This window comes from Gastrolobium bilobum, unplaced genomic scaffold (genome assembly GCF_033153095.1).
Source record: "Gastrolobium bilobum isolate Gb01-03AN ecotype WA unplaced genomic scaffold, APGP_CSIRO_Gbil_v1 utg1381, whole genome shotgun sequence".
Classification (NCBI taxonomy): Eukaryota; Viridiplantae; Streptophyta; class Magnoliopsida; order Fabales; family Fabaceae; genus Gastrolobium; species Gastrolobium bilobum.
Genome location: NW_026896913.1, coordinates 187770 through 258738, shown reverse-complemented (window position 1 = coordinate 258738; position 70969 = coordinate 187770). Strand labels below are relative to the sequence as shown.

The 70969-nt window shown below is 33.7% G+C and overlaps 6 protein-coding genes across 6 annotated transcripts; 4 read left to right on the top strand and 2 right to left on the bottom strand.

The window, feature by feature from the left end:
* Positions 1 to 17427: 17427 nt before the first annotated feature.
* On the top strand, positions 17428 to 21303 carry LOC133302792 (uncharacterized). The gene is made up of 5 exons (XM_061502613.1): positions 17428 to 17744; positions 17851 to 19061; positions 20078 to 20491; positions 20579 to 20811; positions 20898 to 21303. The coding sequence occupies exons 1-5, from the start codon at positions 17575 to 17577 to the stop codon at positions 21153 to 21155; spliced, it is 2286 nt and encodes a 761-aa protein (XP_061358597.1). The 5' UTR covers positions 17428 to 17574; the 3' UTR covers positions 21156 to 21303.
* Positions 21304 to 26516: 5213 nt separating this feature from the next.
* On the top strand, positions 26517 to 28610 carry LOC133302784 (large ribosomal subunit protein eL34). The gene is made up of 4 exons (XM_061502604.1): positions 26517 to 26670; positions 26777 to 26856; positions 28098 to 28207; positions 28303 to 28610. Exons 1-4 carry the CDS (start codon positions 26592 to 26594, stop codon positions 28394 to 28396), a joined length of 363 nt encoding a protein of 120 aa, XP_061358588.1. The 5' UTR covers positions 26517 to 26591; the 3' UTR covers positions 28397 to 28610.
* A 3707-nt stretch (positions 28611 to 32317) lies between these two features.
* LOC133302791 (TMV resistance protein N-like) lies at positions 32318 to 36807 on the top strand. The gene is made up of 5 exons (XM_061502612.1): positions 32318 to 32875; positions 33071 to 34172; positions 34409 to 34687; positions 34792 to 35541; positions 35651 to 36807. Exons 1-5 carry the CDS (start codon positions 32355 to 32357, stop codon positions 36698 to 36700), a joined length of 3702 nt encoding a protein of 1233 aa, XP_061358596.1. The 5' UTR covers positions 32318 to 32354; the 3' UTR covers positions 36701 to 36807.
* Positions 36808 to 39171: 2364 nt separating this feature from the next.
* LOC133302799 (protein FEZ-like) lies at positions 39172 to 41339 on the bottom strand. The gene is made up of 3 exons (XM_061502622.1): positions 41159 to 41339; positions 40693 to 41009; positions 39172 to 39930 (listed from the first exon to the last, which is right to left on the bottom strand). The coding sequence occupies exons 1-3, from the start codon at positions 41337 to 41339 to the stop codon at positions 39172 to 39174; spliced, it is 1257 nt and encodes a 418-aa protein (XP_061358606.1).
* A 5530-nt stretch (positions 41340 to 46869) lies between these two features.
* LOC133302787 (uncharacterized) lies at positions 46870 to 52116 on the bottom strand. Its single transcript, XM_061502606.1, has 10 exons — positions 51742 to 52116; positions 51005 to 51096; positions 50700 to 50807; positions 50127 to 50209; positions 49690 to 49823; positions 48876 to 48925; positions 48509 to 48601; positions 47490 to 47581; positions 47211 to 47317; positions 46870 to 47123 (listed from the first exon to the last, which is right to left on the bottom strand). Exons 1-10 carry the CDS (start codon positions 51979 to 51981, stop codon positions 47082 to 47084), a joined length of 1041 nt encoding a protein of 346 aa, XP_061358590.1. The 5' UTR covers positions 51982 to 52116; the 3' UTR covers positions 46870 to 47081.
* An 8152-nt stretch (positions 52117 to 60268) lies between these two features.
* LOC133302790 (protein PHYTOCHROME KINASE SUBSTRATE 1-like) lies at positions 60269 to 62207 on the top strand. Its single transcript, XM_061502611.1, has 2 exons — positions 60269 to 61295; positions 61362 to 62207. The coding sequence occupies exons 1-2, from the start codon at positions 60583 to 60585 to the stop codon at positions 62029 to 62031; spliced, it is 1383 nt and encodes a 460-aa protein (XP_061358595.1). The 5' UTR covers positions 60269 to 60582; the 3' UTR covers positions 62032 to 62207.
* The last annotated feature ends 8762 nt before the right edge of the window (positions 62208 to 70969 follow it).

The window sequence follows — 70969 nt, the reverse complement described above, 5'->3', positions numbered from 1 at the left end:
GCAGGGAATATTCTGCCGACTTTATTGTCTTGCACCTTGCTTCTGTGAATTTAATTCTGGGGATGGATTGGTTGTCCAAGTACTGTGTGAAGATTGACTGCTGCAGTAAAACCATTTCTGTCTCATCTCATGATGAAGAAAGGGAGTCTCCTTATTTGTCTGTACTTCAGGTGGTAAAGGCCTTGAAGGAAGGAGATTTCGGGTATGTTTTATTGGGAGGTTTGGTTGGCGTCAACAAGGAGCCAGTTTCTGTTATTCCGATTGTCTCTGAATTTGAGGATGTCTTCCCGGATGAAATTCCGCACTTCCCTCCAGAGAGGGAAATTGAATTTGCAATTGACTTATTGCCTGGTGTGGGACCTATCTCTCTTGCCCCATACCGGATGTCACCTCTGGAATTATCCGAATTGAAGAAGCAGATTGAAGACTTATCCAGTAAAAATTTATTAGGCCGAGTGTGTATCCTTGGGGAGCCCCGGTGATCTTTGTTAAGAAGAAGGATGGGTCTATGAGATTATGTACAGACTACCGGCAGTTGAATAAGGTTACTGTTAAGAATAAGTATCCTTTGCCGCGTATAGATGATTTGTTGGATCAGTTGCGTGGTGCGACTGTATTTTCTAAGATTGATCTCCGGTCCGGGTATCATCAAATCCGGGTAAAGCCGGATGACGTTCCGAAGACAGCTTTCAGGTCCCGTTATGGGCACTATGAGTATCGAACCCATTTGTGTGGACCCAAGAATGTGAAGTGAGCTTTCAAGAGTTAAAAAGGAAGTTGACTACAGCTCCGGTATTAATATTGCCGGATCCTACAAGTAAGTTTGTGGTGTATTGTGATGCTTCTAAGTTTGGGTTAGGTTGTGTGTTAATGCAGTTCCGTCAGGTGGTCGCTTATGCTTCTCGGCAGTTGAAACCGCATGAGGAGAATTATCCGACACATGATCTTGAGTTGGCAGCCGTAGTGTTCGCATTGAAAATTTGGCGACACTTTCTATACGGGGCCGATTTTATTGTCTACAGTGACCACAAAAGTCTAAAGTATCTGTTTGATCAGAAGGAGCTAAATATGAGGCAACGCCGATGGGTGGAATTTCTGAAGGATTATGATTTTGAATTGCAATATCACCCTGGTAAAGCCAATGTAGTAGCTGATGCTTTAAGCAGAAAGACGCTTGGTATGGCCAATTTGATGATTTCCGAGTATAATTTGATTGAGAAATTCAGGGATCTCCACATTCCTGTGAATACAGAAGATAGTCCGCATTTATTGACTACTACGGTAGTCCTGAATTCATTAGTTGAGCGGATTAAAGAAGCTCAATTGCTTGATGAAGAGATTCAGTCTATGAAAGAGCAGGACTTTGTGTCCACTGATAGTTTCGGTCTTAAGTTTTACAAGGATCGAATCATTGTTCCAAAAGGTCAGATGGTAGATGAGGTATTAACTGAGGGTCACATGGGTAAGTACACTATCCATCCTGGTGCTACCAAGATGTACCAAGACTTGAAACGGAATTTCTGGTGGTCGGGAATGAAGAAAGACATTGCTCTATTTGTGAGTAAGTGTTTGACATGTCAGAAAGTTAAGATTGAGCATCAGAGACCTTCTGGATTACTGCAGCCCTTGGATATTCCGGAATGGAAATGGGTCAGTATTTCTATGGATTTTGTAGTAGCATTACCGAGAACTCAGGCTGGTTTTGATTCCATCTGGGTAGTTGTTGACAGATTGACAAAGTCTGCACATTTCATACCAGTTAAAACGAGTTTCTCCACAGAGCAGTTGGCTCGGATATATGTAAGAGAGATTGTGAAACTTCATGGTGTTCCTGAAAGTATCATTAGTGATCGGGACCCTAAATTTACTTCTAGACTCTGGGATGCAGTGCAACAGGCCTTCGGTACACAGTTGAGGCTGAGCACGGCTTATCATCCCCAGACTGATGGTCAGACTGAGAGGACTATTCAGACCCTGGAGGACATGTTGAGGGCTTGTGCCTTAGAGCAGGGAAATGCATGGGATAAATATCTTCCTCTAGTGGAATTTTCCTACAATAATAGTTATCATGCCAGTTTGGGCATGGCTCCGTATGAAGCTTTGTATGGCCGTAGGTGCAGGGCGCCTACTTGTTGGTCAGAAATTGGAGAGAGGCAGTTATTTGGGCCTGATATGGTCCAAGAGACTACCGATCAAATTATGATGATTAAGGATCGATTGAAGAAAGCACAGAGTCGCCAAAAGAGTTATTATGATGCAAAGCATAGACCCCTTGAATTTTCAGAAGGGGATCATGTATTTATCCGTTTGTCTCCGACTACGGGTGTTGGGCGTGCTCTAGGAGTGAGGAAGTTGAGTCCTAGGTTCATTGGGCCCTACCAGATTATGAAAAGGGTCGGACCTGTGGCTTATCAGCTTGCCTTACCTCCACATCTGTCAAATTTGCATAGTGTTTTTCACATCAGTCAACTTCGAAAATACGTGCCGGATGAATCCCACATTGTACAGCCGGACAATATCGAAGTAAGAAAAGACTTGAAGTTTGTTGTGGGATCGTTTAAGGTTCTAGCACGTGATGAAAAAGTGTTGAGAAACAGGACTATTCCCATGATCAAGGTACAATGGGAAGGATTGACTCCTGAGGACGCCACTTGGGAGCGGGAGAATGAAATTCTCCAGCGATATCCTGAGTTTGATGTCAGGTATATGTATATTTGATATTTGATTTTGTGGGCAAAATCCTTAAAAGGTGGGGTGAATATAATGACCCTAACTGATAAATCTTAGTTAGAGATTTAATTTAAGGATTTAAATGCCATAATTAGATTCAGTGAGCGATTTCGAGTATTTTGACTGTAATCATGACTATGTTATGAACAGTGCGTTCTGCCGAAGAATTTACAGTTTTGTGAATTAACGGGTAGAGCTTAAATGAGCAAAATAATTTTAGGAACATAATTTGATAATTCTGACGACAAATATGAGTTCAGAACAAAAAATTGTATAGTCTGGCACTTTCCGTGAAAATCTCGTGAATAGTGTTTTTACCGGGTATTTTGTACTGCTGTTTAAGCAACCGGTAGAGCCCAGAAACAAATAATTGATGAAATAAGAATAAGAAAGTCCAATATATGCCAAGCAAGTCAATATAGGCCCAAGAAAATGATAAGTTTATAAGTTTAAGTTTCATAAGTAAATGAAGTACAATTAGTGATTCACAGTGCATTTCGTCAAAAACGGTGCAAAAATCATACTGTGAATTATGAATATTGTTTTGTAAGAATTAAAAATTAATATAAATGATTTTAGAAAAATAAAAATATGTTTGTAGCATTGAGTTAGTTCCGGGTCAGTTTAAGTGAAAATACGCGAAAGAAAAACATCTGTTAAAAAGTCACATGTGGCTATAAAGCTTTGTCATTCAAGTGAATCACTATTCACACAACTAAAACTCCTTTCTCTCTCTTGCAAGCCGTGGAGTTCATCATGGAAGGGGGGGTTTAGGGCTTTATTTCTTTTCTTGATTTCTTCTTGAATATGCCACCAAATCCAATGACCCACCACATGAAATTGATTGGAAACCACTCAATGAATCCATTCCTCCTATCCATTTGAGCTATAGTTGAGTGTGTGAAGAGTTATTCCTCCTCTCATTTTCGAGTTACTATTCATTGGAGGAGAAAAAGTGAGTTTTTGATGGAGCTTGGCTTGGAGGTTGCTTTCTAGGCTTTGGGAAGTTGATTAGTGGTAAGAAACCTTTGTTTCCATGATTTTATTTTGATGGTTTGTGTCATAGAAATTGTGAACATATGTTGGTGTGAAATAAATTAGTTTAAAATTTGAATTGATGATGGATTGATGATGTGTTGGATATAGGAATGTGGAATAAGCATATGAACATGTATAAAAAATTGGAAAAAAAATCCCATGGTGACATACCCTAGATTTCGGCCTTGATAGGGTAATTAGGGATGATGCACAAAGATTTATTGTATGTATTGGGAAGGTTTAATGTGCTTGAATAAGAGGAAATTTGATGAGTTAGTAAGAATGTTAAATTTGAAAGAAAATCCTTTGAAACATACCCTTGATGTTTCGTCCTTGAAGGATTTAAAGAGCTTGAGATTCCCAAAAATTAAATTGGAACTTGGTATATATATATATATTTATGTACGTGTAGTTGTTAAATTAAGTGAGGAAAATGTATTGTAAAAGAGAATGATCCTTGGAAATTCCCTTAAAGGATTCGACATATAGGGTGTTTAGGGAAAGATGTTGTCATATTTTATTTTAATAAAATATGTGTGTTTCAAAGTATGAAAATGATAAGGCATGAAGTGAAATGGTTTGAAAAGAAATCATGGAAAAATATATTGATTTCCTAATTTTAGGCTCACGGTCCTTTAAAGTAAAATGTTATGATTTATGTTGGAAATTCGTAAGGGAATGGATGATTAAATTAAAGAACACCAACGGTTATAAAGAGGTCTAGACTTGTGTATTGGCATAGGATTGGCAAAAATGCAAAGAAATGAAAAGAAGCGATAAAATGTGTGCCTTATGTGAAAGCTAGGCATGATGGCATTTTATTAATTGGTATTTGTGGATTCTTGCTCTAGGTGTACCTAGGGACAAAAAAGGAATCAGAATCTCTTGAAGATATATAAGTAACTTGTGCAACAAGTAAGGGTATTGGTAAAGCTTCAAGAGGTAAGCTCTATGTTTAAGGAGTCTTTTCCTGCTTGAGTGCTCCACCATGGTTAGTGAACTATGGTTGGACTGTATGACTGTGATTTAGATGCTTTGTATAGATGCATTCATATAGAGTTATTTGATAACATGATATGTTTTGCTCTGATATGACTTCTGTAATATGATTTCTGTAACAATCTCTGGCCATTGATTGTATAGTACCCGGACGTCCGCTTTGGGGTCCTCCCTCGGGACTGATGGTGTACTCCTCTGATATGTCTGGTTCCGCTTTGGGGTCCTCCCTCGGGAACACGTGCGTTGATTTCCGCTTGGGGTCCTCCCTTGGGAATGACGGCGCACATCTCTGATATGATATGGATATATGCTCTGTTCTGTTATGATATCTGTTATATGTTGTATTTGTATACTCTGTATCTGAATTTCATGCAGGAGTGAGCCAGGGGTATGGAGAATTCTCTATAAACCTGGAGCTTATTGAGATTTGTAATCTCACCCCTCTTTGGGGACATATTTTCAGGGGCCCAGATTTCCGGTGAGTCCTCACTAGGCAGGGACACGACACGTGGCTGAGGCAGTTGACAGACCGGATTTTGAGTGGCTGTAGGCTACTACCTTTTTGGAGTGTTTGATGTATTCTAGTATTTTCGCATTTGATGGATCATGATATTGATCCTTTATTTTGTATATGGCCTGTATATGTTTTGTACATGTCTATCAGTTTGATGCATGTACATTTGAGTATTCAGGAACGTTATATGATGATGTAGTATTCAGATAGGTTTATGTTTTGATGGCATGCTGTTAGATTTAGTGGCACGGAGCCATGTTATGCATGCGCCCATGTATGGGTATTTGATTATATTTGGATATCTGGTATTTCTGAATTGATATGTTGTATAAACTGTTTATCAGGAAATGCTTCTGAGTGGGATTGGAAAATCCCCAGTTGTCCGATTTATAGAGGAAACTCTGCCCGATTTTCGTTTACGCCGAGTAAGAATTAAGTTAGAAAAAGAAAAAGTTAGCTCATATTTTTGTAAGTTAAGTCTTCCGCTGTTTCTGTTTGTATCATATGTATGTTAATTGAACCGGCTCGAGACGGGGATGTTACACATCGCGTGACAAGAGGCCAGATGAGAGATACTACTTGACATGATTGTCAGGGTCCTGTGGATATTTAGATTTGTACCTGACATACTTTATTTGGAGTTGTATATGCCATGTATATTTTTTGGGAGCATAGGAGATGTCTATGCCATGTCGATAGTTTGTATATGCTGTTAATTATGCATGCTCAGGTCTATGTTACTTATTTAATTGCATCTCTTTTGTTTATTTGATATAATTATATAAGTAACATCATGGACATTATTTTGAGACAGTATGATTATGAGATAGCCTAGGCCATGGATGGTTGGGCAAAACGTTTTATCTATGCTGTGGTATGCCTAAATTATATTAAAATGTCAATCAGGTTGAAATTTTCATAGTGGGAATTATCCCCAGTGGTCTAAAATACAGAAAAAATGTTGTCTGTTTTATTTTGGTCATGGAAGTGAAAAGTTCGCACTACATAAGGAAAAAGAGTAAACCTATTTAGTTAGCTTCCGCATTAATTAAGTTGAGCACGCTGCGCTTACTATCATATGAATGTTAATTAACCGGCTACAAACGGGACGTTACAGCCCACTTCAATGAAGGTATACCACTAGCCTCAGCCCAAACAAAATGCTACTGCCATGACTGGATTCACAATTTTACAACCAATTCAATGATGTGCAGTGCAAAAGAATTAAGCCAAGATATATATATATATATGTGTGTGTGTGTTTTTTTTTTTTTTTTTTGAAAACTTCTTATTCAAAATCATACCTTCACATAAAATTTGTTAGGAAGACTTTTATCGACTTTCTGATCTTGTTCAATTCAAATCGAATTAATCAAATAATTAATGAATTAGTACAGAAATTAAAAAAAAAGTTGACTACTTGATATTACATATGATGCACTCATACACAGCATTAAAATTGATGATGAAGTCTATCAAAAAAAAAATTGATTATGAAACTAGGGGTGTTAGCCGAGCCGAGCAGGGCTGGGCTTTTGTCTTGAAAGGCTAAGCCTGTATTTAAATGTATCTGACTGGCCTAACATATGACTTGTTATGAATATAATTACCAGCTTGTGGCCTGATTTATTTACAAAAAAAATAAAATCTTGGCTTAGCCTGATAAAAAAAAATAAAACAAATTTTTTTTTATCCAAATAACCAAAACAACTCCAAGTGAGATAAATAAATATTGATTGAATACCGGGAAAATTATAAAAGCATAGAATTATAAAAATCAGCTAAACAAATAAAATAATAATAACACATCCGTTTTTTCAACTATTACATAAGAAAAAGGAATAGTATAACGCCCCGTATGCAGCCGGTTAATTAACATTCATATGATAGTAAGCGCAACATGCACAACTTAAATAATGCGAAAGCTAACTAAATAAATTTTCTCTTTTTCCTTATGTATTGTAAACTTTTTCACTTCCATGGCCAAAATAAAACGGAATGCATTTCATCTGTATTTTGAGCCACTGGGGATAATTCCCACCAAAATAATTTCAACCTGATTGACAGTTTAATATAATTCAGGCATACCGCAACATAGATAAAACATATTGCCCAGCCAACCATCCATGGCCTAGGCTATCTCATAATCATACTGTCTCAAAATAACGTCCATGATGTTACTTATATAATTACATCAAATAGACAAAAAAGATGCACTTAAATAAGTAACATAGACCTGAGCATGCATCAATAACAACATATATAGACTATCGACATGACATAGACACTCCTTATGCTTTCCAAAAGAATAACATGGTCTATATACATATCCAAAATAAAACCATGTCAAATATATATCAGCATAACAATCTAATCCTGACTATCAGGTCATGTGATATCTCTCATCTGGCCTCTTGCCACGAGATGCCTCAGCACCATCACCTCATGTACCTGAAATGGTGATTCTCATAACGCGGGGTGAGATAATATAATTACCTCAGTAAGCTATGAATCATTGTAGGGCTCCTCCACCTCACTGAAACAAGATATACCTACAAAAATTCCTAAAATTTTCAGGTTTATAGAGCATTCAATTAGCTTCACATAGCCACAAATTTTATTCAATTTAGACTTCTCTAACTCAAATTATCATCAAAATAATGCATATATATGACTACGAGCGTTACTATAATGGGAAATAATTATCTCATGTTGCATGAGATGCAACATAGACAAAATAGTGGGGTCCACTATTTTATTTTTTTTGAAAAAGTAATGGACTCCACAATTATCTCATGCAACATGAAATTAATAGATCCCTACTATAATTCCGCTACAAGAATATCTTATCAAAACCATACACCCTCCTTAACTTCGGTAACTTTTGGATTTGAATATTTTACTGAGTGTAATTTATGGTTCCAAAATTTTGGGTTAGTGATCATGTTCAACTTTTAACTTGGGAAGCCTATTATATGCACGCAAGAAATTTCATTCATATACTTATGCCTTGTTTAAAATATATTTTTTAGTTAAAAGGTATTTTTAAGCTAAAGTTAAAAAAAAAAAAAATTAAACTTAAAAATTAAAGTTAAAAATTGTTAGGTAATTATATAAAGTTGGTTTTGAAAGAAGAAAGATAAAATAATTTATTATTAAGATGAATTATTAGGGTAAATGATATAATTTATAAATATAATTTTAGAATATTGGTAAAATTTATGTTGATGGGAAAGCACACTCAGATGCCTTGTGTGATATCCCAACTCCATCTAATATGAATTTTCATTGAAATGAAAATTAGTGTCTAGGTAATTATTTAATTGTTTGTGTAGTTAATTAGAATTTACCACTTATCTATTTTAATTAAAATCACAGTGTGGTGATTAAAATGCCCCTGTTCCTTTCATGTCTTCTTTTTGTCAAATAAGGGGCAGAATAGACCATTGTCCTCCAAGGACAAAATTGAAACATAACACTTCAAATTAACATCTCTGTAAGAGAACATGCGTTCGATCCTCTCTAGTATTATTTTTTGGGAGGAGTTTGTCTTAATCTTGAAATTCGTCAAGTATTGAACTAGTCATGAACCGATTGAAATATTTCAAAAAAAATTGACACTCATCCTGTTAATGGTTACGGAACGAAGCTTTACTCCCTCTCGATCTCCTTAGTTTTTTCCTTCGGCTACCATTCTTTTCCTTCAAAAAACCGAAACCCTCCCTTCTCTCCTTCACAATCATCTTCAATCCAATGCAAACCCATAAGATAGTAGTATTTTCCACAAACTCTCAGCCCAGCGCTTTTTCTCCATGATCGAAGCCCTACAAGCCCTCTGGTTTTCCTAGCGGATGCACCTCGTCCAAGCGAGGAGCTTAGCGAGCGTGCTACACCAAAAAACTTGAATTATATAATGATCCTCTTGATGTTTTAGCTGTGACCTTGTTGGACTATTATGTTACCTCAACAATTAATGTGTAAACTCAGAAGTAACTTAGTCATGTAGCTTCCAGTGGCGGAGCCAAGTATATTCTGATTCGAGTTAAATTTTAACAAATTATATTTATTATATGTAATTATATAATTTATTATAATTTGACCCGACTAAAGTTATAATTTGGCCCGGGTTACAATTTGTAGTTTGATCTTATCTAAAACTTAATATTTTTTGTAAGAGATTTAGATAAGTTGTATTAGGTTATGTGTTCAATTTCACTTGTATAAAAAAATATTTAATAAAATTATAATTCTTCTTGGTACTGTCTGCTCAGGTGCTCTATATTTAATATAATTTAAATAGGGAGGTTATATTTAAAAACTTTTTGTTTATAAACTCTTACAAACTACACTATGTATTCCCGGAAGTACACTAGGTAACACTATGTACTTCCGGGAGTATATAGTATAATTTGCAAAAATTTGGAAAAAAAATTTATAAACGGATCATTCCCCAATTTAAATATCTTATGATATGAATTAACTAAAGTTAAGAAAAATAAATACAGATAAATTTTTTTGGCCTAAGCTCAAATTTAAACCCAGCTCCGTCACATATACGGAAATAAACGTGCATAATGCAATGTTTCCAAGTTAACTATGATTATATGTGCATTTACATTTTCCAAAAGTGAAATGATTATGAGGTTTGCATTTGTCATTTAACATGACACAACAAATCTTCCTACAGACACAACATTTTGTGGGGCTCACACTTTTTGAAAAAAAAAAAAAAAAAAACTACGACACGTAAAACGAATCTCTATAACATTACACAATCACTTTTCCTACAACATAACTCTTATAAAATTCAAATGATTATACGTGCATTTACATTTTCCAAAAGCGAATACTCGATGCATACACGGATTGTCACGTCACACCTTGGCTTGAAGTAATTCATCGATAAAAAGATCAAAAGCACATTAAATATAAAGAAGGCTAACATTAGAGTAGTTATTTACAAACAAGAGGTTTTGAATTGCGAACGTTATGTGATGTGGTCACAACATTCGATTCTATAATCCATATACGTGTTTTGTTTTTTTAATAAGAGTACACATACAGTACAGTTATAAAACCGGGCCAACCAACCCAGCAAATGTTAAAATGAGCAGGGCTGAAAGCCCACTTTAGTGTAACCCACCTATTGAAAAACAATGATTAACCGAACTCAATTAGTCAATTTGCACGGACTAGTCCACAAAGTAAAAATAAATAATAAATAATCACATTTATAAGTAAAAAAGGAAAATAAATAAATAAATAAATAGGAGCAGAAACAGAAGGCAATAGCACTTCTGCTCTTGTTCCGAAATCATACATAACATAGAAACACAATAGAATAGAAAGATTGAAGAATGGAGACGTAGCGATTGGGTGTCAAATTCGAGATATTTTTTGGTGGGTATAAAGCATAGTGGTGCCTTCCCAAAATAAAAAAATAAAAAAAGAGAGGAGATTAAGAGAAGAAAAACTAAAAGGGAAGGAATAAAAATGAAATAAAATTTTTCATTTATAAAAAAAAACCACTGAATAAGTGGTGGACTTGGAGCATAATAAATTTTTCCTTATTCTCATGTTAAAAATAGCTTTCATATTTAGGAGTTGAGGGCTTTGATGATAGAACATAATAGGAGACAGTCTCGTGCACCTTCCTTACGTAGCCACCGTCTGCTTTTTTTTTTTTTTTTGGTTGTTTCTTTGGGCTTTAAGCCCTATTTACTTACTTAAAAAAAATATCTTCTTTTGGCCAACAAATATAAGAAACTTTTTAAGTTTTGTATTTTTTTTATTTGTCTAGGAAAATAAGAAAAAGATAACATTTCAAATTGTGCTTTCTATTTTTATTTTATTTTTCTTTTCCTAATTTTCGGGAAAAAAAATAAGATAATATAAATTTTTTGATTAAAAAATATGAATCAGTTGTTTAAATTTAATAAAGATGAATTCACTATTAATAAGTTAACTTTAAATTAAAAGAATGACTTATAAAAGTTAAAGATGCATGTTTGCGAAAATTAAAATGGTGTATTGGATTAGGATTTTAAAAGATTACTTTGAGATAAAAATTCTTATAAATTTTAAAAGACTATCTAAAATTGTAATGACTTTAAAAACTTTTTTTACAATCAAGATTTTATAAGATTGGATTTTAAAAGATTTTAATATAATTTATAAGATTTGAAAGGACAATATGAATTTATAAGATTTTAAAAAATCATATGAATTTTTAACAAATATTCAAAATTACTACATGTTGTGAATCCCCCATTTATTATAATAAAACTAAAACTAGAAAATAATTAAAACAATTTGAAATGAGATCAATATCAACACAATTTACACCTAAACTTTTTTGTTCTAAAAAAAGAGCAATTTGCTATGACTTTAAATGTACATGTTTATTCTAATCACAAATTATTTAAAAAAGAAGAAGTGGTAACCAAAAAATAACAAGAAGCATAAAAACAACTGCTCATACTTATGACATCACGTGTTTCTTGCAAGTTTTTATTTGCTCTGACCCAATAAATATTTAAATGCAAAATTGTACATTGAAAAGCAAGTTACCAAAAAAAAAAAAAAGACAAAGAAAAGAACTATGTCAACAGAGTTTAAGATTGACAAAGTAGCAGTGGTGAACCCAACAATGAACAATTTGATAAAAATCTCAAAAGGAAGAGGAGAGCCCAACATTAAAAGTGAAAAATAGATATGACAAAAGATTCACAAAAAATTACCATGAATTTAACAGTATAGCAATACACCCCCTTAGATTCTATAGCAATGTTTCACAACATTTCACGGTAATTAACACAAGGGCCATTTTCTCTTCAAAGCTGGCATATGCTTTGTACAATGCACACATTATTCTTCTGCTCATTGTCTTATCAAACAATAACTTACATATATGCTCTTTTAACTCAGTGATAAAAGAAAGTTATGCAATAGCAACAACGATTTTTTTTTTTCTTGTTATTCAATAAATGAATATTGTATGTTTATCGTTTTATAGTTCCAGTATATTTCGTCTGAACATATGGGATTTTTCATGTGAATAATATTTTTGGAAAACAACCAAAGATACTAAAAGAATAAATGCTTTGATCCACAGCCTCCCTCGAACACGATAGTATTGATTCTTCAATATCTTTCTCGATCTGGCAATTGATTCTTCATTCTCAGGTAAACTGATTTAGATTCCAAAAATAAAATAAAAAATAAATTAGTGGAGCACAATACTCACAGTCACAGTTATCTGTAAGTCATAATCAAATTTAAAATTTTATTTCAAGCCACTAATATTGGTCCAGCGATAACTGATTTATTTATATATATATATATATATATATATATATATATATATATATATATATATATATAGGTATGATAATTTGACATCGGTATCAAATTTGAAATTTGACACCTTATCTGAGAGCCGTTAGATCAAAAAAGGATCAATGACTCTGATTTGTAAGTATGTGACTTTTTTGATCTAATGACTCTCAGATGAGGTGTTAAATTTTAAATTTAACACAAATGTCAAAAGATCCTACCTCATATATATATATATATTATATATATATATATAGGGCTTTATTAATCTCATGTGACATAAGAGAAGCTCTCTTATGTTATAGAGATAGTTATGAGTGGGACCCACTTAGGGCCGGCAAAATGGGCTGAGCCCGCCGGGCTGGCCCGCCCTGCCTGCCAAATAGGGCGGGCTGGGTTGAGTTTTTCAACCCACCAGCCCGCCAAACCCGCCCCGCCAAACCCGCCAGCCCATATGGGTCAGCCCGCCAAGTCCTTTTTTTTTTTTTTTTTACCCAATTGTTATGTAGCTCTGTATCTTAGATTTCTCTGCATGCAAGTGACTTTTTTGAATTGTTGTGGACTGCTCATACAACACTTTGTTACTTGTTTTGTTACTCTATTTTATCCTGATATGATTTTATTTTTTTATTATTATTTTTGGATTGAAAGATGCATATTTATATGCAGATTATTAAACACTGATCTTCTTGGTTTCATAAGCACATTAGGATTTTATGCAAATTTTTGTATGCTTTTATGCAGATTTTTTTATGTGATTTTATGCAGAATTTAATTTTTTGTATTTTATTTTTTTATTTTTTTTATTTTAGGCGGGCTGGCCCGTAGCCCGCCAGCCCACTCATAAAATGGGCCGGGTTACTCAATTCAACCCATTTTGTCAAAACGGGCCGGGGCGGGCCAGCTCATTTTGGGCGGGCTAGTGGCGGGTCGGGGCGGGCTGGCCCATATTGCCAGCCCTAGACCCACTCACTTAAAAAAAGAAAAGAAAAAAAAAATAACACGAAAGTCGATGTATGTGTAAGAAAAAAAATACTCTCCTACAACATAAGATAATATTTTTCCATATATATAAATTCATTTCAAATTAACCCAGCCTAGTTGCCTAGCTAGAATTTACTTGGTTCAGTTCAACACAAATTTTGATTATATATTAACCTGTATTTCCGTGCCAGTTTTGAACCGAAAGCATTGGTCTTATTTTTTTTTATTGTTATTTCTTTAGGTCTTCAATGTCACTTTTTGAAATGAAGTACATCTTTGCAGGAACGGGTCTTATACTCTCATTTAACTTTCTTCACGCGCACTTGAAAGACCACGTCACTCGCTATGCGCCAATTTATATGTCAATGGATGCTTACACCCCTATACATACGCCTATACCATTCCTCTAAAGTTGAACAATATTTTTCTTTCCAATCTAGTGCTCTAGAAGACATATGAAAAGTAATAATCTAATTGCACCTTCTTCTTTTTTTCATTTTATAATTGTCATTTCAACCGAACCGTTATTTGGAATTGTAACTAAATTTATTTCATTGACTTCATGTGTATTATCCCTTTAAACACGTTAAGAGTTGAGACCACATTGGCCCTTGTTTTGCTTGGTTATTGCCCAAATTTGGATCACGATAATCAAATTGCATCATGAGATGATGAAGTCTCACCATCGATGGCCTATGGTGTCGTGCCCTTTGGGGTTGGGGATGAGAGTATGAGACGTGACTCCTAGCGTCAATTACTTGACTTGTTTGTCCAAACATCTTAATTGCCACTAATAACGAACTAAAAATAATGATGACAAATCGACAATAACCATACTAAATAATGATTTTATTGGTAAAAAAATGATATTTTTTAAATCATTTTGATATGGCTAAACAAAGATATTATAAATTCAAATTGATTAATCCAAGATTAGATAAACAAAAAAATTTCACTTATAAACACAACATTTTAATATGAAAAAATTTATCCCCTAATCTAATTAGTAACTAAAATTTAATTAATTTTAAAATGTTTAAATTAAAATAAAGTGATACAATAAAAATGCCAATTAGTTTTTATATTCTGAGAATTTACTAGCTTGGCCACAACGATGAGAATTTTGAAGTTTCAATTCAATAGCTGGATTAAAGAAATTTAACAATATTTAACGTATTACAATTAAAGCATGTTTAAAATCTAAAAGGACACAAAGTGGCAACACAAGGTATTACAGGATGCAATATGTAATTGTACAGACTTTGTGATAATTTTGATAAACATTGGTCATGGCTTCAAAACCGCTTACAATAACGTGACACTTTCGGTCAATCAATTATATAATTATTTTCCATTCATCTATCTCCGCCATAATAGGCTTGCTTAGCATTGCCACAAAGTAATGTTTTTGATATATTGATGATTGCTAAGACCATAAATATGTATTTTGATGGTATGAAAATGACGTACACCACCTCCCAAAAAACCGTCCAAACTTGAGAAAAGCCGGCCTTCACTGAATATGATTTGTGCCATAAATTGCCAATGAAGCCTAATAAAACAATTTACAAGCAGTTGGGCATCTCCCCATTCACATCAACATATAGATTATAGAGTGTATATTAAAATATATGAGCAAGATATTGTTTTTTTTTTATTTCTCAATTGACAAATTAGGTTAGCGAAATTATTACGGTGCTTTAGCTGGATCACCATTCACTCAGTCAGACGGGCTAATAAAAAACGGACAAAAAATGTGATATGTGTATAGAGGAGAGAAAAAAATATTAATCCAAATATCACATTTATATTGAAAGGAGCATGTGCTCCTGAAGCACTGAAAATTCTCTTCTCGATTAGAGCAAGATAGAATTATAACAGCAATAAAATTCTTTCTATTAAAATTTTAACAATTATATATTTAGGACTCGAATTTAAGACTAAAACAATTTCTGTGAATTGGTGGTGTACTTAAGTGTACTGTTACATCGCACTTGCAACAAAATAAACATATAATTGCCCATATTAACAATGATGAACTAATATCCCCTTCGGAGATAAGTAAATTATTTTAATTAAGGGATTCTCGGTTCTCCTGTCATAGCAAATTTTTTTTTTCTGCTATCATAGATACAAGGGGGTGGGTCCACAATTTATAAAATAAAACAAAAACAAAATAAATTGAAATCACAATTTTCGAAGGCTCTGCGGGATGGAAAGGTAATCTTCCGCGGCAGGAGAATTATTATTCCGTTTAATTATATGTCCAAAAAAAAACCCCATAAATATGTCCTGTTCTTCTAAGTCTTGGCACCCTAAAAACATGTCTTATTCTTCTAAGATTTGATAACTTGGTTCACAAAAATAAAATATATCCGTCTTTGTTAAGGAAATTTCAAGCTAACCTTTTCTATTTCCAGAAAAGCTGCTAGACTCCAATTATTTAATCTTTATAGGTTTTGGTTTGTCACTGAGATCAGGAGCATAATATTAATAATTCTTGTCGTGTTTATTTTGATCTCAAAATAACACGTTAACATATATCTGGCATGGATATGGGCAACTAATTACTATTCCTCTGCATATGTAAGGCCTAATTTGCTCTTGTCTATTCTTTTGTGTTTGGTACCTATGATGACAACAGCAATCTTAGCTTGGCAGGATGAGTTATAGTGATTCAAATGTCAACAGGTAGCACTTGAGCTTCTGCTTTGAAACCTGAAACCTCCATAGATTTTCTCTTACAGCTAACAATAGCAAGCAATAGCTATAGAGAACCGATGGAGCCAAGTAAGTAAACTTCAAACAAGGAGTATTTTCTCCTATATAAATTCTTGCTCTATGATCTCTCTTGAGTAAATCTGATGAGTAATTGTCCTCATTTTGCCAAAAACAAAAAGAGTAAGCAAAAGGTTGTAGGGTATTATTAGCACCAAAAGGGAGAAGAGAGGATCCTTAAGGAGTAGTTAACGTGGGTGATAATAAAAATACATTTTTGAAGACAGAATATTAAAGAAGAAGGCATGTCTAAATTCTATTTTCAAAAATAATTTTGTGATTTTCAGAATAAAAAAAATCTGTTTGATCTGTTTTGTAAAAATAGTTTTAAAAATTATAAATGTTTTTTAGTTTTTAGAATCAAATTTAGAAAACATACATTTGTTTTTGTTTTATGTTTTGAATTTTAACTTTCAAAACAAAATACAAAAAACATCTATTCATTAACTATTTTACAAAATTATTTTTAAGAACAAAAAAAATACAACACAATCAAACGGAAACTTCCAAATTCCATTCCATGCCACTAATAAGTAAATTTTTCTTCTTACTGCTTTTCTCCTCGAAAGTGGGGTTGGTTTTTGACCATTAATCCATGGCAATGGAGCATATTTTGGTCATGGTTTTAGAAATAAGTACTCTCTCGTACTGCTTCTCCTTACCACTCGACCAAACCCAAAAATAAGAAACTTTCAGATTTGCCAAAAATCCAAAACATTGACCAACTGAATCTAAAGACCAATGACTGAGTCCAAATTAAGAAAACAAAAAGCAATTAAGGCACACAAATTGCCTTAAAGCCAAACGAAGGCCACTTTAACCATACTTCACTCTCGCAAGTCCCAGCGTCTGAAACGTGTCAAGACAACAGTGTACAACGTACCACAAAACTGTTACAAAAGCTAATAACCGTTCGTACTCAAGACACCAAATTGACCAAATCAAATTCCCATTTATTGTCCAAAACCCTCACGTTGCTTTCTTGTACCAAATAAATGCGCAATCTCGCATTTTTTTTGGGTCCAAAATCAAACTATGCAAAGAACTTATTCTGCCACTGATTCTCTGTGCTCTAGCGGGGAGAGTTCACTATCTCATAGTGAATCTTTGATGGGAAAATTTTCAGGCTCCCAAGTCTCCTTCTCCTCATAACTTGACAAAAACTTTCAGAGGTGTAGTAAGTTGGTTGATCATTGATGGGTACTAAGAACCTTGTTATGCTTAAAACACACATTGGTTCAATCAATTTGTGTTTTGCTAATGATTTTGTTTATGAAAACATGCTTTGGGTCTTGGCTTCTCTGCGGGTTTTCTTCACAAACTACGTGCTTTACTCCTTGTGGTTGATGCTCAGATACATCTTCAGGTTTGGTGATTTTTCTCATATGGGTTATTGGTATTTAGATTATCTTTTTCGTTTTTTTGGTAAATGCATAGAAAATGAATGATGATTCCTTTATTTGATGTTTCAGATTTCATGTAGAAGACAAAAAAAACGAGCACCTTGTTCCAGTAGCTGTAGCTGATCAAGCCAAGAGGAATCATTTTGAAGATTCTGAGATTAAAGGGTTTACAGAAGAGTTGGCTAATTTGATATTTCCGAGCTCTGAAGATTCTCATGTAGCAAGTGAAGAAAGAGAAGGAGAAACAGAGAGCTCTGTTTTAAATGAAAAGGACCCTGATATTTTCATTGAGACTGTCTCAGATGTTTATAAAAATGTGAAGAAAATAGATGAAAAAGAAACAGAGAGCTCTGTTTTCATGGAGGGTGATTCCAATGATCATCAATATGGTACCAAGAGAGTAGAAGAAGTTCAAGAAGAAAAAGATGAAGCCGAAGAACCAACAACCATGACCTTCACGTTCCGAGAAATTTACACAGGTGCAAATGTTTCTGATAATACATTTTCCAGCACTGAAAATATTGCCACAAAGGAATTTTCACAGCATATTTTAGAAGAAGGCCTTGTTGCTCAGGAAGAAAAAGATGAATCTGTTCAAGAACAGAGAACGTTCGCTTCCAATTCCACTTCTGGTTTTGTAAGTAATGCTTTTGGTGCAAGTGATTCATCTGATGATGATTATCTTCTATACAGTGATAACTTATTGCAATCTGATTCAGAGTCAGAATCAGAATCATCAAGTTCCAGTGATCTTATATGGGGTAGCAGCAACAACATTGATGATTCATTAACATGTCAGAATCTGCAATCTAACAATTCTTGTAAAGGATTTGAGTCTGAAAGTCTTAAGGTAATTAAAGATGAAAGAGTTGAAGATGTGGAAGAAACTCAATTTTCATGTGATGTAAAAGTCTCACATGGAGAAGAGGCACATAAGGATTGCTTGGAGAAAACTGAAGAAATCATGTGGGAAGATGATGAGGATTCTTATGAAGATGATGAGGATGATGATGACTTTGATTGGGAGAATGATGAGGTGGTGGAACAACTGAAATTGGAACTGAGAAATGCAAGACAAGGAGGACTTGCTACAATTTTAGAAGAGGAAGGAGATGAGGAAACGGAGCCTCCAAAAGTTGTTGAAGATCTAAAGCCACTGAGAATTGAAGAGAAGATCGAATACAAGGATCACATTGTTGAAATTCAAAAGGTTTACAGGAGCTATGCTGAGAAGATACGGAAACTAGATATCTTGAATTACCAGACCATGCATGCAATAGGTGAGAACCAAATCAATTTTAACTTCATTTCTATGTAAAATACTTGTATTGATTTCATCTTGGATTAGGACAATTTCAATGTTGTGGTCATTTTTTGAGCTTATTATTTAGAGCTTAAAACGTGAACTCCTCCCTTACTAATTGGTTATGATTAATCAGATATAGTGATGTACTAGTTTGACACTTCAAAATAGCATAATGAAGTTTTTAAATGTAAATTCCATCATTTTTTTGTTGCATATAATCTTTTCTTTCTTTTCTTTTTTGCTGAATTTTCTTCACGTAAACTTGGAAAATATATATATATATATATATATATATTTTTTTTTTTTTTCTAACGACTCTTGGATGATTATCTTTACATGATGGGACATTATCTATTTACTGCCTATCATTTTTTACTAATTATGTGTGTGTTAGAAAATAATAAAAACCATTAAAAAGGCCTTCCCCCAACAGCCTAAGTTTTTGGGTTGAATTTGTTTTTTAGGTGAGTCTGCCTGTACATTATTCACCCTTCAAACCCAATGGGCTCTCGTGTGAGCGAGTGTATTAGAGAATAATAAAAACTATTAAAAAAACCCTCATCCAATAGTCAACTTAAGTTTTTGAGTTGAATTAGTTCTTTAGAGTGTGGCATAAAGTTAAAGCTATTAGTATATTCGTTTATTCTTCCAATCACAGCGCCATAGATATTGGCAAGTCTACACCCTAAATTTTCAATTCCATTCTCTACCAATCTTCTTCACTTTTTTCATCATAAGTCTACCTTATAACTTTGCGACGTTAAAATATCAGTGAGTGGGATTGGTTCGCCCTCGCCCATGTTCTATAGTATAAAAGTATTTAATAAAGATGTTCGAACCTTCATATATTACTTTTCAGCTTTGACTAAGTTTGCTTACAAATATTATAATCCAAGCAAAAAAAAAAAAAAAGAAACACTTATTCCTTTAACAATAATCTTGTTTTCCCTTTGTCATTGACTAAATCACCTTTTTTTCCCGTGTGTGTAGGTCTTCTCCAACTAAAAGACCCTCTTAAATTAATGCTGATACCAAAATCTACCGTCCAACATGCCAAGCCTTCAATCTCTCAGAATTTGTGGCCACGCAAAGCACAAAAGCACAAAAATGACCCTATGCTGAAGTTTGTTCATGAACTGCATAGAGATTTGGAATTGGTGTATGTTGGGCAGGTTTGCCTCTCATGGGAAATCCTGTGTTGGCAGCACAAGAAAGTCCACGAGTTAAAACAATATGATTCACAATGGCCTCGTAGGTATAATCTAGTTGCTGATGAGTTTCAACTTTTTCAAGTCCTCATGCAACGGTTTATAGAGGATGAACCATTTCAAGGTCCTAGGATTCAGAATTATGTCAAGAACCGTTGTGTCATTCGCAAATTGCTCCAAGTTCCAGCTATTAAAGGTGATAAAAAATTGACCATAATTCAGTTATTGTACACAATGTAACCTCATAGAAAGATGCTATAATATTATTCTGATTGCTATGCAGATGATAATAATAAGAAGGATAAGAAAATAGTTAAGTGGGGTGATGAGGATGCAATTACTAGTGAAAGGTTAGAACAGATCATCAAGGAATCCATGCAGGTGTTCTGGGAATTTGTCAAAGCAGATAAAGATTATGGGAATGCTATCCTTAAAGTTTCTCATCAAACTGGAATTGATGTCAAGGACCCTGCAATTTCAGATCTTCTTGGAGATATTAGAACCGAACTTCAGAAGGTTACTTTCTATAGAGACATGACACATCTTTTTATTTTTTTTGTTGACACTGTCTGATACTTACAATCTTGGGTTGAATATTGCAGAAAGAGAGAAAGCTTAAGGACTTAGTGAGAAGCGGGAATTGCATAGTAAGGAAGTTCCAAAAGCATCATGATGATCAAATTCAACTGGATATTGAGCAGTTGCTTGCTCAAGTGGGATTGAGATTGATTTCAAGGGTGGTAAACATGAAAAAATTGAGAAAAGATCAGCTAATATGGTGTAATGAAAAGTTAAACCGAATCGAATTTGTTGGCAGGAAGATCCAGGTGGAGCCTTTTTTTTTGCTTTTTCCTTGTTGATTGATTCATCTGGCTCTGCCATGGCATATTTTCTTAGATGTAGAGCTACTTATTTTCAGCAGAAAAGTACATAGCAGCAAACATAGCTTATCTACTTACAAAGTTTCAGTGTATATAGGCTTATTGCTAATACATCAAAGTTGACTAATTAATGGAATGCTAATGCAAATTTTTGGTATCAAATTCTGTTTCCATTCTAGTAGTAGTGGTGGGTGTAAAATTGGCCATTACAACATATGGGTTACCCTATATGATTGTTTTCTATATATAACATATAATATTAAATTTGAAATATGTAACATCCCCGTCTCGAGCTGGTTTAATTAACATATATTTATTTGCCCTAAAGAATAATATTGGCAACTTACAGTAGAGTTTGGGTACACTGGAAATCACTAATAGTACCTTAATTGCACAAAATTCATAAAATTTCTAAAAAATATTATGTTTAGTTTACACATGACTTGTTTGACATATATTGAGCTTTCACATATTTTTCATAGGGAAAAGTGTGTATAATTTTGAAGGATGTAAAGTTGTGTCATTTTAAGAGAGAGAAAGAGATAGATAAAGGAGGAGAGAGAGTTGACAAAAAAAATAAAGTTGTGGGTCCCACCTCTTTGTGAGAGTGAAAGGATGTAAGTTGTGTAATTTAAAAGTATAGACACTTTTCCCTTTTTCATATCATTTTCTCATTTCTAAGTTCTACCGGTAGCTTCCTGACAGAAGACACTATTCATGACCTAATTATGATTACAGTCAAAATACTTGAAATCACGTTCTGAATCTAATTATGACATTTAAATTCTTAAATTAAATCTCTACTTAAGATTTACCAGTTGGAGTCATTATATTAAAATAACTCTCCCCTTAGGGGCTGTTTGGTAGGTGTTTTTTTTTTAGAATCCTAGAAAAGCTTACTTGGGATTCTAATATACTTATGTTTGGTAGAGGAAAAGCAAATTTTTTCCCATTATTCCAAATTGCCCAGCATTTGGATTGTAGTACAAATTAAAGGTCAAAATACCATCAACAAATACCACAAAATAAGTGGTATTTCCAGAATCCGGTTTGTTGGAAAATTTTAACATATTTTTTGGAACTTTTTTACCCTTTGGTTGTCTCCCTATAAGTTATCTCTCCCTCTCAGTCGCCTTTTGCTGTCGCTAGGGGTGTAAATAGACTAAGTTAGGCTAGACTTTGGCTAAAATAGCCTAGGCCTGTCTAAAATATTTTAGGTCTAACCTGGCCTGTTAACGTTGTATAAGCTTAAATTATAAGTTTGGTCTGACCTATATTTAAAAAATACAAGCCTTGACCTAGGCCTGTTAGTCTTTTTAAACCTATTAAACATTCAATATTAAAAAAAATAATTAAAATAATATTACTTTATTATTCAAAATTATTAAAATAATAATTTTATTTATTTTTTAAAAAATAAATAATATGAAATAGGCTGATTTGTAGGCTTATAGGCTTTTTTAAAAGTCTAGGCCTGCTCTATTTGACTATATTTAATAAGTTGAGTTTGATCTGATATAGACTAGGTCGTACGCCGATTTAATTTATTTACCCCCCCTAGCTGCCGCCTCAAAACCCCGTTGTAATCAGGCTTCTTCAACATTGATTGAATCGCCACATCTAACATCTTCTTCGAGTAACTATCGCTTACCATTAGATACATCAAAACAAAAGAAAAAATTCACTAAACCCAGTGACCGAAAAAAAAAACCACAAGCAGATTTTCCAAAAATTCGTATCTTACTAACGAAGCCGAAGATTGGCCGTTGAGACATGATCGGGCCATTCATTTTTTTTTATATACACGCAACACTTCAACGAAGACTAAAACTTTGCACACAAAACTATAAACAACTTTGAATCAAGAGGTACATAAAATAAAGTTCAATTTTTATTTTTATTTTTTTGGTTATGGCTAATCAATTACACGAGCTCAGCTCAGAATCAAAGGTTAAAGTTGGAAACATCTGTGTTTTTATTGGTGGGTATAATGATTGCTTTGATGTGTGAGAATTGAAATAAGGACCGGGGTTGGATTCATAGTGAAGAAGAAGAACGTGGAGGATTGACGATGTGTTGGTCCATCTTAGGAGAGAATTAGAAACAGAAATAGATGCTGATGGAGTAGGCAGACTGCGAGTACGAAGATGGTAATGAGGTTACTCCTCTAGATTCACTCCATATTTCCAGTAATATTTTACCATCAATCAAATATAGACTCAGAAAATTTATCTTATTCCGTGTAATATTTGTTATCTACCAATAACTTTTTGATAACATTCTCATAAAACTCATTTTCTCACTATATTCTTAGTAATCATGATTTTTGGATAATTTTTTTTTCTCCTTTACCAATGTTTGAGTTTAGAAGGAAAAAGAAGGACATATTCGAGAAGGAAGAGCAAGGAATATAAGGAAAATGAAAACTAACCCTTACATCTGTTCGAAAGGTCCAAATTCACAAGAGATGGAAATGAGAGGTTAGTTAAATTAAAATAAATATTTATAATATAAATTTACCATGTTAGTCTTTTTTCTTTTTTTAAAAAAGGAAAACTATTATACTACATTTTTTTCATAGAATATATTTAATTTTTTTATACATATATTTGAAAATTTTAACTAATAAACAAATATGATTAATGTCACACATTAATCATATTTGTAACATCAAAGTGGTAAAACAATTGTTAAAGCTAAAAGGAAATGAGTTAAAGCTCGTGGGCTAACTTGCAAAACATTATATTTGACCTTAATCCATTAGGGTCTTTTTGTGGTAGGTTTTTTTTAGTCATAACTCTCAAAGCTCTATAATTTAGCGGGTTGGGTTAGGGCTGGCCCACTGGCAAAAATTTTTCTTTCATCAAAAATTTCATTATTTTTTTTATAAACAAAAATTTAATAATTTTAAAAACTAAAAATTATATAAATTTAAATATTTTTAAATATAAATAAAAATTGTTGTAAATTTGATGAAAAATATAAGAAAAAGTGAAATATAAAAGAAAAAAATGAAGTGTAGAAAAAAAATAAAAGAAAGAATAAAATAAGAATAAGTATGAGTAAAGAGTCTTATATAAGGACATATCTTAGATGCATTTTTAAACATGGAAGTCGTGAAAAAACAAAGAGTCACATGTTATGAACCATGTGAAAGGTCATTCATAATCCATGTGAAATGTCATCCATAATCCATGTGAAAGATCATCCATAATATTTTACAACACCTCCTGGATGTATTCTACAATTGAACACACCATTAGTGTGATGATTATAGAATATATCAAAGGTCGAGAAAGACAATGAGACACGTGTTATGAACCATGTGAAAGTTCATCCATAATATTTTACAACAAAAATGAATTTTTCAGTAGTGATATATTTTAACAGATATTTTCATCTGTGCATCAATAAAAATAAAATTTTCTATTGACATAAGCATGTTATACATTCAAATTTGTATTGAAACATATTGCATACAATGCACTTTAGTAATTTTGTGGTTAATAATAATTAAAAAGTTTTTTGTAACAGTAGTAGTTAAAGAAAATCGATGATTTTACTTTCAAATATATAGCATACTAAGAGCAGTTATTCAATACTGGTATTAAGATAATTTTTTATCATTCCTTTTAGTTTTTCACTATAATTGTTGTATTCTGTTATGACTTCCGGTGAGAAAATCTTTATTAGATGGTATCATTTAATAATGAATTTAGTAAAAGTAGTAACTAAATTTTCACTTATAATAAAATATTGTTTACATTTTCACTTGTATATTTGTGTACAAATATTATTTTATTAAAAAATTTAAATTATTAAAAAAGTATAATTTGTATAAAATATGTTAAGAAAATGTGAAAAATTTATTTGTTAAAACATTTTTTAATGTATTAAATATGATAAAAAAATTATGAAATTTTAATTTTGGATGGCCCGTGGGTTGACCCTAACCAATAAGATATTTGGCCTGTGCAAGCCTTAATTATTGAGGTTCGTTTGGCCCTGCGGGCTTTTTGCCCCTAACTCACACGGGCTAGGGTCAATTGAGACGGTCTCTCCCATTTTGGTTAACATCAAGGAACAGTTGCAAATAGGGGTGAAAGTGGGCTGGGCTGGGTCAAATTTTGCCCTGAAAAGCCCAAGCCTACGTCAAAAAATTTCAATTGGCCTGGCTCAAGCTTAGTATGAGTTTAACTGTTAGCCTGACTTGACCCGTTTATAAAAAAACAAATGGTCTGGCCTAGCTTGTTAGGCTGCTAATTTCTAACTTCCAAGCAGAACCATGAATCAACTTTACAAAATACTCAAATTCTAATGTTAAACTAAAAATTATCATTTCAACATCCAAACAGAATCATGAATCACAACAAAACTCCTACAATTTGCATTTAAGTCAATTTCAAAAGCAAAATACTCAAACTAAATAACATATGTTTCATCAGATCCTACAAACAAATTAAAATAACTACATGAATTTAACAAACACATCATAATGCTTGTAGTAAGTATAACATCTCCCAAAAATCTTTTAAAATATTCATATACACAATATAACATGCTGAGATGTTGGTTCCTCCTACATAAGAAATAAAGTCATATCTCTATTAAAATATAATCAAATATAATTAAGTTATAAATAATTACAATTATTTAAATTAATATGTTTTGTTTTTTTTCAAGTCATACTTATTCTATTTTATTTTATTTAAAATAAATAGTACAATATAGGCCGGCCTGTAGGCTTATAGGCCAAGCCTTGTGAAAATGAGCTTACGGCCTTAGGGATTAATATGGGGTCTTTTTTGAATTTGTGAGGGACTACGATTTCAACTAAATGGGTCCATTTTGAATTTTTTAGAGATCACAATGGGCCTTTATATTTGCTAGGGAAAGTGGGCATCGTGAGATTTGCTGAGAACCAAAAATGGTATTTACGCTTTTTTTATTATTATTTCTTATTACTAAATTTCAACTATTGATTTTTGTCAATTTAACGATTATAATTTATTTGAAATTAATAAGTGAGACTCAATATATTATAATCGTTAGATTGACAAAAATCAACGATTAAAATTTGATAATAAGAAATAGTAAAAAAAATTAGTAAATATAATCTCCTCTAAAAAAAATCATAATTTAAGTAGCAACTTATTATTTACAAAAAAAAATATAAATTTAAACAATCTCCTTAAGAGAAAAAGTTATATAACACAAGTTTCAAAATATGAACACGTGTCAGATTCATGGCCGTCCAATTATAATTAATGATATCGCGATGATGTTCTTACCACCCTTAGATTTAGGGCAAGCCCAAACCCTCTTTTTAATACCTCAGCGCATACAACAGACTTTCTTCTTTGCTGGTGGTGGAAAACCCTAGGATTTGGAAGAAGCAGAAGCTGATCGACGAAGATGGTGCAGCGTCTTACGTATCGCAAGCGTCACAGCTATGCCACCAAATCCAACCAGCACAGGGTTGTTAAAACCCCTGGTAAACTTGCTTCATATCGTCGTTTATTAATGATTCCGACGCGTCGTTTTACGCATAGATTGTAAAGCTATGTTTTTTATTTTTTGATTCGTGTTGGATAATGCAGGTGGCAAGCTCGTTTATCAGACCACTAAGAAGAGGGCCAGTGGACCCAAGTGCCCTGTTACTGGAAAGAGGATTCAGGGGGTATGCATTTTCTTCTCATTTTGATTTCTCTTTTTATTATCATTATTATTATTATTAGGATTCACCATAATATGTGATCTTCCTAGTTTATTAGGATCTTCTTGAATATACTTTATTTGCTTTACCAATTAGTTGCTTAATAAACTGTAGTACTGATTTTGTGTCCAAAAGAAGAAGAAAACAAGTTCTGTATGTGACTGGTGGACTATGGACAAAATGGAATTGCAATTGTTCATAATGGTTTAGAATTTAGATGCTTCAGGGTAAAATGTCCTGTAAAACTGTTCTATGTGGAACTGGTAGAGATAAAGTTTGTGTGCACTACCTTATTCAAAATTTGAGATTAAAAGTTGATTTGTGCCACACACTTCTTTGAGTTTGATCGGTTTTGTTTGCCCCCTTCAATGCTACTTCACGTATGTCTTGGCTTCTGTTTAGCTAAAAATCAACAACACATGATTCACTTGAGTGAATTAGTGAGAGTATACGAAAAGTATATATTCTTATGAAAGCTTGTTTGCATGCTTGCGCTTATTATTTTTCGTAATTGGTTTTTAGAATTTTTTTTATGTTGTTAGTGGGTAGATTTAATTTTTGGTTGGTAGGCCATCTCAGCATGACTCGTCAACATAGAGTGAATTTCTAATGCAGTTATGCTGATATTTTTGTATAGAGGTAGTTAAAGGTGAAAGGTGCCCTTAGGATGATAGGGTGTTTTAATGCCTTGAGGGGGAAGCACCAAAAAAGCACATGCCTTACTAAAGAAAGGTGTTAATATGAGAAAAACAAAACAGTATTATTTTGCATTGGTTTCCAGTATAAATTAACTACTCAAGCATTTCATTCATAGTCAGTATTAAAGGTTTTGATGTTCATTTACCGAAAAAGAAAAGAAAAGATTTTGATGTTCGATTGACAAAGCCATAACCCAGAGTCTAACAAATGTTCTGACTATTTACCCCCTTTAGCTTCACAGTTAGCAAGTTAGATGGTGGTCTTTCAGAGACTATTTTATCTCCTAGAGCCTTGCCTTGTTGCCGTAGGTGTGCCTTTGATTGCCCCGCCGTAATAATTTTCATCCGGGATTGTTCTATTTAAATATGCTTAAGCTGTGTGGGATGTTTTTGAACTAGTTGTAGCTTTTGCATTACTTGGGCCATATTTTTATGCTGGTTGTCAAATTTTGTATCAATGATTCAAGTTATTAGGATACAATAGTTATTAATGCTTGAAAATTGCAGATTCCACATTTAAGGCCAGCAGAATACAAGAGATCAAGGTTGCCTAGAAACAGGAGGACTGTGAACCGTGCATATGGTGGAGTTTTGTCTGGAGGTGCTGTTAGAGAAAGGTTTGTTCTGCTCAACTTCTTGGTCCATAGGTTGTTTGATTTTCATTATGTAAATTGTTAGAGTACCTTGTTTAATTATGTCTCTGGTTCTGTAGAATTATTCGAGCTTTTTTGGTTGAAGAGCAAAAGATTGTGAAAAAGGTCTTGAAGATCCAGAAGGCAAAGGAAAAGCAAGCTTCGAAGGCCTGAGTTTCAAGAAAAGAGATAATGAGCTTTTTGGAGTACTTTTAGGTTTGCGTGATTAGAGTAAAGTGTGAAATTTATTAGTGCTATTCCCATGTTAATTTTGTTCTTATTTTGCTTCAGTTAACTCCTAACTTTGTCGACATCTCCATTATGATACAGTTTTGTTTGTACCAATTTTCTCTTGATGGATTATTGATTTCCTCTTGTTTTTCTGTTAGTTTATTGGTATTCTGCTCGTAATCTTATTGCAGTCGCGACATATTTGCATCCTTACTGCAATTTTTCGGGTGGTTTTTTAGTTGGTTTCATACCTCCTATTGGAACTAATGTTTGAAAAACCTGTTTTATTTTATTAAATATAAGTTTGAAAAACCTGTTTTATTTTACTAAATATAAGTGTGGCATGGCTTAGGTTGAGCTATATACCCTTGATAAGCGATAAAAATCTTAGGTTGGTATTGATGAAGATGTAGTTCTAATTTGGTAAATAGCCACGTAATTAATGAAATATATAATTCTACGCTAAAATTAAATTTGGCTTTTTCTTGTAAAAAGGACCTCAATAGTTCATGAGCATAGCATATACAATTGAGCGATTGGTGCTGATGCGTCGGCTTAAAAGCTGTGTTTGATTTTTTGTATCATTGCAAGAACCAAAAAAAAGAAGAAAGAATTATACGCTAATATTAGGCGGAACTATCTTTGTCACTCAGCTAGAAGACTGAACGTATCGGATGTGTTGAAAAATGGAAAAGAGTGGCAGAGGAGAACGGCCTAATTGCCGTTACATGCTTTATTTAAACAAGAACTGCCCTCTGCCAAGAAGAACTAGAAACCAGCATTCATATTATTAGGGATTGTTCTTGGGTGCAAAGGATATGGGAGGAACCTCCCCCTAATTGCTGGCCTTTAATTCAGAAAGACATAATGGGTTGGACACCCATGTACGCGCTACAATTAGTACAATTTGTATCTGTTTGTCTTACTATTTTCTTCTGTTTCAAAAAAAAAAAAAAAAAAAAAAAAACAAGAACTATGAATTGCATTCCCCTTTTCAGAGAGGGAAGGGAAATCAAGAGTTGTGGTAGGTAGGTGTTGGATCTGGTGAATGTTCATCAGATGAGAGATGTGTTCATATGTTTCTGTTGGGTCCAAGGTGGACCTTCCAGTCGATTGTTGAAGCGAAATAGCAAAATACAAGAGGAGAGAGATAAAGAAGAACATAGACAATTTGTTTAACGTGGGAAAACCTTCTCCAATATAAAAAAGTAAAAATTCGCGGGACACTAGTCCAGAATCAAACTTCCACTATAAGAATAATGTTACAACAGTCAAACTTCTCTAGTCTCTCACTAGAGATACAATCAAGTTTCACAAGTATGGTGGTAATATTAAACGTCCCTAAAGAGGTCTAACTCTGAAACATCTCTTTAGAGGTACTCTCAAATAATCAAACATCACCTACAATGGTGGAATTCAAACTTCCCTAGAGATGTCTCACTCAAACTTCTCCCAAGGGGCGTTTGGTAGAGGAAATTTTTTCAGAAATATGATTTTTACATTCAGTTTACGATAATATCCGAAAATTAAAAATTTAAAAAAATTCAGTTTCTCGAGAATATGGGAGAATACCGCGGGTATTCAGTCAGGTTCTTTCTCTCATGGAAGATTTCTTAACATCATTTTGTTGATCTCATCTCTTCTTCTATTTATAGATGGCTAGGAGGGATATCTTCAATGCACTAGATTCTTCTTCATTTAATGGGGAGGATTTCAATATAACTCTTCGTTATCCCATGAAATCCTTTCATTTTCCCATGAAGCTTGTCATTCTTCCATGCATTGGAATTTGGAGAAATAATCCAACAGTTTCAAGGATCGATAGAGAGAACAATGATATTTTCTATCATTATGGGCATTATTGTCTATTTAAAGCATATCTTGACGCAATCTGATTCACACTAAACACATAATAGAATACTATTATTTTTATCTAGTTCACATCAAACACGGGATAAAATATGAGCCTATTATACTCATATTCTATTCTACCATTATCCAACCAATTTATCCTATCATGTTCACCAAATGAAGCTTTAATCTTACTACATGAATATATACAAAGGTAGTTAGCAGCAAATGGCAACACAAATTTGAGCAGAAAGAACAATATTTTAAAAACAAAACCGGATCCGCTGGTTGCATTGATTAAACCGTGATCTGATTACTCCTAAGGTTGTTCCGTTTGAACCTAGTTAAACTTCAATTTAGTATCGAATCATTAAGAAGGGTGTTAACTTGGATTGATCCAGCCCAGTGCGGGTCAAGTCAATGGGGCCCTGCAGATTGCAGGTTATTTGAGCTAGCTTATTGGCTCACATTTTATTTATTTATTTATTTATATAAATATAGTTTAAAATGTTAATTACCAATATTTTTTTTTTGATTAACTTGTATTAAAATATTTAAAATTAATTATTATTTAAGATATATGAATGCTAATTTTAAAACAACATTTAGATAAAGTTCAAAAGGGAAATATAATACTTTTAATAGACCAAATCGGACTCAAATTAATAAAACTAAAATATTTTTTTCTTTAACTTTGAAGGCTTATCTCATATATTTTGTTAACTTATCTCTTATATTTTGTTCAAATTATTCGATCTGAAGTATTAAGTTTAACATATTTTCACACCCTTGTATTGTATAGATTAAAGGAGTTGATATGGACTCATTACATGCGAAATAGAGGCCTAATCTCATAAAGGTGCAAATGACCCAAAGATTCCCTGTGACTTCATTGCAAAGGTAACTCATTTCACGTAGAAGGTGTAGGATCTCGCTTACTTGACTAGCAAGCCAATGTAACTTTACCTGAAAGGAATCATTATTATCGAGAATGAAAGTGAACACCGTCTTATGAAAGGTGATATGAAACAAGGTGCTCAATACTATAAATACAGAAGCATTTAGCTCATGATATTTTGAATATTTGAACCTTTTTGAATACTGAACTGACTTGATCATCAGAGTGTCTTATAGGTACCCAGTCGCTCACAAACTGCCCAGATAAGCAAAGTGCTGATCAACCATCTCGCCAAGCATCCCAACATCTCGACAAGCTAACTTGTTATCTCTCTTTCTCTTCATCAAAATCCTTCATGTTTAACTGTGTGTGATCAAACTCAGCCCAATATTTATTGGACTGATAAGAAGTTTTACTAGTTCGATAATCTAAAAGTTTATAAAGAAAGAGAAAAGAAAAACAACTTTTGATGTACTACCAATAATACATAGTTATATTATATAGGTAGTAGGAATATTTGGTAGTAAGAATATCCCACATCTTATTCTAATATTAAAATAAGAAGAGATGTTCTTACTACCTAAAAAAATTCACTACCAACCCACTATCAATCTAAACACCATTGGATCAAAAGAGAGAGAATGCTGAAATGTTTATAAAGAGAGAGAAAATGCTGATTCAACGGTGATTAGATAGATAATGAGTTAGTAGTAAAAAAAATTTTATAGTAAGAATATCCCTCCTCCGTCAAAATATATATATTTTTTGACAAAAAAAATTGAAATAAAAAGCTTGATAGCAAAGTAAGTTAAATCCTTGATTTAATCTTAAAAAAATATGCGTCATTTTAAATGATACAAATTATATCATTTCTAGTTAAAAAAACAAAAAGACAAAAAATAAAAATATGGAACGCTCACCTCGTGGGAGTGAAAGCACATACTTTTTCCCTTACTACTAAACAATAAATTAATTGAATAATTGCTGAACTCTCTTGAAATTGTATGTATTCAATAAATTAATGGCTGAAGTCAATAGGTCAAATCCAGTAACTGGTTCCATTGCATATTACCATCAAATTTGTGGTCTTCACATAGTGTTTGAAACTCATTTCAGTGTCTACCTCCCCTTTCAAGGTTCGTTACAGTGATTATGATGACACATGGATCATGTTCCTCTTCTTCTTCTTCTTCTTCTTCTTCTTCTTCCACCTCTAGATGGACTTATGATGTGTTCCTCAGTTTTAGAGGCGATGATACTCGAAGTGGCTTCACTGGCAACCTTTATAAATCTCTTTGTGACAGGGGAATCCACACCTTCATAGATGATGAGGACCTTACAAGAGGGGAAGAAATTGCACCAGCTCTTTTCAAAGCAATTCAGCAATCTAGAATAGCAATTATTGTTTTCTCCAAAAACTATGCTTCCTCTGCTTATTGTCTTGAAGAACTTGTCAAAATCCTTGACTGCATCATGAAAAAGGGTCGATGGGTTTTGCCAATTTTTTATGGAGTGAGTCCATGTTATGTTCGGCATCAAAAGGGTTCTTATGGAAAAGCATTGGCTAAGCTTGAAGAAAGATTCAGGAATGACAAGGACAAGGTGCACAAGTGGAAATTAGCTTTACAAGAAGCAGCTAATTTGTCTGGTTGGCATTTCAAATTCAAACACGGGTACTCCACTTTTGACTTTTACATAAATTGATTTTGTTGTTTTTTGCTGATAAATTTCAACATAAATTTAGAAAAACCAAGGAACAAAATCAATTATTTATAAAGATATATTGAGATTTGAATTTGTGAATGAAACTGGGCATGAATATGATGATGCATTTGATTTAACTTGATATGGATATTGTATTTGGGTAGGTACGAATATGAATTTATTCGGAGGATCATTGAAGAGGTGTCCAAAAAGATAAATCGTAACCCTTTACATGTGGCTAAGTATCCAATTGGATTGAAGTCTAGAGTGCAAGAGGTAAACTCATGTTTAGAAGTTGGATCCAATCAAGGATTTAGCATGGTGGGGATTTTTGGAATTGGGGGGATAGGCAAAACAACAATTGCATGTGCAGTGTATAATTTCATTGCTGATCAATTTGATGGTCATTGTTTTCTTGCTGACATCAGAGAAAATTCTATGAAGTATGGTTTAGTACAACTTCAGGAGACAGTACTCTCTGAAATAGTTGGGGAGAAGAGTATCAAGTTGGGGAGTATTAATAGGGGAATGGAAGTAATGAAAAGGAAGCTTCAGAGAAAGAAAGTTCTTTTGATTCTTGATGATGTTGATAATATGGAGCAATTAAAAGCACTTGCTGGAGATGTTTCTTGGTTTGGTTATGGTAGCAAAATCATTATCACAACAAGGGATAAGCATTTGCTACATGTTCATGGTGTTGAAAGAACATATGAGGCAAAAGGTTTAAATCACAAAGAAACTCTCGAGTTGTTTAGTTGGCATGCTTTCAAAAATAACGAGGTTGATCCAAGTTACATTGATATCTCAAAGCGTGCAATACTTTATTCCAATGGTCTTCCGTTGGCTTTAGAGATAATAGGTTCTAACTTAATTGGTAAAACAATGTCAGAATGGAATGCTGCGTTAGATACCTATGAAAAAATTCCAGATGAAGATATTCAGAAAACACTAAAAGTAAGCTATGATGGTTTGAAAGGAAATGAGAAGGAAGTTTTCCTTGATATAGCTTGTTTCTTTAAAGGTTGCAATTTGAAAGATGTCATCAGTGTATTGCTACAAGGTCGTGGCTTCTCCCCAGTATATGTTATTCGAGTGCTGATTGATAAATCTCTCATAAAGATTGATCAACATGGTTTTGTGAGAATGCATAACTTGGTAGAGGACATGGGCAGAGAAATTGTTCGGCAGGAATCACCATCAGAACCTGGCAAACGTAGTAGACTATGGTGTTCCGAGGATATTCTAGATGTTTTAGAAAATGATAAGGTATGTGCACATGACACCTATGTTTTTCTTTCTGCACTTAGATGAAACTCTTTTGACAAATATGTTCTTCAGGACATAATTCTTAGCTTCCTTTTCAAATTTGTGTTTACAAAAATTATTAACATTTGGATAATCTGCTTTATGGCTTGGAAACTTCTCTAAATATGTACATGACATTACTAACAGATTAAATATATAAGTTGAATTGTTGTTAACTTATTATTTTGGCTTAAAAGGGAACCGAAGCAATCGAAGTAGTCATGCTTCACTTGCCAAAGAATAAGGAAGTTCGGTGGAATGGAAGTGAGCTGAAGAAGATGAAAAACCTCAAAATACTTACCATTGAAAATGCTCACTTTTCTAGAGGCCCTGAATATCTCCCAAACAGTTTGAGAGTGCTAAAATGGCAGGGATATCCTTCATCATCTCTGCCACTTGAGTTTGATCCAAGGAGACTTGTCATGCTAGACTTGTCTATGAGTTGCAATAGATTGGACAAACTACTTGAACTTATGGTATGTTCAATTGATATCTATCTCGAAATGTTTTGTATGTCTTGTACATTTACAAACTGCACTTGGGAATTCTCATTACCAATTTTTTTTTTTTTGATTAGCAGAAGTTCGAGTCTTTGAGTGAAATGGTTTTAAGAGGTTGCAAATTCATAAAAAAGGTACCTGACATGTCTGGAGCTCCAAATTTAATGAAGTTGTGCCTTGATAACTGCAAGAATTTAATAGAAGTTCATGATTCCATTGGGTTTCTTGATAAACTTACATGGTTGACTGCTATTGGATGCACCAATCTGAGGATTCTTCCCCACAGCTTCAAGTTAACAAATCTTGAATATCTGTCTCTCAGAAAATGCTCTAGTCTCCACAGTTTGCCAAATATATTAGAAGAAATGATACATATAAAAAACATTGATTTGTGTGGAACTGCTATAAAAGAATTGCCATTTTCATTCAGAAAACTCATTGGGCTTAAATCTTTAGTGCTGGACAAGTGCAAGATGCTTCATCAAATCCCAAGAAGTATTCTGTTGTTACCAAAACTTGAGAGATTGACAGCTGTAAAATGTGGACGGTATGCAAATTTGATCCTTGGCAAAGGTGAAGAACAAGAAAGATTAAACTCCTGCAACTTGACACCTACCTGCTTCCCCAATGTAGAATTCTTGGACCTAAGTTGCAGTCCTTTCAAAATCCTTCCTGAATGCATCAGTGAATGTCTCTTTCTGAAGAATCTAGTTTTGGATAATTGCAAGGAGCTTCAAGAAATCAGAGTGGTTCCTCCAAAGATAAAATATCTCTCGGCAATAAATTGCATATCATTAACTCATGAATCTCAAAGCATGTTATTGAGTCAGGTAAAGGTTTCTTACTTTTTATTAATCTCACAAACACAATTATCATCTATATGCTGCTGCTAACTGCTAAAGCTCATTATGCTTTTGTATTATTTATTGTGGCTAACAGAGATTACATGAGGGTGGAAGCACTGATTTTTCTCTTCCGGGATTATGGATACCAGAATGGTTCGATCATTGTACTAATGGATCATCCCTTTCTTTCTGGTTTCGTAACAAATTCCCAAGGATGGCTCTAGCTGTCGTTGTTGGAGTTTTGGACAAGCAGGGTAGTTTCCTCAGTTCAAGGTTCCACTTGCTCATCAATGGCATTCAAAAGCTGCATTGCCATTTCACTGTGCAATCAAAACTAGTAACATACCATGTATTTTTGTCCGATATACAGCTCAAATCCTACAATGGTGAATTGGAAAGTGTGTATGTTATGGACGGGTGGAACCATGTTGAAGTTTCATATGTGGGACCAAGTAAAAATGATTCTCCACACACATGTAAAGTCAAAAAAGGAATCATAAAATGGATGGGGGCTCATGTGTACAAGCAAACAACATGCATGGAGGATGTCCGGTTTACGAATCCAAAGTCTCCAAAGAGAGCATATAGCGATTTTTCCAAGCCTGATTTGGACCAAAATTTTCAACCATTACCCAAAAGAAGATGTGGATCAGAAGGCATGGAAATTTGTGAGGCACAACATGTAGAGCAGCATCAAGTTAGAAGTGGCTATCATGCTGTGTCACACAGTTTATGGTTGGCGATTAGCAGCATTGAAGCTGCTCCAAATGTTAAAATGCTAATGTGGATTATTTGTCAAAATGCTTTGCCAACTTATGAATATCTTTTCAAGGGGAAGCTTGTGAATAGCCCACTCTGTCCCGTTTGTGGAACAGAACCTGAAACTGTTGAACATGTGTTCCTGTTTTGCCCATGGACTAGACCCCTTTGGTTTGGAAGTGATTTCCAGTGGAGTATTGATGTCAATTCAGTTCAAAGCTTTCAACTTTGGCTTTGCCAGAAACTCGAGGAGATTAAAAGGGTATATCCGAAGAATGCCAATAAAGTATCTGCTCTTGTGGGCAATATTTGTTGGGCAATTTGGAAGGGAAGGAATGAATTTGTTCTTGAAGGCCAACCAGTTAATCCTTTGATTTTAAGGTAGTGCACTTGTATATACGATAAGAATGTTGATGGAACAAATGAATCTCTCTTTTTCTCTCTCCAGGGATGGAAATAAATTGTATTATCAAACACTTTTTTTTTTTTTTTTTCTCCCTAAACACATAAATAAGAAAATATTTCTCTCCAAAAATAGGTTTAGAGAACATAATGTCATTCATATCTTTAGTTGAATAAGATTTTGTAAGCATGTAAACTCTACTTGTTGCGATCCTAAAACGTTAAATTTCTAACAAAATTTGAAAGGGGATAAAAGACAAATTTTTCCCCAACTTGTAACTGATCTCTTCCCGAATGAGCAGCATTTCACGTGTACTCAGGGTAAATTTTTAATTTTTTTATTAAAATTAGAAATATATAAGACTTTTGTTGTAAAGCTAAATTAAATAAATGTACTTAAGTGAGTTAAGTTTCGAATTTTAGGAGTGCTATACTAAAAAAATTTATTCCACCATTGGAGTGCTATACTCAGCGCTGCAAAATTTATTCAATGTATTACTCCATCACATTTAGGGGACTAGGCTAGTACTATTTACGGAAAATAGAAAAGGACGAAGGAAAGGTAATTTTTGAATAGCACATCTTCATTTAACCTTTCACAATTATATCAGTGAAATAGAACATGGTTACAAAAGTAGATTTGGTATATTTAAAATATAGACTAAATTTAGGCCTAATAAAAAGTCATTTAAAAATAAAATTTAGCATACTTTTAAAAGGTTTGGCCTCTAAATCAACTTATATCATATGATATATTTTATATAAAATTATTTATAATTTTTAAACAATAAAATAATTTTATTTTATTTTATTTTTTAAAATTCTTGATCAGCATAAAATGTATGATAGTTTAAACAGGCTAGACCAGATTATACCAAATATTGGTAATTGATTTGCTTGTGTCTAACAGCTCAAATATCTAATAAATCAGAACTGTTAGATAAAAATAGAATCAACTAAATTTTTGCAAATTATACTATGTACTCCCGGGAGTACATAGTATAACCTAGTGTACTTCCATGAGTACATAGCGTAAAAAATTTATAAATATAACCTTCTCCTATATATAAGGGAAAGATTCCTTTACAATTTTTTTTTTATAAATTTTTACAAATTATACTATGTACTTCTGGAAGTACATAGTGTACTTCCGGATCACGTAATGTAATTTGTTAGTTTAATAAGGCTTATCAAAGTGAAATTATTCTAGCATAATGTAACCTATTTAGAAGAAAGTCACACATGATTTAATCGTATTAAATAACACGTTAGAGAATTCATTTCGTAGGTAAATATACAACTTCCACCTTAATTATTTCAAAATAAAATCATTGAACATGTCTTTCAAAGTTAGTATCGTGCTCTTTGTTTTCCTATCGCTCTAGGGATGAATATCATTTTAAACGAATGTAAGTTTCGAAGTAAGATTATTTCCCAAAAAAATCAAAATAGTCAATATCTAGATCTTTGTATACCGTAAACAGTATGCTCAATCCACATACGTTGCTTAGTTGCTTTCAATTGTTAGGGTTAAGGAAAATAGAGACACGCATATAGGGGAATAGGGAGTAATTACAGCTGCTAGGGAGGTTTCTGTTCTCGATGCTGAGCTAAGGTGGAATATGTCGTTGAATGAGGAAATACAAAGATGTTGATTATTCTGATTTTTGAAGAATATTTAAAGTCTGATTATGCTTTTATATATAATTGAAAACAATAGTTCATGAATTTGGAGAAGACGCATATCATTTTAAATAAGTTCAAGACTGAAATCCTGTTTCTGTCTCTAAATAAAAGTTCGACCAAAGTCTCAAAATTTCTGTTTCTTCGTTGATTAACGGAAAAAAATGGTCGATTACCGTAAAAAAATCGTCGAGTGTATAAGCAAGCCATAAATTTTTTTATAAGACTGGCCAAATTTTGAAGTTTTGTTAACCGTACATGATAATGCATATAATTACATCATTTTAATTGTTCATTATGCATCTTAGAGTATACCAAGTCATTACATAGGACACGAAATACTTTAAAATCACTTACACATTTGGAATCAGAGTTGGATAATTGTCACACCAAACTCAACTCGGAATTAATTTTATATTTGTACACACTTCTTTCCCTGCCTAGGGCGTGAGATACTGGGGAGGACATGATTAGATCATGGAATAAAAAAGAAAAAGAAAAAAAGAAAAAATAATTAGATCTCTCTCATGAAAGTATCCGCGTGTCATTTTCTTTGTGTTCTTTTCATTTTGTTTTGAAACTTCAACAACATTCTTCCAAAAACATTTGTTACGAAATGTTCAAAGTCCTTACAAAAGATTCTACATGCATGTAAATTGAACAGAAATCCAAGTAAAGAAAAAGTCAGACCTTACTCTAGCTTGTCCCTGCGTATTAGAAGCTATAAAAACAATGGCTTCTAATTTATATAAACTTGACTAAGTATAACACTTAATTGGTTGAGGAATAACAAGAGGGTGCATCACAAGGACAAGTTGAAGTATCCAAAAGCACACTTGACTTCCATCCATCGCCAATATTGAAAGGCATACCGAATGGAAATCGTACTGTCTCCAAATGTTGCTCATCAACACGAGGCACATTCACATTAGGAATCATTACCAATACATTTTCATCTTGCTGGTTGCCAATGGTCCCTTGCATCTCACGTAATAATGGTATTGTGTAGCCATTATTGTGCTCTTGTAACCCACTGCCGAAGTTTGTGGTTGTTCCCTCAGTGGTCTCACTAAAATCTCCAAGCACAGAAGATGACATACTCAATAGCGCTAAGGAAGAAACATCCATTGAAGATTTAGCACTAGTTGTAGATGTTTCAAGAGGAGATGAGAATAATAATCCATTGGTAAGGTCTCCATTTGAAATGGGTAACCGATCAAAGGGTTTGTAAAACAATGGATTAATAAGGGGTTTAATATAAGAGGCAACATCTAATGGACAAAGAGTACTACTAGTAGTGGTTAAGTGTTGTGTGTCGTCATTGTGTCTAACAGTACAAAACTGGCTACCTAAGCTAGTTTTCTTTGTCAATGGCATGTTTGCTGAATAAAATTGGTTGCTTTCTCGATCATTGGTTATCATATCAGAGGTTGTTATCGTTTCAGGTAAGGAAGAAACCCAAGTGTGAGAGAGAGCTCTTTGAGCTGTAGCATTGGTTTTCTTGAATATCCTGCAGATTGCCCAAGATTCCTGCAAGTTCAAAAACAAGTTAACAATTAGAAAGTAAATAAATGATGGCCATTGTTAGTCTCATGCTGATGGAAAAATACAATTTCTCCACCTGACCATCGATACTTGTGATACATTTTTTTTTTCTTTTTTTATTTTAAAAATGATGAAGATAAATTTTTTTTATGAAACATTATACATGTTTTTCCCATAAATGATAAGGAGGGAATCCTCTGCATGAGCTCAGAGAATCTCAACTATTCAAATACAAATCAATTTATTTTTTTTACCCTTGGTCTTAGTATATTCTCAAGTAATGTCCATTATGAGTCCCTAACAAAAAATACATTCCACCTTCGTCCCTTACAAAAAAAAAAATTAGTCACAAGTTTCCTAAGAAATTCAAAGTGAACCACTTTAGTTGAAATCGTGGTCTCTCACAAATTCAAAAAAGACTCATATTAATTTCTTAAAAAAACTAAAATTAATGGATCCGCTTTGAATTTCATAGGGACCATCAGACTAATTTTTTTTTGTAAAGAACTAAAGTGGAGATCGTATTTTTTTTGTTAGGGATCCAAAATTAACTTTGCTCTATATTCTTTTATCTCCCTTAATTTGTATCTTGATAATTAAGATATTTTTATATGAACTTATGTCACATATTGATTAATCTTGATAGTTGAAATATTTTTATATAAACTTAAATCCATTCCCTTCTTACAGACACTTAAAAAATGATAACTTTGCTGAGAAAATAGAGCTTTGAGATGTTTTACTCACATTAGCAGGAATGGTCGTCTTGTCTATGTACTTCTTAGGGGATGATGATGATGATGATGAGACAGTGAGAGAAGGTAATCTGAACTCATGCATCATCCAGTCAGTTTTGACACCTTTGGCAGCTCTACCTTTGTAGAACACTAAGGATTTCTTCAAGCCAATACACTTTGAACCCTCTGAGGAATATATAGGCCTGTCAGTCCCTGTAGCTTTCCAGAAACCAGCACTTGTTACCCTATTAGGCCTTGCACTGTTTCTATACTTTCTGTCTCTGGGACAGTAGAAATACCACTCTTTCTCCCCTGTAGTAGCCAACTCTACACACATTAATTAGAAGCATATAAATGATTTGTTAGATACCATCAGTCATAGACCCCTTAAAAAAAAAGGTGCTTAAATATATGAAGCAGCTAGCTAGGCTATAGTTTATAAATGAACCAATTAGCAGGTTTGGGTAATGTCTTACTTGGAAGATCCCAAGGATCATACTTATAGATATCAAGCTGCTTGATGAGCTCAATAGACAGAGACCTTTGCTGAATCTTTCTCTTTAGGTAAAATCCAACAAGCTCCTCGTCAGTTGGATGAAACCTGAACCCTGGTAGCATAACCTCATCAAGTTTCTCAGTATCATTTCTCTCCTCCATATCTTAACCCTTTTTTTTTTTTCTTTTCTAGAAGCAAAACCTAACCTTAATTTTCTTCAATAAAAGAAAGAAAGAGAGAGAGATAAAGACCCTTGTTGTGGCTCCTCAAGATTTTAACCAAAACAAGTTAAAAAAAAATAATAATAAACACACAGAAACAAGCAGAGAGTGGAAGCTGCTTTTCAAAGAGATTGGAAGACAAAGAAGAGCAAGCTGAGAGTGAAGTTCACTCAATGTGAAGCCAATATATGCTTCCTGAGAAGGGATCTGCCTCCGAAGGTTCAGCCACCTTTTCTGGTGACTCTTAAAAGAAGTATGTGTTTTTCGAGGATCACGTAGGTTTGAGGTTTGGTTCATATACAGAAGAAGCAAAAGGCAAGGCTCTTCAAAACAGTACAACTACCAAGGAAGAAATCGAAGTCATTAATAAGTGAAGAAGAGAAAAGAGATTTTATGATTTTCATGAGAGCAAAGTACTATACATTATTTCTTTCACCTTATAGAACCATTTTTGTGTGTGTGTGTGTGATTTGTTAATTATAACCCAGAAGATGGAATCTCAATAAACCTCCAAAGTAGCAGCTTATGGGGATTATGATCTTATATTTAATTACCCTTTCAACATATATATATTAATCTCATGAAGGATTTAGTTTTATCAGCTACAAGCCAAGACAAAGCAAAGTTCCAATGAAAATGATATATTTTATGCGTTGTGTTTGAAACTTTGAAATATCATTTGGAAACGTGGACCTGAACCAGATTCCAAAACAGAGCCAATATATATAATTGAACAGCGAATTCTAGTGAGACCAAGTTAGGATTATATTAATGGTTTGAAGTTGAAGACTTCTCAGAATCCGAAAATCCCGTTTCTATTCCATTCCCCAGAGCTTCTATTCCACTGGTTTTGTCAGGTTGAAACAGTATATATTATTAATGTCAAATTTTAGATAACAACAAACGGACGTGTGATCAAAGTCTAATATAGTTGAGGGGACCGCTTTTACCCTCACACGAATATATTATTAATCATAGCAAAAAAAGAAAAACAAAACCATTCGTTTACTGCCACCGACGTATCTAATGTCAAAATTATCTACGTAAGAAAGTTATGAAAATTATATCGAACAACTAAAATAAAATATATTTCAGAAAATAAGAATTGACAATTAATATTTAATATAGAAAACCCTTAATTGATAAGGTAAAAATTAAGCTGGTAAGAGTCAGAAGAAATTTTACTGAATGAAAGAAATTATAATTTTTCTATATGGAAAATAAAGTATAATTATTTTTTATCTTGAAATATTAGAATATGATATAGACCTTGTATTTGCGAGATGAAGGCCAAGTCCAAAGGAAGATCCAAAAACCATGACTTATTAACTCTGAAGTAAACGCGTGCACCGTGGGCATTTTACTGTGTCAAGATATATAAAATAATTAATGTAACATCATCCAACATCTTAAAGTTTTGAAGTGAAATGATTATTTACATGATATCAGAATATCGGTATACCGGGTTCGATCCTCACCGCCTCCCACTTTCCTTTTGGTGGAATTTCTTTCTTCGTACAGGTAGGTAGACCTGTGCATTATCTACCCTTCAAGTCCAGTGGGCTCTTGTGTGAGGGGGCGTGTTGAGAAATAAAAATCATTAATATAACGGGTATGTTGAGATATATAAAACCATTAATATAACCTCATCCAACAACTTAAGCTTTTAAGTTTTTGAGTTGAATTGGCAAATGAAGCTAGCGAGATCATTAGCTCAAAATCACTTGAAACCAATAATTGAATGATAACACCAGCTCGCTGCAATCTCTACTAGAGCTATTCAAATAAGATTATCTATCTTTGAATACTTAAATTAGGGTTTTATTTTCTTATGTTGCATGCAACACACAAAAAAGTGGGTGATACCCACTTTTTGTTTTTTGTTTTTTTTTTAATGGGTCCCACTCACTTTTTGTGTGTTGCATGTAGGGGTGTTCATCAATCAATCCAAACCGATTCAAACCGCGGTGACCGAACCGAAAAACAAAAAACTGGAAAAAAAAACCGCAAATTTTAATTGAATTGGGTTGATGAAAACCGATCCAATCCAAACCGATCCAATATATTAATTTCCCTCTACCTACTTGGATCTTTCCTTAATCATAACCTAAAAATTTATAAACCCAAGACCCATTATAACCCATCATCTAAACCCAAGAAAAATCTAGTCACATCTCATCAACAAAATTTTATCTTTGTTGAGCTTCATATCTCATTGCAAAAAAAAAAAAAAAAAACTATATTATAATTGACTAATGCTTTTTTATTTCAAATTTTTGTTTACAAAGCCAATATATACAAAAGATGTTATTTGTACAATAATTACGAAATAAATTTTAGGATTTTCAAAAAATCGAAAACCGATCCAATCCAAACCGAAAAAATTGGATTGGATCAGATCGGATTTGGAAAAAATTCAAACCGAATAGATGATTATATGATCAAACCGAAGGATTAGATCGGATGATTTTTGCTTCCAAAATCGATCCAATCCAGACCGCGAACACCCCTAGTTGCATGAGACAATTTGTCTCATGCAACATGAGAAAAATAAAATTCCTTAAATTATAGTGAATATTGAACTGACTTAACCGTTAGAATGCCTTACAAATAGGGGTGTAAATGAGTTGGGCTTTGGCTTAAATAGGCCAAGCCTGTGTAAAAACTATTGGATATGCTCTGGCCTATTAGCCTGTGTAGGCTATAAATTACAAGTTTGGTCTGAACTATATTCAAAAAATAAAAGCCTTGGCCTAGACCTGTTAGCCTGTTTAAGCCTATTAAACATTCAACAATTAAATGAATAACTAAAATAATATTATTTTATTATGCAAAATTATTAAATAAAAATTTTATTTATTATATTTTAAATAAATAATATGATATAGGCCGGCCCATAAACTTATAGGCCCGACATGTACAAAGAAGCCTATGGCCTGTTTTCTAAATAGTTTTTTTTTAAAAGCCTAGGCCTATTCTATTTTACTACTTATACTAGATCAAATCTGACTTAATATAGACTAGGCCGTAGGCCCCTGTAAGCTGGCCTAGCCCATTTACGCCCCTAGTTACAGCCCCCAATCTCTTTCAATTGCCAGAATAAACTCATTCATATATATCTAAATTAACCTAATATTTGGGTACATTCAATATGTATTTGGATATATATTTAACTTTTATGAAATTAAATTCAAAGGCAGAGTAGTGACCATTATTCTAAGGAAGTTGGCTAGATTAATGTCAATATAAGAATTTCATTGATAAAACACATGGATATAAATATAAAATGCTGATGGCATTGTTTTGAATATTTACAGTTCAAATGGTCATCCACTATATTCTATATTCTTATGAACAGTAGTATATCATTTGTATCGTCTGTTTAGGTTGTAGTGAAAGACGTTATTGTGGTGTTTTGGTAATAGAACATGTGAAAGGCCAAATTCTCTGTTTTTGTAGGCTTTGAAAATACAAAAGAAATATTGTGGTGTTTTAGTGAGATCAAATAGGTTTCATCAACGGAATTTAAAAACCGTTTAAATTTCCTTCAAGGCCCCAGTGACACTAATATTTTCTCTTATCAAAATAATTATTATTTAAGATTTTATATAAAAATAAAAAATTCATTAAATAATTTTATTTTAAAATAAATATAATTATATTTAACTAAATTACATGAATACTCTATTTCATTTACTTAATTGAAGTGTTATAAGAAAAGATAAAATTAAAAAAATAGCTACAACATTTTTAAATTTGTAAAATGATAGATAATTTTAAAAAATAAAATAAACAATCATTTAAAATAACACAGAATAAATTTTCTCATATATTTTTCAGCTAACAAATACCGTACCACAAATTAATGTGAAGATCGATCGTTGAGTCAAATGGCAAACTTGGGACTCCAAATTTAGTGAAGCTCCCAAAAACCTAACCCACCTTTACCTGTTCCTTGACCTAGGGTTTGCTTCCCAAACGGGTAACCATAGTTTAAAACTAAGACAATCCCTCCAAACCAAGCATCTATACCTCTTTCTTCGCGGAATACACCAAACCTCTCAATATACGCCCTAACTCAAATTAGTAAAATTTCATGAATTGCAGCAGCAAATTAATGCCAACAGGGATTTTCCCCATGGTCATGACTTGTGGCCTCATTTAAAAGAAGTTGCGAAAATGAATGTGCCTTAACAATAAATTGGTTTGCTTCGTGTTTTAATTATCATTTTCTCGTGAGATTGTCCACGTAAATTTTGATGTATTAATGGGAAAAAGATCTAGTAAGCAGTCTTATGCATGCTAGAATAATGTTAATGATACAGAACGTGAAAGGTAAATAATAACAATAATAAAATATGAAAAATATGTTTACCAAAAAAAAATGTAAAATATATTTGTTTTTATCGCAGAAAAAATTTCTCTACCACCACTCAATTAAAAGTGAATTGGTTCCACTAATATTTTTTCTCTTTTTATTTTACAATGGGATCTACTCATTTTTACGCGAGTGTGTAAAAAAAAATTACAGTAAAAACAGAAACATTAAACACTAAAAAATAGGTATTTTTGAAATTATTATTATTACTATAGAATTTTTAATTCATTTTAAATTGTTATTTATTTTAGAATTATAAGAAGACATTTATTTTAAAGTTTATCTTTATCTCTTAATATTAAGTGAAATAAAAGAAAAATATTAATGAAATAAAAGAATAATTTAGTAGAATATAATTATATTTCTCAAAAATTAAGAGTATTTAATGAATATCGTAATATTTCTATAAAACATTAAACAATAATTATTTTAAAACTAATGAGTTACTATAAATAAATTAATCTTAGCTAGTACAACAACCATAACTATCAAATTATTGTTGCAAAGTTGCTTTAACCTCGGCAACTCTACTGGAACATATAAAAGATTTAAAACTACACTTTGTTTTGAATTTTCTCTTCCAAATCTATAAATTTACCTATTTTACCATTCTTTCAGCTTACTCAACATCTCCAAGCACTGACATCAATATGTTCAGGATCTTCTAGTTTTGAGTGATTCGTGGGATATATACATTTGTAAATTAAATTTGCGTACCGATTTTACCATATATATATATATATATATATATATATATATATATATATATATATATAGTTAATTTGACAAAAATCTGATAGGACTCAAATTTAAAAACGTCAATTACTTTTACTTTTTTTGGACCAATACAGAAATTAATGCTTATTTCTTTAATACCTAATGTGTACGGTTTGATTCTAGCGTTAAAACAGTTAAGAATTCATCAGGCACATTGAAGTTCAGTAAGTTTCCAACTTAATTTGTTTAATGTTAGTAATAAACATGAAGCAGCTAGCTTTAAGCACAAGCCCAGTCAATTAATATACCCATTACTCCATTAAATATCCTCTAATGGGAGCACGTGGAAGCAAGAAAGAGTGGTAATGTCAGACACTATCAAAATTCAGGCCTGCTGAAAATGTTGAAGTTCATTGCATATTTCAACTGCTATGATCAAATAATCATTTTCTATTTCTTCACAGTTTCAAACAACAATCTGACTTATATTTTACAATAGGGAAAGGGAGCATGTTATACAAAGAAATGGATTTGTATTCTGTACTGTACATGCTCCACATCTATGCTAAGGAGAGAAAATTTTCCCATCAAGTTGTCTGCAACAATTCTTTGATATCGTACCCTTGAAGCTATACAAACAGGAGAAGAAACGTTCTTAGCACTGAATAAAAAGTCGATTGTAAAGAACACATCAATAGAGTTACACACAAATATACCTGGAGAAAAGTAAGAAGTAAAATAACTCCTGAATTCCAAAAAGCATGGATAGTGATGGGAGTGAGAAGGTTGTGAGTTTGAGCATATGAAATCCCCAAAGCAGTCCCTAGAGATTTCATAAATTTCTGTTAAGTTTCTTCACAGTAGATGGAGAAACAATTGCAGCTTTCAAGAGAAAATGGGTTTTTCATTTTCCCCCTTGTTCAAGGTAATAAAAGAAACTTCTTTATTGTTTATTGCCATTCTGAAGATCATTTTATCTTGTATTTACACAATACCTAGAACAAACAACTGTGGAAATTCTCCAGGAGTGAGATGGGCAAGGGCAAAGATAGCAGCACTAATGATGACAGCAACTGGTGTAGGAACCCTGCAGTGAGATTAATCATGCATGAGAGAATTTGCATCAGTAACAATCCTTAGTTCACATAACATACTTGAACAACTGAACTGTAAATATACAAATTTTGCACACAAATATTTACCGATGTAGATTATTTTTTATGAAAAGGCATAAGAGAAGTTCAAATCCTGATATATGGTCTTTGGTTCAATACACACAAAGCAAAGAATTTTCCGCAATTGAAGGTCCCAATGAAGAATGTAAAGCTTATTTCAAGCATAAATGAAAATAATTAACTATATGGTTTTATTCAGGATTTTATTGTATTGGGTGTATATATCGTTTTCTAAGAAACTCCTGTATGCTTTCATAAAAATAGTATAGCAGTCTCATCTTAGAAACTCCTGTATGCTTTATTGCTTTCATATAAATAGTATTTTGATAAGCTCACGTTTATGTATAACCAAGTAGTGCATCAGTTGGACTTTTATGGACTACAAGTTGGACCCTTAGAAATTATCCAAGAGCAACCCTCCGCACCATGTATGTTATATAAAATCTTAGTAAAATCTCATATATAAAGCTGACCAAGTTGATTAACTAAATTTCGAGTTAAAAGACACCAATGGTCAGAAACAAAACAGGAAGAAAAAATAAAATATTAGCTAGCACAATGCTACTTCATTATGCAATCTAAATCAACTTCTCCTTCGTTAAAAGATAAGCTAGTCAGCATAGCAGAAGCTGCACTTGTTGAAACTGCCACTCTTCAATTATCTAGCCATTTAATATCCAATTCAAAAAAAAAAAAAGTCTCACTTATAAGGCAAGCTGCAGTTTCTTTAACCAACATATTTTATTATATGGGGTAAAAAAAGTTGCGAAGGAAAAAATGCTTGATTCAGAAATCACAGGGAAACAAACGGAAAGGAAAAGACATGAAAGCAGCTATACCACTTTGTCAGGGAAGTCATAAAAAATCCTCGAAATACTGTCTCCTCAAGAAGTGGGGCGAGAACACCTGTGATGCCCACCAAGCAAGCAGTGCTATAATGAAAATAAAAATAATCAATCACTTGAGAATCTGGGATACAGAACCAAGATGGAAACTTTTGACAAAAAAATTTCCCACTGATAGAAGGATTATGATTTTAAATTGCAGTCTGTAACTGCAATTTTGGCCACAATATTGCGCTTTTAGAGGTCACTACAGGCATATGCCACATTTTACAGCAATTGTTTAAAATGTCTGTAATTGAAGCATTATTGCAACCGCAACTGCAAATTAAAATAAGGGAGGGACAGGGATATCTTAAAGTACCTGACATTTGAAGATCCAATTAATGGAAGCAAGCGAACAAGAGCATCAGTCTGAAAAGCAGTTTATAAAAGCTAGTAAGAGATATCCACAAGGTTAAAAAACCCATAAAAAGATAATCTGATTCACACTTCAGGTAGATTAGAAGCTAGTTTATTCAGACAGATTAGTTCTACAAAGGTACTGTTGAGATATATAGTCCCACATTGATTGGATGGGTAACTAATATGGCCTTTATAAGGCCTTGGGCACTCCCACCCCTTGAGCTAGCTTTTGGGGTGGTGACCTCAAGGTTCTTAACATGGTATCAGAGCCTCACCGTCCCCCGCTTTAAAAAGTGGAATTAAAATAAAAAAAAGCACAAAAGGGTAAACCAAAAATGGGCCTGTGCAATTTCCACGCTTCTAGCCTAAAGGGCTCTTGCGTGAGGAGGCGTGTTGAGATATATTAGTCCCACATTGATTGGATGGGTAACTAATATGGCCTTTATAAGGCCTTGGGCACTCCCACCCCTTGAGCTAGCTTTTGGAGTGGTGACCTCAAGGTTCTTAACAGGTACATTAGATAGTTGATTCAAATTCATCATTTGATAAAGCTAATCTGCTTTGCCTCTAGTTAGCAAGGAGGATGCATACCATGATGGCAAGTTGGTACTATAATACAAAATTTAAGATCAGTGGATTCAAAACTTAAGCTATTTGAGAGACAGCCGACCCTAAATTGCTTCCTCCCAAATTACAACAAAAGTAGTTCAACAAATAGAAACTGAGAATTCCATCTGCATCTGTCAGAGAAATTTAAAAAATAAATTATTAACCTCTCTCTCTGGGGTTTCTCCACTAAAGAAGGACAAAGCAGCTCCTGTCAATGCAACGGCAAGCAGGGCACCAACAAGTCCAGCTCCTGCCCACAAAAGCCAACCCTTTTGAAGATTGAAAGGTTCTCTCAAATCTGAAACAATGTTTTTACCATTGAATGGGGAAAGCATCAGTGCATAGATATAAGCCAATTGGAAATTAAACATCTGACTAAAATCAGATTTAAACCAACTAGTTGCAACAACAGTTACACAGAGAAGATATATGTTCATCAAGGCACAAACTGATTCGTATTAGTGCCAGTGAACTCAATTAAATTATTAATATTTTAATAAAAGTTTTAAGGTATGATGCCAGACTGCCAGTCATTAATATAAACAATAAAACCTTTTGCCTGTATCCTAGATATACTTGAAAAGTTCTTAAATGATAATACCATATTTGAAGAAGTCTTCAGGGAGTGGTTGGAAAGTGTTGGCAACACCATATATGATTCCGAGTACAACAGCAGTTGTTATGCTGCCAAAATAATAATAAGAGAAAATAAGAATATATCTCAGAAATGTATGCACTTTGTCTTTAATACCAGAAAGAAAATTGTACTAATCATAAGGTACAGACAGTGGAAAGTTGTTTTATACTTTTATTGTTTCTAAATAGATCTTGTTGACTCCACACTTCCCAACATAGAGTAACTAGTTAATAAGAGAATGGCTGAAGTTAAAAGAAAATATTATAAAGTAAGCATTCAGATATTTCAAAAAGATGAGTTTTGAGCAAGAAAATAATCAGAGAATAAGGTAGTAGATGACAGCCTAAAAACTTATGCATATCACTCAATGCCACGAGCATCATGTGATCTGGGCAAATGTAAAATGTCACCATCACAAATTCTTAACAAGTCAATGACCAGACCAGGACAAACCAGAACCAAAAAGTGGAAGTTGTTTTACAGTTTGCCAACCAACTTCCAGAATTACAATGGTAAGAGTCCAAAGGAATTGCATACCCCTGGTCTACAAAAAGTATCTCTGCCTTCTCATCTAAACTTAGCACATCAGGTCGAATCCCTAGATATGGTAGAGCTGTTGCCTCAACCAAACCTGTCAACACAAAACTGCCTGGGAATAAATTAATGGTTCAACATAACCAAGAACTTATAAAATTATAACATACAAAAGCCCTGTAAAAGAACTAAATAAATTGATGGTACAGGTAATAAGTTTCTACATGACATTTTCTTAAGTTGATTTGCATTATTTCATGTTTGATATGAAACAAGATATGAAATCATAACAGCTATTCAAAACACACCCCAATCCACAAGCGAGAGAGGTTAATGAAACTGTTTGCCATTCCCAAGGCACCTCCCATCGCCTGAGAATAGGCCATTGCAACCCAGATTCCTGAAAAAAGAGAATAATTCAAGTAATTTATATAATCTATTTCCCGTATATCTTGGAAACGAAAATAAACAACATAAAGACCTCTTAACTCATAGGTGTCACTGAAGTAGACTCAAATTTACTCATACAAAAGGAATCATATTATCATAGTAATTATGATTATTGGATTAACTATAAACACAACCCAGATACCCACATTGAAAATTGTTTTTTTTTTTTTCTTCTTCTTATTTTTAGCGTATCACATGTTGCATAGAAAGTTATAAACATCTAATCAACACTCTCATGCAAATTCAAGGGCATCAAACAATTCCCATGACAATTATTGTTGGAGGTAATGAGTTTGAGAGAGAATTTGAAGTGCTTGAAGTATTACACCAAAAGATATCAAGTTTAGAATGCTCACTAATTTGAAATGCTCACTAGTATTATCTCCAATTTAGGAAACACTAAAGATAATGCAAGTTATTAAGCTTCAACCCCGTATGAACCCAAATAATTGGGCTTGAATATGAGCATACTAGTACTATACTATTAATATATCTAACAATTATGAATTGAAATTCAGGGAAAGTAAAAAAAAAAGTATAAACAAATAAATAAAAAGAAGAAGAAGAAGAAGAAACTGGGTGTAAAAGCAAGTACCTTTTCGTGAAACTTGGTGTCAGATTTGTCTCTAGCGTTGAAGAAACAAACAGAAGAAAGACCCCTTTTAGAACTCAAACTCAAACGGTAAGGGAGAGACAAGTTTCTATGGCTGCTGAGAAGAAATGCCCGGCTTTGTTTTGAGAAGGTTTTGGACAAAGTAAGCTTCTGGGAATCGAAGAGTGCACAAGGTGATTGTGAATACAGAGAAGAAGCAACTACCATTGAATTTGAAACCATTATGTAAAGTGGAGACTTTGGAAATTGAAATTGCAAGTTGATTCCCAAAGAAGAATTTTTGAATTTGCACGACACGTCCAGGAGGTAGCACGGGATAAGGCTAGTTGATAGACTTGGAGGAAGTTAGAGTTGAAGTCCTTCAGAAAAATATCATAAAATGATGCAAAATTTTATATCAATATCTATATATTGACTTCAATATTATATATATATTTATAATCCATCTATACATAAATATAGACTTTGTAATTAATAATTATTGAAGTGGTTTTTTTATATTATTTGATTATATAATAATTTTACTAATCATCTCTTGAATACATCGATTTACGCATTGAAGATAAATAAGAAAACTAAGGTTACAATAAATAAGAAAACTAAGGTTACAACTTTACAAGATAGAAAAAAGGAAAGTTTTCGGTCCAGATAGACCGTGAATATTTACCACATAGATGGTAGATGTATGTATTCAAAGATATTTATAAGAAAGATATCGTATGCACTGTTGTGAAACCCGGCCCGACTCGGAACCTAATGGGTTCAAGTTAAGTATTAGATCGATCATGCATCGGACCCAGTCGAACCAGGACAAACTCGATCAAAACTAATGACCCGATCAGGTCATGCATTTTTTATAAAAAAAAAATCAAAAAATCAAAATTGTTTCGTCTTGTCAAAAAAAAAATGTAGACCTCATTTTAAAAACTTTTTGTAATTTTACTTATTAGTATACTTTTCTACAATGACCTCAAATTTTAGCTTCCAATACTAAAGCAATTTGCGGAACAATAAATTAAGAGAATGTGACGTATGTCATTTCAATATAGATGGATTTAAAAAATATGAACTCACTATCAGTGAGAGGTATGCTTATGGAGATTTTGAGTTGCAATTTAAATTGACATAGTAATAGCGTGCATTTTCATTTATTTGTGCTTCATGAACGTGTAAAAATATGATTAGGTAATTTTTGAGCTTATTTAGTGAACCTTGTTTAATTCATTTTAGATATGGAGAATCTAATTAAATTTATATGTTCATATTTATATATATCACAGTCAACCTGTCTGACCTGTGACTCACCGGTCAGACCAGTGACCTAATACCCCGATCGAGTCGGGTTTAATAACATTGGTCGTATGGGCATATAGTCAATGTACTGATCACTGCACACCAACAATGGGCATGTAGTGAAGGCGTGATTGTACGTGCTCAGTGATGCTGAAAATAAAGTGGGTTAAAAAGTGTGTAAGCTTCTAATTATAATGTTTTCCCTCTTGGGTCTGGGCCTTGAATACCTCCAGGTTGTTAGCTAATTAATATCACTATTGTAATATGACTCTTATTCATTGATTCTCTAGGCTTTGTTTGGGAGTTTAGAGGAGGAGGGAAGGAAGGGGATCCAAGGGAGAGGGAGGGGAAGGAAATAAAAAAAATTGGAGGGTATTCTCTTTCCTTGATTGAGAGTTAAAAAAATGGTAAGGAAAAAAAATAGAGGGTTAATGAGATATTTTTACCATTTTACCTTATTTTTAAAATAAATATAATTATTAATCTTACAAATTAAATTAAATTTAAAATTTCAAACAAAACTATTTATGTATTTTTTACAATACTAAAAAGATCATATTATCGAAGAAATTTCTACATTACAACCGATGAAAATTTCTTGACAAAATTATATTTTCGTCATAATACTTTTCGTCGAAAAGCGACGAAATTTTTTCTCCAATAAAAATTTTCACAAAAATAAATTTTCTATCAAAATTTTCGACGAAATTTAATTTTCGTCAAAAGTTTTGACAAAAATGATTTCCTCCATCAAATGTTTTAAACGAAAAAAGAATTCCGTCAAAAATTTTGACAGAATGTTTTCCGTTCAAAATTTTGATGGAAATGTGTTCTGACAAAAATTTCGACAAAAATAGTTTTGTCAAAAATTTTGAGGGAAATGTTTCATTTGAAACTTTCGACGAAATTTAGATTCTGTAAAGAATTTTGACAGAATAATTTTTCCTTCAAAAAAATTTTTTGAAATATTTTTCGTCACAATTTTTTACGGAAATATTTTCTCTCAAAAAATTTTGACAGGAATGTGTTCTATTGAAAATTTGATGGAAATTTTTTTTATCAAAAAGCTTCACGGAAATATTTTCCGTCGAAAATTTTCGATAAAATTTTTTTTAGTCAAAAAATTTAACGAAAATATTTTTGTCGAAAACTTTCGACAAAATTTAAATTATGTAAAGAATTTTGATGAAATTTTTTTCCGTAAATTTTTTTCGATGGAAATGTGTTTCGTTGAAAATTTTGATGAATATGTTTTTTTGTGAAATATTTTGAGGGAAAAGTTTTGACAAAATTTATAATCCATAAAGAATTTTGACAAAAAAAAAAATTTCGTCAAATTTTTTTACAGAAATATTTTTAGTCCCAAGTTTTGAAAGAAATATTTTTCGTCGAAAATTTTTGCGAAAATTTTTGAGGAAAATGTTTTCCGTAAAAAAATTTGACGTAATCGTTTTACGTCGAAACTTTTCGATGGAAATTTGTTTCGTCAAAATTTTGGACGAAAATATTTTCGTTGAAAGTTTTGACAGAATTTAAAGTCTATCAATAATTTTGACTGAATTTTTTTCTGTAAAAAAATTATGTCACTGATTATGGAAAAATCTGGTTCCGTCTCTAATTTTGTCTTTAGTTTTGACGAATTTTTTTGACGTATATGATTTTCATCAAAAATTTCATCACTATTTTTGACAAAATATTTTTCGTCGATAAATTCTGTTGGTGTTTGAGACTTTTCTAATAATGTCACATTTAAAAATGATTCACATTTATGAAGTAGGAGGGTTTTTGAGAGCTTAGTAAAAATATCCAATTCCTTCATCTCATTTTTTTAAACTCACAAACAAGGGAATAACTTTCTAAAACTCTCAATTTCCTTTCCTTCCTCTCCTAGAACCAACTCCGAAACAAATCCTTATAGCTTGGCTATTAAGATAAGCCTCTGAATCTTCTGTTGGGTAGGTTGTTAGGATATGGATCTGGTCCCTAATAGAAAGTTTGTTTCTCATGTTATATGAGACAAATAATCTCATGGAATACAATAGAAAGTGAGTGAGATCCACTAAGAAATATATTACATGAGATAAACATGAGAAATATATTTTCCTAAAAAAATGGTGTTAAAGATTACGATAACCCGACTTCAATGTTTATTGTGATAATAAAAATGATTATGAAGCTATAATGTTCGATAGGTTGGGGGAGTAAAAAAAATCAAATGAATCGAATTGAATTATGAATCGATTAGAACTACACTAAAAAAAATCACATTTGTCTAACTAGTTTAAAAAGTAAATCATATTCTTTGAATCGGTTCAAGAACCGAACCACTTTTTAAAACTAATTTTCGAGAATCAAATCACGTTACAAATTTGGTTCGATACGAGCTAAAAACGGAATCAAACTTAACCATACTCATTTATAGGAATATGAAAAAATCAAATGAATTAAACCAAATCGCACCATATCTTTTCGAATTGGTTTAAAATCAAACCATTTTCTTCGAATCGGTTCAAGAACGAAACCAATTTTCAAAACCATTTTAATTTTCCCAAATTGAAGCACTTTTCATGTTCGACTCGATCGGTGTTGAAAATTGAACCTAACCTAACCATGCAAACCCCTTGGCTAGGCTTATGCAACTACTAATTGTTTTACATACATAAGAAGGATCGTTTGTTAAAGAATAGTTTATGATATTCTTTGTGAATCTCCAAAAACAATTCCAACACTAAGGGCTCGTTTGGTGGACATGATATGATAATGGTAGGACATGATATGGGGCTGATAAGGGTAGGATATGATATGGGGCTGATAAGCCTATATCATGTCATGTGTTTGATGAGCACCTGATTAGCAATCTGATAAGATTATGTAGAAGGAGAAAGGAGAGAGAAAAAATAAAATATAATGCAATAAATACAAATATATTGGGTAGCGTGGGATATATTGGGTAGCGTGAGAATATATTGGATATCCAATATTGATATCCTATCCTATTGAATCATAACACAGCTCCCCGCATAGGATAAGAAATCATGTATTAGATAGGATAAAATGAGACAATAGGATAAGCTAACCATATCCTATTGACCCATCAAACAAGAGATAAAAGTATGATATGATAAGTTATCCTATCCTATCTTCTTTATCAGGTGCTCTAAACAGGCCCTAAATGTTTTAAATCATATAAGGGCTTCTTGGATTTTCATACTTTGTCCCTTCAATAATTGAAATTAAATTCGTATAGGATTTCTATGTATATATATTCTTCTAAGTTACGAAAATATTTTTTACGTTTATTGTAACTTCTAATCAAAATGAGCAATAGCTGATAATAAAACCCTTGCAACATTCATCTTTATCACGGAGCAAACATCTCTCAACAAACAATCTTGCATGTCTTGGTATACCCGTTTGCTATTAGGGTCGCTAAAAATGAGCCAACAACCCGCCAAAAATGAGTTTGGTTGGGTTGGCAAAAATGAGCTGCCAACCCGAGCCAGCTCGTGAAAAAATGAACCAATTCGCGAGTCAAACGAGCAAGCTCGTGGGTTGAGTTTTTTTTAATATTATTTATTTATAAAAGAATACGAAATATAATATACAAAATTGGACAAAATCCACACATGCTGTCATCATTTTTCTTCCTTCTCTAAACCTAAGTCCTTAATCTTCTTAATCCCTGCCATTTTTATATTGTTAGGCTGTGCGGACTCTGTTTGGTTCAAATATCTTACCCACTTGGTAGCAAGTGGTTCTGATTATTTCTTGATGTTGATGCAAATTTGTTGTGAAGAAGATTCGAAACTAAAATATTTTGCTTTTATTTCTCCTTTTGTAACCCTTTGTTTAAGCTGATGGAAGCCACATAGCTGGTGCATTAATACTACAGGGTCATTTAAAGGCTGAAAACGAGCCAACTCACGAGCAATTTTCGAGCTAACCCACGAACCAATTTTTGAGTCAACTCGCGAGCTATTTTTTCAAACCAACCCACGAGCCATATTTTTGAGCCAACTCGCGAGCCAACCCTAACCCGACACGGGTCGGGTTGGGTTTTCTGGCTCATTTTTTTTTCGAGTCAACCATAACCCGACTCATTTTTTTTGGATTAAATACGGTTTGGGCTGGCCCGGGCCGGGTTGGCCCCGTTTTGCCAACCCTATTTGCTATCTATCTATCCAATATACCATCGGACATGTACTTTACATTATAAGCCCATCAACATTTCTATGGACTTCTTATATTTGGGCCTACTAACAACGTACTTTATTTCAATTGTTTGGTTATTTTTAGGTAACAGCAAAGGCTCCTAAGATTCTTAGGGTGTACACTGTATATGATCGTGTTTATATTTTTTTTTCTATTTTAATTTAAAGAGTATAAATGATTAACAATTGTATTTGATAAAATTGATTTATTTTTCTATTATAGAAAATGAATCGGTGGAACAGGAATAAAAATCAATATTTTTATTTTAGGTTTTTATCTCTTAACACAGAAATTAAAAAAATTATTTCTCTCCAAATTCATAACCCGGTTTGGAGGGCCTTTCTTATCTTATCCTTAAATTTAAATTTTGCCACAAAAATGTGGTATAAAACAAGCATTCTGGAATCTGGATTTGGACTATATATGTTTGAGTTGCAGGCTAATCTATCTTCAATCGATACAGGATATATGATATGATACGATACTCTGATATGTTAATTCTAAAAAATATTAGATTTTGACACGTTAAAACACGTTTTGATATTAAATAATATTTTAATTTGTGTGATGTATATTATATTTAATATTTAATAATTTAACAAAAAAATAAGCTAAATTAATAATACTCATCAATTTTATAAAGAAACATTAGATATCTCAAATATTTATATTAAACTCAATAAAATAGTAATTGTAATCTAACAAATCTAATAGTTGGAATTAAAAATGCAACGCAATCTTCGAATCCCTTTATGAGTCTCTGTAAGGAAGTGTTTTAAAACTCGGACCGGTCATCGAATCGGTCGAGGTACTGGGTCACTGGTTCAACCGGATTTACTGTTCACATATTAAAAATATAAAAATATTACTTATATTAATAAAAATTCACATAAGAAAACTATCAATGAGCAAAAAAAAAAAAAATTGATTTTCAATGATAGCAAACATTATATACTTCTAAGCTTCTAGCTCTAGACCATATCCTAATATTGGATTAAAATTGCAATATAAGTTAAATACACCTTTTGTGCTTGACATGATACAGATAAATTAAATCATGATAACAAAAAGTATGCATGAAATATACATTAAGAAAAAAGTGTCACCGTTATCATGATAACAAATAGTATGCATGAAATATACACTAAGAAAAAAGTGCCCGCCGTTGAGATGAGATCATGAGACCATCACTGTTTATCACCACTTAACTTCATGAGATCATTATAAGATCCAACTAAATTACATAAACGAACTGCACTAATCTAAAATACCTTAATATTTTCACCTTACTTTTAATCATATTCATCATAAAATATGAATATGATTTAATTCCAGAGTTCTTATAAAAAAAAACAAAATTTACCAAAAGAAGAAGAAGGAATAATCGGTCTAACCCGGGTCGCCGGGTTTCGGCCGGGTCAACCGGTCCAATCCGGGTTGACTGCAGAAGCGGTCCAACTACCTGCTCGGACCAGGAAACTCACCGGGTCACCGAGTCTCGGGTCGACCCGACCGGTCCGAGTCGGGTTTTAAAACATTGCTGTAAGGTGTGTTGAGGTGTCGGTAAATATTACACATGACACGTCAATTTTTTGAAGTGTCGATATAGGGACTAATTAATGCCACTCGTATTAAACATGTATGCTCTCATGTTTTCGAAACCAAACTAATCTAAAAGTTAACAAATAAAATAAAAAATAAAACATTAAAAAGAAGAAAATTATTTGAATTTGATCTATTTTTTAATCCAAAATTAAAAAATTATTTAATTTTGATTAAATAAATTTTTATATATTTTAAAAATAATATTTTAAGAAACTCTCGTACTTATTTAAATATTTTCTTATCATACCCTAACTTAATCTCAATCGTAGATTAAGATATATATTATAGGATCGTAATTAATTTTAAGTTATATTTAGAACTCACATTTGTATTTTAATGAAATTTGATAAATTTGTTTGAAGTTATATTTAGTGTATTTTAAAGCATTAGTTCAAACTTATATTTGATGTATTTTGATAAAATTATATTTATAAATTTCAATGAATTTCTATATTACAAAAATGAAAAAAATAAAAATAAAAATAAAAATTCAATCCAATCTAAATTAAATTAAATTAATTTGAAGAAAATTATTAAGAAAATTCTTCTTCTGTCAGAAGAGTCAATTCTTGTTGGGGTTCAAATACACAAATACACAAGAACCTAGTAGGTTCTTCATGGATATTCATGTCAAGAAGTGGATTTTGTGGTTTTCGGCATTGAAGATATAGAGTTCGTGTAAGGCTTGTAGCATGTAACTTCGTCCATATTCTAATTATAACCAAGTAACCAGTGTCTCCAAAGGAAATAATCTTTTAAATTAAGTTTGTATTTATGCTTTATTTAACCTAAAAAATATTTAAATTTTAAATTATTAAGATTTAAATGTAAATACACCTTAATTTATATATTCTAAAATCAAGTTGATTTTAGGAGAGTCTTGTCTATCACTACAACTCAGCAGTACAATTGCATTAACTGCGTTCAACTACAAAGTATCAACTGGTTCTTTTATGTCCCTTATCTACATTGTTTGAACTTTGCTCAAAACTCACCAGCACCTTTTATTTTATTTGGTCTATTTAAGGCATATTACACTAAAATATTGTGGAATCAAAGTGGATATTGAACCCATTTCTCTGTAGTAGTTGTCTCCCTTTCTCATGAAAGGAAACAAATCATAGGAGATTCCAATATAAGAAATATAGATATGTTAATTTTAGCAGCTCAACTTTCTGTCCATATTACTGAAATCTAAGCCAATTCATGTCATTAAGCAGACTAATAATAATAAAATAGGTTATCAGTGTGAAATTCAAAGAAATTTCATTGTGAAAACTATAGGTGAATTGTTAATTATGCTACAAGCACATGGCCCTACCTTCTTGATATCATGCACATTCCACTAGCCTACTTATAGAGCTACTCCTAAATACGCCAAGCAGCAATTCAGCCCTTCATTTTGAATTCTCTCTTGCATCCATTTTCTTTCCCTGTGTCTAGGCTTTAGCCTTACCATCACATAACATAAGTTTTCCTTTCAAGTTTGCTCCTTAAACACCAAGAGAGTTTTTCCATTTTCTTAGAGCCCATTTGTACTTGAACTTCTCAAAATATTAATTCTTTACTTCCAAGTATTGTAGAGTCTTTTGTCTTCATCTTCCTCATTTTCTTTCTCTGATTTGGTTCCTTTTGCCTGTTCTTCTATTAACCTGTTCTGTTGGGCCATTTTCTCCTTTTGTCTGTGTACTCAAAACTTAATTTCCTTTGACTATGGTTACCATATCATCTAGTGCCAATAGAAGCCTCCATCGGTTGCAATCTTTCAACTCTGAGAACAACAACAACCACCACCACCTCGGTGATGCCATTTTCTCTCCATACTTGAATAGCAAGGAATGGACCATTGTAGGAAAGCTTGATGAATCAAGCCAAAAACTTAGTCCCTTTATAAGCAACAGAAAGTCTCCTCTTCATCAGGGAGAAAAGATGGAAGACAGTGGAGAAATTGGAGTATTTGGGGCTGACAAATACTTCAATGGAGTAGAGGTTGAGACCCCAAGAGCTGCAAACATAGCTGCTACAAAGTACCTGCATCAGAGAGATGAACTAATAGCTGTGGAAACTAGAAAGTGCAAAGTTCAGTATGGAACTCCAAGTGTTCGCTCGGAATCAACTTGCAACAGCCAAAGTGCACTATTACAGAGGGAATTGAGGAATGCTTCAAAGAACAGAAAAGATAAGGTACGGGCAAAGAGTTTTTTCAGATGCTCTTGTTCTGATAAGAATTCTGTTGATGTTAACGACCATGAAGGTGAAATCAGTTTTCACAAAGCTGCTACTTATGGTGCAGTTCATGGCAAAACAACACCAAAAACTCTCTTCAATGCTGGTTTAGATGCTAATCATACAGTTAAAATAAACAAGCCTAATGCAGGACTCTTGATCAATGAAGATGTTTACTTCCAAAATGAAGAGAAGTTGAGGGTGAGACTTAACAGTGAAAAAAACAGTTTGGCACATTCAACAGTGAATTCTGGCATAGGAAATCATCTTGTCAAAATGCAACATCAACAAGAGGAAGAAGAGAAGGCAAGGCAATCACTGGAGGTGTTTGGCTCCCCAATATTGAAGAACAAGAGCAAGTCCTTGAGCTTAGATAAAAGGTTGACAATTCCCTCTAGGGATGCTGCTTTTAAAATGGAAGAAATTGATTCAAACTACAATGATGCTGCTAGTGATGCAAGTTCAGACTTATTTGAGATTGAGAGCCTCAAAGGCAAATCCAACTCCATCCTTGTTAAACAAACATCAGATGCTGCTTCAGGCTGTGTCAGCTCCCCAAATTGTTATGCACCAAGTGAGGCAAGCATAGAATGGAGTGTGGTCACTGCAAGTGCTGCAGTATTGTCAGATTGTGAAGAACAAATGTCCGAGGTAACCATAAGGAGTCCAATAAGGACATCATTTACTTCATCAAATGGAAAAACAAAAGCTAGAAAAGAGATGCAGAGGAGGGGTCCTAGCATATTGTTGGGTTGCAAGAGCCACAAAGCTGTTGGAGTTGCTGGTGATGCCTTCATAACATACGAGAATCCACAGCGTCGTAACAGGACCAATACCTCTCAGGTCACAAGGTTTCCTGCAGAGACAAAGCTAGGAAATTTTGGTGCTTATGCCACATCTCACTCACCACGTGCTTCAAAATTACAATATATTTAGCAGTAGTTTGAGATTCTTTTTTTGTTCAATTATATATAAGGATAGTAGATGTCTACAAAGCAAAAGAGAGAATCTTATGGGCTATCAAATCCCCACCCCAAATTAAGGTGTCTCTTGTGTATCCCTTTTATTAATCTTGTAGTGTTCTTCTGTGTGCTTTGATATATTAATATATATTTTCATTCAGTATTTGCAGTTTCTGGTAGAAATAGTTTGATGAAAAAGGATGCTTTGTAGTCATGCATTTGGTCTCATATAAAGAAAGGGCTGTGAAAGGTAACCTCGTAATTGTCAAGACATGAGAATAGTGCTAACGTAGGATGTTAGCAGAGTTTGTGGAAGTGATGACAAATCTCTGTGCACAAAGAGAAGGCTTGAAATTGAAAGGGTTAGTAAGGAAATTGTGTGGAAATTTTGGATAGGATTCAAACCCTTAACGTAATATTCGACTTTGGTTTAGCCTTTCTTATCTTCTACAAGTTGTGCGGCAATGGAACGGGTCCACAACACTTACTACATTTCTCATTGTGTTGTCGGCTCTTTTAAAGCTCGCATCCAAACAACGAAGAAAAAAAAAAATGAAATTATAAAGTTAGCACTTTAAGTAACTCTTCAAGAAATTTACATGGAAAAAGTATAGGCACTAAGCATGTATTTTTCGTTTTAGCTCTTCAATTAAATATGCTTCGAAACACTATTTATATACTAGTAAGTTCTAGTTCTTCTTCTCTCCACATTGGATGCAAAACTCATGCCACGAGCTCATTTTGGTAACAACTTATATCCCAGATAAAAGGTGGTACCTTATATATGATGAGCTTCCTTTTTCAATGCTAAGCCCAAGCCTATTGAGGGATTTTTTAAAAACTCTAAACCCTAGATTTCACTTTCTCTGTAGATTCATTAGTTGTGGGTGAAAGTTAGGTTAGAATAAGAGAAGATTATAGAGAGATTTGTGAGAAAAAGCTTTAAGCTTTGTATTTGAAAGACCTCTAGAGAGAGTTTGAGTGAAACATCTCTAAGAAAGTTTGATTATCACCATTGTTGGAGAAGTTGTGTTAACCACCACTTTGGTGAATCTTGATTCTTTGCACCCATTATTATCATAGTGGACGTTTGAACTGAACTAGGTCTCGTGGGTTTTTACTTCTTCATTGGAGAATGTTTTCCCACGTTAAAATCTACTTGTGTTTTTTTTTCTCTCTCTCCCCTTTGTATTTTTTGTTTTTCTGTTGCGCTGGACGACTTGGTGATTCAGGCTGAGTTCAGATTGCCGAGATCCGAGATCTAGGATCTTGTTGATTGACTTCCGCGAAAAGGGCTCTGAGCCGAGTTGAGGGAACCGAGTTCCCAACAATATATACATGTTCATTATTCTTCCATTGATAATCTTAGACATGGTTGAACACCTCAACACCTACAAAGGTATTGTTAATCAGCTGTCTAAAGCCGAGATAAAAATTGATGACGAGATGCAGGTTTTGCTGCTGTTGAGCTCGCTACCAGAAAGCTGGGATACTCTGGTGGTGACTTTGAGTAATTCGGCTCCAGAAGGAAAATTGAAGATGGATGTCGTAACATATAGTCTCTTGAATGAAGAAGCCAAGAGAAGAGAATGAGGTGTTTCGAGCACGTCTGAGGCCAAGTTGCTAAGAACAGAGGGAAATCCAACTTCCACGGTAGAAGCAAAAGTCGAGGTCGAGATCGTGACAGAAGACAAAAGTCCAAAGGCTGGTCAAAGCCAAAATATGAGTTGAAATGCTTCTATTGTGGGAAGCCATGGCATAAGAAGCCAGACTGCAGGACTCTGCAAAATGATGAGAAGAATGGCTCTGTGAAGTCGAATCAGATTATTCCCAAGAAGAGGGAAGACAAGAGCACCACTACTGTGGCTGCCAACTCGGATGCTGAGATATTCCTACTTGGTGAGGATAATTATTTGAATATTGCATATGATGACTGCACCTGGATTGTTGACTCTGGTGCCTCCTTTCACGTTACTCCACACAAAGGTTTTTTCTCTTCTTACCGAGGTGGTGATTTTGGAGTTGTGAAGATGGAAAATCAAGTGACCAGCAAGATTGTTGGTGTCGGTGATATGACCTTGACCACAGATGTTGGGTGCCGACTTGTGTTGAAAGATGTAAGGCATGTTCCTGACATGCGATTGAACCTAATCTCGGTAGGCAAGCTTGACGATGCCAGGTTAGTGAACTAGTTCAGTAGTGTTAGATGGAAGCTGGCCAAGGGAAACTTGGTTGTTGCCCGAGGTAAGAAAGAAGGCTCCTTGTATGTATTGCAAGGAAAAATAAATGGTGTAGAAGCCAATTCTGTTTGAGATGGACATAGCTTGGAGCTATGGCACAAGCGCCTCGGCCATATGAGTGTGAAAGGGCTTCAAATCCTGAACAAGAAAAGATTATTGACCGGGTTAAAAGGTCACACATTGGAAAGTTACACGCACTGCCTAGCTGGAAAGCAGACCGATTTTCTTTCGTGAAACTGGATCAATCCAGAAGACGCATGTATATTCTTGACCTCGTCTATACTGATGTTTGCTCCATGTCAGAGAGATCCCTTAGAGGAGCTCAGTACTTTGTTTCATTCATTGATGACCATTCCCGCAAAGTGTGGGTTTATTTGTTGAAATCTAAAGACCAGGTACTCCAATCCTTTAAAGTGTTTCATGCTATGGTTGAAAAGGAAACTGGCAAAAAATTGAAAGTGGTCCGATTTGACAATGGTGGTGAGTACTGTCGCCCTTTTGATGTATACTGCAGAGCGGCCGGGATCCGACTTGAGAAGACGCTCCCCAAGACTCCACAGTTGAATGGACTTGCTGAGAGGATGAACCAGACTATTGAAGAAAAGGTTCGAAGTATGTTATCCAATGTCGGATTGCCGAAATCATTCTGGGGAGAAGCCGTCAGAATTGCTATTGACTTGATCAGCCTCTCACCATCACGGCCACTTGAAGGAGAAATTCCAGAAGAAGGCTGGACAGGTCGGAAAGCTGCCTATAATCAACTGAAGGTGTTTGGATGTCGAGCTTTCATGCATATCCCTAAAGATGAAAGGGTGAAACTTGATGCAAAGACTAAAGAATGCATTTATCTTGTTCGCCGAGATGTGAGTTTGGGTTCCGACTTTGGGATACAATCAATAAGAAGATAGTGAGAAGCCGAGATGTGATCTTTCGTGAAGATGAGACCATTCTTGAAATCTCGAAGCCCAAAGTGCGGGTTATTGTCAGACGTGAAGAATCCATCCCTCTTGTTCGATCTGAAGCAGGGGGAGAAAATCAAGAGAATGAAGAAATTAATGACCAGAAACAAGTTGATAATGACCAAGATACTGAGGTCCGAGTTGATGATGAGATTCGGGATGAGAATGATGAACCGAGTTCTCAAGGTGAAGAACAGCCGAGATATCCACCTGAAGAATACACCGTTATTGCTGAAGACGGTGAGCCTCAGAGTTATGATGAGGCTGTGACGAGCTCAGAGAAAGAAGAATGAAAAAAGACAACGCAAGATGAGTTGAAGTCTCTGCACGAAAATCAGACTTATGGCTAACCGAGTTGCCTGAAGGAAGACGAGCTCTGAAAAATAAATGGGTCCACAAGATTAAGAATGAAGAGAACGGGCAGAAGCCGAGATACAAAGCCCGGATTATAGTGAAAGGTTGCAATCAGAAGAAGGGAGTAGACTTTGAGGAGATTTTTTCTCCTGTGGTGAAAATGACCTCGGTCTGAACCGTGTTAGCTATGTCAGCTTTGAAGGATCTCGAGGTAGAACAAATGGACGTGAAGACGGTATTTCTTCACGGTGATTTAGAAGAAGAGATATATATAGAGCAACCTGAGGGGTTCCAAGCTCCAGGACAAGAAGACTTGGTTTGTCGGTTGAAGAAGAGCCTTTATGGCTTGAAGCAAACACCTCGGCAGTGGTATAAGAAGTTTGAATCATTCATGATTGATCATAAGTTTGAGAAGATAGAGGCAGACCACTGCGTATTTGTGAAGAGGTATGAGGCCGGAGATTTTTTTGATTTTGTTGTTATATGTTGACGACATGCTTATTGTAGGGAAAGACAAATCGAGGATAGCCGCCCTGAAGAAGGCATTGAGCTCATCCTTCGCAATGAAGGACCTCGGCCCTGCAAAGCAGATTCTACGAATTAAAATTATCTGAGATAGACAAAATAAGCTACTGTGGCTGAGTCAAGAGAAGCATATTGAGAAGATTCTAAAGAGATTCAGCATGGACAAAGCCAAAACAATGGGCACTCCTCTAGCCAGACACATAAAGCTGAACCAGGAGCAATGTCCGAGATCTTATGAAGACAAAGACGAGATGCTGAAGATCCCGTACCAATCCGTTGTCAGAAGCTTGATGTATGCAATGGTTTACACTAGACCCGACTTGGCATATGCTGTTGGAATGGTGAGTCGGTATCTGTCAAATCTCGACAAAGAGCACTGGGAAGTAGTGAAGTAGATTTTCAAGTACCTCCGAGGTACGACCAACTTATGCCTCCGATTTGGAGAAGGCAAAGCCGAGTTGCAAGTCTACTCGGATGCTGATTTACAGGGAGATTCCGACTCGAGGAAGTCAACGACGAGATACATGATGAGATTTGCCGGAGGAGCTATCTCTTGGAAATCAAGACTTCAGAAGTGTGTTGCACTATCGACAACCGTGGCTGAGTACATTGTTGCGACTGAGGCAAGCAAAGAGATATGTGGATGAAGAAGTTCCTCATGGAATTCGTCCATGATTAAGACAAGTAAGATCTGGGATGTGACAATCAAAGCACAATTCATCTTGCGAAGAATTCGACCTATCACTCCCGCATTAAGCACGTTGAAGTGAGGTATCACTAGATCCGGGATATGGTGGAAGGTGGAGAGCTCGAACTCGTCAAAGTGCACACTGACCAAAATTGGTCCGACATGATGACGAAGCCGGTTCCAATAAGAAAATTTGAAGACTGTTGTGAAGGAGCCGGGTTGATGCTGAAGCTGACGCATTGAAGTCGGAGGGGGAGATTTGTTGGGCTTCCTCCTTCAATGCTAAGCCCAAGCCCATTGAGGGGTTTCCTAAAAATCCTAAACCGTAGATTTCACCTCCTCTATATATTCATTAGTTGTGGGTGGAGGCTAGGTTAGAATAAGATAAGATTATAAAGAGATTTGTGAGAAAAAACTTTGAGCTTTGTATTTGTGAGACCTCTAGAGAGAGTTTGGGTGAAACATCTTTAGGGAAGTTTAATTATCACCATTGTTGGAGAGGTGTGTTAACCACCACTTTGGTGAATCTTGATTCTTTACACCCATTATTATCATAGTGGACGTTTGAACTGGACTAGGTTCCGTGGGTTTTTACTTCTTCATTGGAGAAGGTTTTCTCACATTAAAAGCTGCTTGTGTTTTTTTTCTCTCTCTCCCATTTGTATTTTTGTTTTTCTGCTGCGCAGGACGACCTGGTGATTCAGGCCGAGTTCAGATTGCCGAGATCCGAGATCTAGGATCTTGTTAATTGACTTCCACGAAAACGCCTCTGAGCCGAGTTGAGGGAATCGAGTTCCCAACAATATATACATGTTCATTATTCTTCCATTGATAATCTTAGAGAAATATATAAACTATTGATGAGCGTTCACTTAATAGCTCAAGTTTTTGGGTTGAATTGGTTCTTTATATGGTATCAGAGCTTTAGTGACCACGAGGTCACGAGTTCTATCCTCACCATCCCAACTTGTGAAATTAAATAAACACAAGGTAAAACAAAAAATTGGACTTGTACAATATCTATGCTTTAAGCCCAAAGGACATTTGCATAAAAAGACCCTCACCTAATACCTTAAGATTTTGGGTTGAATGCCTCCCATAATTTCTCTTATGCTAATTTCTTAGCACATGTAGATGATGAGTTTGTGTAGTATTCATTCCTCATGTCCAGTGAACTCTTATATAAAGAGACATATTATATAAATATATAAACTATTCACGAGCCTTCACTTAATAAGTTAATTTTTTTTATTAAATTGGTTCTTTACAGAAAATATAAAAAGAGTATTAATGATGAGCTTATTGATCACACAGCTGTAACAATAGCGAACCTTCAAGCCTGAAAGGATAGAATGTCGTTACAGCGACATGCAACTAGCAATATCAACATCTAAATATGAGCGCCAAGGAATTTTGCTTGATGCATTAAATTCTAAACTACCTCTTAAATATTGTGGTCCATCAAGCTTATAATATTTCTTGTGCCATTGGTCAAGAGCCCTTGTACGTAACAGAAATGTAATACACATTGGGACATGTCTGTGCATTATTATTGAACGTGGACTAAAGTCTCAAGGTGGCATTGAAGCTCTCTGATTTGGCTTCAGAAGCCTTTCGTGGAGCTAAATTAGCCTCTAAACTATCAAAATTCAAAACTCAAGAAAAGCCTCTAAGAAATGTTTGTGACGGGGTCATAATATTCTAGTGTATAGTATTTTCATCATGAGCCAATAAAATAAGGGAAAACAATATATTATGCTACTGTAAAACAGTAACCGTTTCGCCCTCACAAAAGCATAGAGGAGGAATATTTTTACTATCAAAAATTTTCACTACCAATTTATTACCTATCTAATTACCATTAGATTAACATTTTTTTTTCTCTTCAAAAACTTTTTAACATTCTCTCTTTGATTCAATGGTAATGTGATGGATAGTAAGTTAGTAGTAAGAATTTTTAGTAGTTAGGATATTCTTACTCCAAAAACATATGTGGGTCCCACTTTTTTAACTTTCTCTCATCTCTTTTTCTCTCTCCTTCCTATGTTTGTTTGTGCAGGAATCGGTTACTATTTTACAATAACATAAGATATTGTTTTCCCATAAAATAATCAAGGTATGTTTGTTCCTAGATAAAAGATGAATACGACCTGCTCCTAGTTTAAAATTCTAACCACGTATTCTTGCTATTTAATATGAGCCCTTTAATATGACCCTGTCACGGGGTCACATTAAAGGATTTTAGATTGTTGATTTAGATGGACGGCATAATATTTAAAATTTTGCAATCTATCAAAAATGGCAAAAGAGGATAACTCCATGACATGGTGATAGTTGACGCTTGTGGCAATATAAGACCCAGATATATTATTGGTTAGAGCTAGATAAGCTTGACGCATTGATGTAGTTCGACTCAGAATTAGTCTTATATTCTTGCGGATTCTTTTTCCCATCCTAATTGGGGAAATATTTAATACATCTGACTCGCCCAAAAAGATAATAAAGATTAAGTATTCAATCTTGAAAGTGGTTCATAAAGATCTTATATACTAATGGCTTAAAGCAGAAAAAAGAAAAAGTATGGTATACAAGTTTTGCGGGAATTGTAATGGTTTTTTAATTATAAAATAAAAAAAATTAGACAAAAAATCTTGTAATAAGATTTACTTGAAGAGAATAATTTATTAATTATCTTGAACTGCTTTACGATTGTATTTTTATTTTTAGCTGAATTATACTCCATTCCATTGAGAAATGCTCAAAATATAATGTAATTCCATTTATTTTGAAAAATTACATTCCTCTCGCTTGAAAGATGAAAATGTGCTTTGCCTTGGTTTATTTTAGGGTAAATGACCCTTTTACCAATGATGAACAACTATAAATGATGATTCATGGAAATATTTTTCCTTTATATGCACTCTCGGTATCCTATGCAAGTAATTTTGAATAATAACTATTAACTTCGAGATTTTAGAAAATGAAATAAAGCTTTGAATGCTCCTCCTATCCCATATTTTCCCCAAAATTTTAATTTCATCTTCTAGTCGTAAAGTCAACAATACGAGTTCAAAATTAGCTACAGGTAATATTGAGAGTTGCAAAGTGAGAAAAATTGACTATAAGAGGGTCATTCACATTAAAATGGATTAAAGTGTAGAATATATTAATCTCATAAAGGAGAGAAGTGTACTTTTCAAAATAGAACGAATGATAGTAAAATTTAAGTATATCTCAGAGAGAGAAGTGTAATTTATCTTTCTTTTTCTTTTTTTTCCTTACCAAGATCAAAGGTGTTTCCTATTGATAGGAGAATAAAAATAAAAATAAAAACAATTCTAAATCTTGTTTTCACGGACATTCTATTCCTTGTGGGAAATTTTTTTTTTTTTTTGGGAAATACCTTGTGGGAAATTCTAACCTTATCATTCAATACTCCAAAGAATTACTCTAATACTCAGAGAAAGTATAACATATTCTTATAGGGACAGGATCCGTTTACAAATTTTTTTTGCAATTACATTAATGTAGGACCGGTTGTACACTGTGTGATTAATGTAGGACCAGTCCTACATAGTGTAATTTGTAAGAGTTTGTAAACAAAAAAGTTTGTAAATATAACCTGTTCCATTCTTATAAGCCTAAAAAAGGGACACTCTAGTCTCATTTTGATCTTTTCCAATCTTAGTAACTGAATAAGAGGGATAAATATTCTTTTTGGCCAACAGAAAAGAATAGGTCAATTAACTTGAGATTACTAGATTACATGCTCTTAAAACAATGAGGTGCGTCAGTATACCAATAAGCAAGAACTATAGTGCTGCTCTTAACAAGGAAAAATAACATACACAAAGAATGTCAAGCAAAAAGGTTAATCATCCTTGAAATGTTTACAAGGCCTAACTTCAAAACCCCCCACCTTCCCTCTATTTCAACGACTAAGGCATGTAATGTAGGAAATCTTAGATTTATGCGGAAGCGGTTTAGGACCTAGTACATTGGTATGCTTACCGAATCATCCTTGTTTCACAATTACCTCTCGGTGCACAGGTCTCGTGTAGAATCTTCCCTTGTAGGATTCCTCTTCACGAACAGCTCACCTCAGCTCCGCAGCACGAACAACCTCCTTGAAGCTGGACTGTGGCA

What these genes read in the sequence shown, in the direction of transcription:
- LOC133302790 (XM_061502611.1), top strand. Translation starts at nt 60,583, where the DNA reads ATGGTTACCATATCATCTAGTGCCAATAGAAGCCTCCATCGGTTGCAA. An exon ending in CAAAATGAAGAGAAGTTGAG is followed by an intron (nt 61,296 to 61,361) that starts GGTGAGACTTAA and finishes CATAGGAAATCA; the next exon opens with TCTTGTCAAAATGCAACATC.
- LOC133302791 (XM_061502612.1), top strand. Translation starts at nt 32,355, where the DNA reads ATGATGACACATGGATCATGTTCCTCTTCTTCTTCTTCTTCTTCTTCT. An exon ending in CATTTCAAATTCAAACACGG is followed by an intron (nt 32,876 to 33,070) that starts GTACTCCACTTT and finishes GTATTTGGGTAG; the next exon opens with GTACGAATATGAATTTATTC. An exon ending in AAAGCATGTTATTGAGTCAG is followed by an intron (nt 35,542 to 35,650) that starts GTAAAGGTTTCT and finishes TGTGGCTAACAG; the next exon opens with AGATTACATGAGGGTGGAAG.
- LOC133302784 (XM_061502604.1), top strand. Translation starts at nt 26,592, where the DNA reads ATGGTGCAGCGTCTTACGTATCGCAAGCGTCACAGCTATGCCACCAAA. An exon ending in CTGGAAAGAGGATTCAGGGG is followed by an intron (nt 26,857 to 28,097) that starts GTATGCATTTTC and finishes TGAAAATTGCAG; the next exon opens with ATTCCACATTTAAGGCCAGC. An exon ending in GGAGGTGCTGTTAGAGAAAG is followed by an intron (nt 28,208 to 28,302) that starts GTTTGTTCTGCT and finishes CTGGTTCTGTAG; the next exon opens with AATTATTCGAGCTTTTTTGG.
- LOC133302792 (XM_061502613.1), top strand. Translation starts at nt 17,575, where the DNA reads ATGGGTACTAAGAACCTTGTTATGCTTAAAACACACATTGGTTCAATC. An exon ending in ATGCTCAGATACATCTTCAG is followed by an intron (nt 17,745 to 17,850) that starts GTTTGGTGATTT and finishes TTGATGTTTCAG; the next exon opens with ATTTCATGTAGAAGACAAAA. An exon ending in CCAAGTTCCAGCTATTAAAG is followed by an intron (nt 20,492 to 20,578) that starts GTGATAAAAAAT and finishes ATTGCTATGCAG; the next exon opens with ATGATAATAATAAGAAGGAT.
- LOC133302787 (XM_061502606.1), bottom strand. Translation starts at nt 51,981, where the DNA reads ATGGTTTCAAATTCAATGGTAGTTGCTTCTTCTCTGTATTCACAATCA. An exon ending in ATACTTTTTGTAGACCAGGG is followed by an intron (nt 50,210 to 50,699) that starts GTATGCAATTCC and finishes TTATTTTGGCAG; the next exon opens with CATAACAACTGCTGTTGTAC. An exon ending in TACTTCTTACTTTTCTCCAG is followed by an intron (nt 47,124 to 47,210) that starts GTATATTTGTGT and finishes CTGTTTGTATAG; the next exon opens with CTTCAAGGGTACGATATCAA.
- LOC133302799 (XM_061502622.1), bottom strand. Translation starts at nt 41,339, where the DNA reads ATGGAGGAGAGAAATGATACTGAGAAACTTGATGAGGTTATGCTACCA. An exon ending in TGATCCTTGGGATCTTCCAA is followed by an intron (nt 41,010 to 41,158) that starts GTAAGACATTAC and finishes TAATGTGTGTAG; the next exon opens with AGTTGGCTACTACAGGGGAG. An exon ending in AGACGACCATTCCTGCTAAT is followed by an intron (nt 39,931 to 40,692) that starts GTGAGTAAAACA and finishes TTGAACTTGCAG; the next exon opens with GAATCTTGGGCAATCTGCAG.